Source organism: Aethalodelphis obliquidens, unplaced genomic scaffold (assembly GCF_003676395.1).
Source record: "Aethalodelphis obliquidens isolate GAN/ISIS:26980383/991018 unplaced genomic scaffold, ASM367639v1 scaffold101, whole genome shotgun sequence".
In the NCBI taxonomy this organism is placed as follows: domain Eukaryota; kingdom Metazoa; phylum Chordata; class Mammalia; order Artiodactyla; family Delphinidae; genus Aethalodelphis; species Aethalodelphis obliquidens.
The window spans coordinates 597,189-669,277 of NW_020838045.1; the positions used below are offsets into that span (position 1 = coordinate 597,189).

At 35.8% G+C, this 72,089-nt stretch overlaps 2 pseudogenes; both read right to left on the reverse strand.

The window, feature by feature from the left end:
* Positions 1–21,234: 21,234 nt before the first annotated feature.
* LOC113614656 (archaemetzincin-2-like) lies at positions 21,235–22,272 on the reverse strand (annotated as a pseudogene).
* Positions 22,273–51,754: 29,482 nt separating this feature from the next.
* LOC113614654 (small nuclear ribonucleoprotein E pseudogene) lies at positions 51,755–52,219 on the reverse strand (annotated as a pseudogene).
* Positions 52,220–72,089: the final 19,870 nt, after the last annotated feature.

The window sequence follows — 72,089 nt, forward strand, 5'->3', positions numbered from 1 at the left end:
CCTGTAGTTGTCTTTTTTTTTGACGTCTTTGTCTGGTTTTGGTATCAGGGTGATGGTGGCCTTGTAGAATGAGTTTGGGAGTGTTCCTCCCTCTTCTGTATTTTGGAAGAGTTTGAGAAGCATAGGTGTTAGCTTTTCTCTAAAAGTTTGATAGAATTCACCTGTGAAGCCATCTGGTCCTGGGCTTTTGTTTGTTGGAAGATTTTTAATCACAGTTTCAATTTCAGTGCTTGTGATTGTTCTGTTCATGTTTTCTATTTCTTCCTGGTTCAGTCTTGGAAAATTGTACCTTTCCAAGAATTTGTCTATTTCTTCGTGCTTGTTCATTTTATTGGCATAGAGTTGCTTGTAGTAATCTCTCATGATCCTTTGTATTTCTCCAGTGTCAGTTCTCACTTCTCCTTTTTCATTTCTAATTCTGTTGATCTGAGTCTTCCTTTTTTTCCTGATGTGTCTGGCTAATGGTTTATCAATTTTGTTTATCTTCTCAAAGAACCAGCTTTTAGTTTTATTGGTCTATGCTATTGCTTCCTTCCTTTCTTTTTCATTTATTTCTCATCAGATCTTTATGATTTCTTTCCTACTGCTAACTTTGAGGGGTTTTTTGTTCTTCTTTCTCTAATTGCTTTAGGTGTAAGGTTAGGTTGTTTATTTGAGATGTTTCTTGTTTCTTGAGGTAGGACTGTATTGCTATAAACTTCCTTCTTAGAACTGCTTTTGCTGCATCCCATGGGTTTTGGATCATCGTGTTTCCAGTGTCATTTGTTTCTAGGTATTTTTTGATTTCCTCTTTGATTTCTTCAGTGATCTCTTGGTTACTGAGTAGCATATTGTTTAGCCTCCATGTGTTTGTATTTTTTTACATTTTTTTTCCTGTAATTGATATCTAGTCTCATAGCGTTGTGGTCAGAAAAGATACTTGATATGATTTCAATTTTCTTAAATTTACCAAGGCTTGATTTGTGACCCAAGATATGATCTATCCTGGAGAATGTTCCATGAGCACTTGAGAAGAAAGTGTATTCTGTTGTTTTTGGATGGAATGTCCTATAAATATCAATTAAGTCCATCTTGTTCAATGTGTAATTAAAAGCTTGTGTTTCCTTATTTATTTTCATTTTGGATGATCTGTCCATTGGTGAAAGTGGGGGGTTAAAGTCCCCTACTATGATTGTGTTACTATCGATTTCCCCTTTTATGGCTCTTAGCATTTGCCTCATGTACTGAAGTGCTCCTATGTTGGGTGCATAAATATTTACAGTTGTTATATCTTCTTCTTGGATTGATCCCTTGGTCATTATGTAGTGTCCTTCTTTGTCTCTTGTTACAGTCTTTATTTTAAAGTCTATTTTGTCTGACATGAGTATTGCTACTCCAGCTTTCTTTTCATTGCCATTTGCATGGGATATCTTTTTCCATCCCCTCACTTTCAGTCTGTATGTGTCCCTAGGTCTGAAGTGGGTCTCTTGTAGACAGCATATATATGGGTCTTGTTTTTTTATCCATTCAGCCCGTCTGTGTCTTTAGGTTGGATTATTTAATCCATTTACATTTAAGGCAATTATCGATATGTATGTTCCTATTACCATTTTCTTAATTGTTTTGGGTTCATTATTGTAGGTCTTTCCCTTCTCTTGTGTTTCCTGCCTAGAGAAATTCCTTTAGCATTTGTTGTAAAGCTGGTTTGGTGGTGCCGAAGTCTCTTAACTTTTGCTTGTCTATAAAGGTTTTAATTTCTCCGTCGAATCTGAATGTGATCCTTACTGCGTACAGTAATCTTGGTTGTAGGCTTTTCCCTTTCATCACTTTAAATATGTCCTGCCACTCCCTTCTGGCTTGCAGAGTTTCTGCTGAAATATCAGTTGTTAACCTTATGAGGCTTCCCTTGTATGTTATTTGTTGCTTTTCCCTTGCTGCTTTTAATATGTTTTCTTTGTATTTAATTTTTGATAGTTTGATTAATATGTGTCTTGGAATGTTTCTCCTTGTATTTATCCTGTATGAGACTCTCTGAACTTCCCGGACTTGACTATTTCCTTTCCCATGTTAGGGAAGTTTTCAACTATAATCTCTTCAAAAGTTTCTCAGACCCTTTCTTTTGCTCTTCTTCTTCTGGGGACCCCTGTTATTTGAATGTTGGTGCATTTAATGTTGTCCCAGAGGTCTGTGAGACTGTCCTCAATTCTTTTCATTCTTTTTTCTTTATTCTGCTCCGTGGCAGTTATTTCCACTACTTTATCTTCCAGGTCCCTTATCCATTCTTCTGCCTCAGTTATCCTGCTATTGATTCCTCCTAGAGAATTTTTAATTTCATTTATTGTGTTGTTCATCATTGTTTGTTTGCTCTTTAGTTCTTCTAGGTCCTTGTTAAATGTTTCTTGTATTTTTCTCCATTCTATTTCCAAGATTTTGGATCATCTTTACTATCATTACTCTGAATTCTTTTTCAGGTAGACTGCCTATTTCCCCTTCATTTGTTTGGTGTGGTTCGTTTTTACCTTGCTCCTTTATCTGCTGCATTTCTGTCTTTTCTCATTTTGTTTTACTTACTATGTGTGGGGTCTCCTTTTCACAGGCTGCTGGTTCATAGTTCCAATTGTTTTTGGTGTCTGCCCCCAGTGGGTGATGTTGGGTCAGTTGCTTGTGTAGGCTTCCTGGTGGAGGGGACTGGTGCCTGTGTTCTGGTGGGTGGTTCTGTATCTTGTCCTTCTGGTGGGTAGGGTCACATCCAGTGGTGTGTTTTGGAGTGTCTGTGAACTTATTATGATTTTAGGCAGCTTCTCTGCTAATGGCTGGGATTGTGTTCCTGTCTTGCTAGTTGTCTGGCATGGGGCTTCATACTGGAGCTTGCTGGCCGTTGGATGGAGCTGGGTCTTAGTGTTGAGACTAAGATCTCTGGGAGAGCTCTCGCCAATTGATATTACATGGGGCCGTGAGGTTCCTGGTGGTCCAATGTCCTGGACTCGTCCCTCCCACCTTGTAGGCTCAGCCCAACACCTGGCTGGAGCACCAAGACCCTGCCAGCCACACAGCTCACAAGAAAAGGAAGGAAAAAAAACAAAACAACCATCAAAAAACAACAGAAAGTAAAGGAAACAAAACAAAACAAAAAAACAAAAAAACGGATAGTCAGAACCCTAGGACAAATGGTAAAAACAAACCTACACAGACAAAATCACACAAAGAAGCATACACATACACAGGCATGAAAAAAGAAAAAGGAAAAAAAATATATATAAAAGAAAAAGAAAAGGAAGAGAGCAACCAAACCAATAAACAAATCCACCAATGATAATAAGCTCTAAATACTAAACTAAGATAAACATAAAACCAGAAACAAATTAGACTCAAAAAGCAAGCTCTAAGTCTACAGTTGCTCCCAAAGTCCACTGCCTCAATTTTGGGAACATTCGTTGTCTTTTCAGGTATTCTTCAGATGAAGAGTTTACCAAGTTGATTGTGGGGATTTAATGTGCTGCTCCTGAGGCTTCACAGAGAAATTTACCCTTCTCTTCTTTGTTCGCACAGCTCCTGGGGTTCCGCTTTGGTTTTGGCCCCACCTCTGCATGTAGGCTGCCCTCAGGAGTCTGTTTCCGCCCAGACAGGAGAGGGTTAAAGCAACAGTTGATTAGGGCTTCCTTGCTCACTCAGGCCAGGGGGGAGGGATGGGTACGGTAGTCATAATTGGAATGTGGGGCAAGCTTGAGGCGGCAGAGGCTGGCGTGATGTTGCAACAGCCTGAGGTGGGTCATGCGTTCTCCCAGGGAAGTTGTCCCTGGATCACGGGACCCTGGCAGTGGCATGCTGCACAGGCTCCCAGAGGGGTGTGGATAGTGGTCTGTGCTTGCACACAGGATTTTTGGTGGCAGCAGTAGCAGCCTTAGCACTTCATGCCCATCTCTGGGGTCCGAGCTGATAGCCATGGCTTGCACCCATCTCTGGAGCTCATTTAGGTGGTGCTCTGCCTTCTGTGGGCACATGGGGAAGGAATTCCCTCTCCTTGCGCATCCTGAAACAAAGGTCTCTCGCCTCTCCAGCAGGTCCAGACTTTTCCCCGACCCCGTCCCAGCTAGCTGTGGTGCACTAGCTCCCTTCAGGCTGTGCTCACACAGCCAGCCCCAGTCCTCTCCCTCTAATCTGACCAAAGCCCGAGTCTCAGGTCCCAGCCCCCGCCCACCCCAGCGGGTGAGCAGACGAGCCTCTCAGGCTGGTGAGTGCTGGTCAGCAATGGTCCTCTGTGTGGGAATTTCTCCGCTTTGCCCTCTGCACCCCTGTGGCTGTGCTCTCCTCTGTGGCTCCGAAGCTTCCCCCCTCCGCCACCCGCAGTCTCCGCCCACGAAGGGGCTTCCTAGTGTGTGGAAACCTTTCCTCCTTCACAGCTCCCTCCCACTGGTGCAGGTCCCATCCCTATTCTTTTGTCTCTGTTTATTCTTTTTTCTTTGGCCCTACCCAGGTACGTGGGGATTTTCTTGCATTTTGTGAGGTCTGAGGTCTTCTGCCAGTATTCAGTAGGTGCTCTGTAGGAGTTGTTCCACAAGTAGATGCATTTTTGATGTATTTATGGGGAGGAAGGTGATCTCCACGTCTTTCTCCTCTGCCATCTTGAAGCTCTCCTCCTGTTTTGTTTTTTAAATAACGATAGACTCAATTGTGTTTAGCCTATAGACCAATCTGGGGAGAACTGACATCTTTACTATGGTCAGTCAGTCTTCCAAGAACATGGCATGTTTGTCCATTTACTCAGATTCTCTTTATTTCATTAGGATTTTGTAGTCTCCTGCATACAGACCCTGCACAGATTTTGTTAGTTGCACATAGTATCCCCTTATTCATCTGTAATGATATCTACTGTTTCATTCCTGATACTAGTAAAATATTTTCCTCTCCATTTTATGGTTGTTATAAATTTTATTGATGTTTTCAATGAACCAGCAATTGCTTTTGTTGTTTTCCTGTATTGTTCTGTGTTTCCAATTTAATTGATTTCTGGTCTTATCTTTATTATCACTTTCTGCTTGTTTTGGATATATTTTGTTATTTTCTAGTTGCTTGAAATGGGTGCATGGATTATTGATAAGACTTTTCCTCTTTTGTAATGCAAACATTTAGTGCTATAAACTTCACTCTCAGTACTGCTTTATCTGTGTCCCACAAAGTTTGATATCTTGCATTTTCATTTTCAGTTTGATTTTTTTTTTTTTTTTTTTTTCTGTATGCGCACCTCTCACTGTTGTGGCCTCTCCCATTGCGGAGCACAGGCTCCAGACGTGCAGGCTCAGCGGCCATGGCTCACGGGCCCAGCCACTCCGCGGCACGTGGGATCCTCCCGGACCAGGGCACGAACCCGTGTCCCCTGCATCGGCAGGCGGATTCTCAACCACTGTGCCACCAGGGAAGCCCTAGTTTGATGTATTTTTTACTTCTCTTGAGCTTTCTTCTTTGACCTATAAAATACTTAGAAGTGTGCTATTTAATTTTAAGTGTTTGAAGATTTTCCTGTTTCTGTTATTGATTTCTAGTTTGATTCCCTGATGGTCAAAGAGCATAAGTTATATTTTAATTCCTTTACATTTTTTGAGGTTAGTTTTGTGTCTTAGGATATGGCCTGTCTGGGAATATGTTTCTGTGGACTTGGAAAAAAGGTGTATTCTGCTGTGGGCTGAAGTATTCTAAAAATATTGATTATATTCTCTTGTTTAATGGTATTGCTCAATGAAGTAGACAGACCTGAATCATGCCGTTCAGTAGGAGTCATAGCAATGCAGAATGATTGAGTTAAGAAAGTTTATTTTGTGTGCCCTGTAGTGTTTTACAATTCGAAGTTGGTTATATAGTTTACGACAGCAAGGCAATTTACCATGATTGTCAAAATAAGGCTGTAGTTTAAAATATTTAAAACCAATATACACTTTATTTGCTGCTGGATATTTTCCATATCCTATCCCTACTTTTGTATTTAACACAGTTTAGGGGAGATAAAATAAGAAGCAACAGTCAAGGTTGCACAGGGTAACAAAATCATTTTTCCGTTAAGTTTTTCTACTATTGCAGTGGACACTGTCAGTGGAGACTAGGAAAATCATAAAGGAGTTCATCTTTATCTCCATCTAGTGGCTAGTATTATATCTCCCCCCCCAAAAAAAACGTGTTTACACTAAATTAATTTTGTTTGTAGCCAAGAATGGTTAATTTAGCATACCTAAGTAAACTGAATTATACCCAGTTTGCTCATAATAATCAATACACAGGAAAAATTAACTAAGCTAATATTAAACGAAATGTGGGGATAAGGAATATTGAAGAGAAATGTAATAGTTTTTGAGCCTTCAATATCTTGGGTGGGATAAAAAAATTTTAACTTAACCAAGATATTACATTTTTAGAAAAATATTTAACGAAAGGCATCATTTATAACTTAGTCATAAATATATCTGGTAGCGTTCTTTGGCTTCTGTAGTTTTCAATGCAGTCAGCAAAAATCAAAGGATTCGAGGAACTGCATTGTATTGTCATGCCTCTTCCCAATTAAACATAAGCTTAATTATAAAGCTCCTCACGAAGTACTATAAAATACACTGAAGGTTTTATTTGGGCTAAGGCAGGCCTATAAAACATATAAGTCTGTAATAACTGTTTGTACATTAGTAGTACTGTTTATTAATATATGTAGTTGCAATCAACCATCACTGAAGAAGCTTATTAAAATAAATTTGCAGTAATATACAAACTAAAGGACAGTACATAAGCCTTCTTAATCAATTAGAGTTTATTTGGTCAATAAAGCACACAGGACCACAACAGCACATGTCATTTTTTTCCCTAGGAAATCAATATCCACAACAGAAAATAAATGTCAGATTGAAGCCTTGGATTTTGTGGTCATGAGGAATATTGGAAATAGCTCTGCACTGGTACACAAGGCACCAGGGTTCTATTCCAAACAGTCACTATCGTTGACTTTGAAAAAGCAACACCTTTTTAAAGACTTAGTTTCTCTTCCTAATTTAATTCATGGTCTTGTTATTGAAGTGTCATTGAATTGAGTATTTCTAAGAGAGGACCATAGGATTTAACCTGTAGGAACATATTCACCATAATTATTGCCTGTAATTTTTCAAAGTCCTAGATCTGCCTACCAAGCTGTGGAATTTTGTTATTGATGCTAAGCTCAACAGTAGAAATATGAATGAAAGCGTAGTCAGCATATAAAACTCCTTATTACCTGGCTAGTGTAAGAGTAAAGAATTTCTGTGAACCTAAAGCCAGATATATATTTATATAATATATATGTGAAATGTATTATATATATCTGGAATTAAGTATAAAAATAGGTCCGTTTCTGCCCATATCCTCACTCTGACTTCACATTTCCTTGTACATAACCTGTGATATTATTATTTAGGACTTACTATTCTTTGCTACTTGTATTCCTTACCACTATCTATGTGATAAACCTCTATTCATCTTTAATACACAAATTAAAAATTCTAGGTTGATATTAAGATATTTGAGTGACTGAAAGATTTACTAGTCTTATTCCTAACTGCCCAACAAGAGTAGTGTTTGAAACCAAAAAATAAGAAAAGAACATATTCTAAGGCCAGAAGTATTTTATATGACTTCTTATAACAACAGAGATAAGACAAAAATGTTAACAGCTGATTTGATATTAACCATCCTAAATAAATCTGTATAATTGGGACAAAATATTAACCAAGAATACTATTGAGCTTTTTAAATATCAGCAGATGCCCCATCTTAATAAGTAAGTTCTTATTGGCCTCAGTGATTGAGAAAAAGCCAAAATCAATCAACACATTCTGAGCGTCTTAAAACACAGGGTGTAGGTAGATTTTTGCTGTTGATTATGTTCGAGCATGAATCTACAAACAATAACTAAAGCATGGGTTCTATGACAATACACTACAGCTGAAGTGAAGAGAAATAGTCTAGAAATAGTCATAAATACCTATGCATGAAAAAAGTAATAAGGGCATTTTCGCATTCCACAGGAATTAATATGTACTCAAGTTGCCATTCAAGTGTGAAAATATAAAAAAAGTTATGCTTAGATGTCCAAGATTTCAGTAAATGGAACAACCAGGTACTTGTACTAAGGAAGTTGATTGAAAATATTTTCAAAGGTCACCAGAAAACAAAACAACAACACAAGAACGGGAAAGTGCAGTTGAAAAATACTGGCAGCTATTCATAAAATCATCCTGAGTCTTTGACAGTCTTATATATCCAACTGTCAACGTGACATATCTACTTGGATGTTTAATTGACATGTCACACACAACATGGCCTAAACTAAATTCCTGAAATCCCCCTCAGAAAACTTCACTTATTGCCTTTGCCGTCTCAGTTAACAACAACTCCATCCTTCTAGTTGCTCAGGCCAAAAACCTTGGATTCATGCCTCAATTTACCTTATGCCCTTCATGTCATCAGTGAGAAAATCCTTTTGATTCTATGATGCTGTGATATACCATCTGGATTCCCCTTCAGGACTGAAGCATTTATTCCCCCAGCTGCAATGAGCAGTGTTAATAGACAACCCTAATCTCTTACTCTTAGAAGAGGAGCCCTCCTTAAGAATTGTCTCCACTGATGGAGTTATCTTGCTCAAAGTCATTCTCACCGATCAATACAAGGGTATGCTTCCCTTGCTTCAACTCTGGACAACTTTACAGGGCCATCCCTCTCAGCTTCAGAGCTCCATTCAGTTGTATGAAGCTTTCATTGACACTGCATCACAGCCCAACCTCCCCTTCTGACAAATCCTGCTTCCTCTACTTCCTTCTGACAGATGTTGATGCCAAGAGCACTCCCTAAGAAAATTTTTGCACACTAATCTTCATCTTAGAGTCTGCTTCTTGGAGAACCCACCATTGATAGTTGGGCCAGGAGTGGTCCGAGAGACCAAATACTAAGATAGGATCTTCAACTGTTCAGCTGGCAATGACGACTCCATCACTATTGGTATGTAGAGCACACATATTCCCTGGAACAGGTAACAGTGAAATTAAAAAAACTTTAACTATGGTTAACTGGGGTGGTATTCTAGTGAAAGGAAATGAATGAGTAGGTGTGATTGTGTATCAGGCATTTGAGAAAAGTGAAGGGAGTAGTTTCTATAAAGACAGTGGAGGGACTTCCCTGATGGCGGAGTGGTTAAGAATCCACCTGCCAATGCAGGGGACAAGTGTTCAAGCCCTGGTCCAGGAAGATCCCACATGCCGCGGAGCAACTAAGCCCTTGCACCACAACTAGTGAAGCCCGCGCACCCTAGAGCCTGTGCACTACAACTACTGAGCCCATGTGCTGCAACTACTGAAGCCCACACGCCTAGAGCCCGTGCTCTGCAACAAGAGAAGCCACTGCAATGAGAAGCTCATGCACCGCAGCGAAGAGTAGCCCCCACTCACCACAACTAGAGAAAGCCCACACGCAGCAATGAAGACCCAATGCAGCCATAAAATAATAATAAATAATAATAATAATAATTTTTTAAAAAGACAGTGGAAATAGATAATGTTAAATATAATTGACACTCGGAGAAAAGTTTTTAAAAGAGGCGTAGAGTGATTAATTGACAATTAAAAGCTAAGTGTGAAAACCAGAAAGCCTCTTGGGAAGCTTATAAAAAGGCTCCTTCCAGGAGCTGGGGCCAGCCAGACTCAGGAACTACTCCTAAAACTATCAGAGCTCAAAGAAAGATTAAACCCAAAAAAGGGTAGGTCTGCAAAACCAAGATGAAGGGATGAACAAAAGGTGATATATACATACAATGGAATATATTTGAGCAAAAGAAGAATGAAATCCTGATACATGTTACAACATGGATGAATCTTGAAAACATTATGCTAAGTGATAGAAGACAGTCACTAAGGACTATAGCTTGTTTTTTCAATTTATATGAGATTTTTAGGAAAATAAAAAAAAGACACTATAGATACAGAAAGTAGATGAGTAGTTAGTTGCCTGAGGCTGGGAGTGGGAGTGAGGATTGGCTGCAAAAGGGAAAATGGAAACTTTTTGATGTGATGGAAATGTTCTAAAAGTGGATTGTAGTGATAGATTCACAACTGCACAGATTTACCAAAAATGATTGAATTGAACACTTACAATAGGTGGCATCAATGATATGTTAATTATTCCTAAATGAATTTGTAAACAATAGAAAATAAAATCCAATTAACAAAAAATCAAAATGAGAGAGAGACATTAAGTGTTAATACTATACGCGAATTTTTCTCTCACTACTTTTGGCTGTATTTAGTCATCCCTCCTCTTTGCTCTCATCTTTGATTCATCCATTCAAAAATATTTATTGAGAACTACTAAATATCAGTCTTATGCTAGTATCTGGAATGCAAGGAGAACGGGATGTGATTTGCACTTTAAAGGCATTTACAGATTAGTGTGGGAGACATTCAAGAAAATCACCCTGTATGGGGCACTGTATTACATTCTCTGACACTGCTATCCACAGGAGCTAAAGGAGACAATGGAAGGGGTTTTCAGCAATACATATATTACACTATTTACCTGATTGAATATTTATTAAACATCTTGTACATTTCAGTCTATTATTGATGACACAAATATTATACTGGAACTTTAGTGTGGCAGTATCTGGGAATTATTTTAGAAGTAAAATTTGCTTTATTTTTCTTGAGACCATTCAGATGTGAGAATGACATGAGATAAGGCATTAGATTTGAGAAATAGTAAGCAAACTCCACATGGACATATTGTTACCTAGGGAAGAGCTGTGTCATTTTATATATCCCAAAATATATTTATATATTCATATATAATATCCACATATCCACAATACTATAACATTTCATTTATTCTTGTTTCACACTTCTTAGATTTCATCTTTCTGGAACTCAGCAGGAACCAGGAGATAAATAAATAGTAGATGATCCAGATCATTCCAAACAAGGCTACCAGTTTACTGCACAATTATTGCCTCCTGTTTTACACCAGAGTCTTTAAATTACAGTCTTATTTATTTAATGCAAAAATTCCAACAAGCAACTCAGATAGTTTGCTTTTTGTTTAACTTTGATTCTCAGTGCCCAGCATATCAGAAACAGCAGACTATAAGTAGGCTATAAGTGCAGGAACTGTTTAGATACTAGTCCTATGACAGCAGCAGTGACAGAGGCACAAAATGGTAGAAAGGAAGGAAAATAAAGCAGAAAAGGAGAAAAACTGTTTTCCAGTATAGGTTGGAGATATGTGTTAATAAGCATTTAACTCTCACAACTGTCCTTTGAGGCAAGCCTCATTACCTTCATTTCACAATTGCTGATTTGAGCCTCAGATCACCAGATATTGCACAGCCAAAAATAGGAGCTCCAGGTCTAGGTCAAGTCCGAGATCAGTATTCTGTCCCCATACCCTAACGATGACCCACAAACTGTTATGAAAAGTTGAAAGTGGAGTCAATATTATATGCTTATAGAGCATAAAATCAACACTATATACTGATTTCTAAAACCATCTGTTCTGATTTCCACCTAAACAGGTATATGTTAGATATCTTAAAATTTCTGTTTTATTGAATAGCTCTTCTGCCATTATTGACAGCCAAGATACCATTACAGAAGTTTGAAGTAGTTATTCATTATACCAAATAAAAACCATGATGCTGCCTTTTTTATCATCCAGTATTTTTACCTAATCTGGACATCTTCAATGGTCATTTCCATTTTAATAGGACTCCCTTTGGGGAATATCAATATGAGCTATAATTCATTTTCTTCATCTGCCATGAGAGTTTTTCTAATACAGAGTTTTGGTAATTGCTCTAGAAAACATGAAAATGAACTCTGTCACAATAGAAAGATAAGCATATATATGTTTTACTGTTAACTGTGTGATTAAAGATCATACACACCACACATCCATAATAATAAGGATGTGGGATCTATATGTAAGCTGAAAAAAAATTGTGACATTTAAAATAGAACAAAATCTATTTTCCAATTTTCTTGCCTTTCTCTCCTCAGATTCTGAATTCTTCCTTCTGTCTCTATCAATTAGAGATGCCATTAACTTAATCTATGTTAGAAATGCACCTCTATTTTCTCCAAGTTCCAGAAATTATAATATATACTGTTTTCCTTTTATATTCCTTAATATTCCACCCACCTCTTTTTTTCTCAATTGGTGAGCCACGTACTGGGAATTATTTTTATAGTTATGTTCTTCCAACTCCTACTTTTTTTTTTTTTTGGCAAATATTGAATATATGGCTAAAAATGGGAGACCTAGTGTACATTCATGAGAATCAAGGTATGACTACAATTTTTATGTTTTTTTTTAAACAAGCAGTAAAAATTAAAATTTTACCCATGTGGCTTTCTTTTGGATCCTCTTTACAGTGGGCAAAATGACTTAAAGATTATTATAATGACATTTTATGCAAATTACATTTTTACATTATCTTAATGTGCCTATAATGATAGCTACTAAGTACTCAGCTTGAAACAATTATACCACCTGCCCCTCAACACTAACTGAAATAAAAGAAGATCTTACCATTTCAAGTCAAAGATACACAGAAAGGACATTTTCTCTTTTCTCTCTTGATACAACTTGAAAATAACACATATTACAATAGTATATCATTTTCTCTTTCACTGAAACATCCTGTTACCCACCTTTTCCCTGGATACATACAGTGTTTTTAAAAGAGTATTTCCTTCCAGTTGTAATGAGACCCACAGATTTGCTTTTTTTGACCCATACAGTATTCTAAAAAGTATAAAAAGAATTACTTGAGTAGGGCATTCACTCACCAGTTCATCTCAAGCCTCCCCATTCTCTATTGTGTTTGTGGTAGCTACAGGGATGCTCAGATATTCTCCAGGGATCCCCTTCTCCCAGTATTCATGCCCACACTGTATCAGAGTTGCCTTGTATGACCAGTAGAATACAGAAGAAGTAATGGTACAGCACTTCTGAGATTCAATTATAAAAGACTGTGGCATTTTCTCTCTTGAATCATTTGTTATGGGAGTAGCTAGCTGCCTTGTCGTGAAGGCTCTCCATAGAAGCTCATGGAGTGACACACACACGGCAAGGAAGTGGAATTGGCCAACAACCACACGAGTGAGCTTGGAAGCGTATCTTCCAGCTTCGAATGACTGGATTCGAATGCATTCGAATGCAGCCCCAACCAACCTGATGAATGCAACCTCATGAGAGATCTTAAGACAAAACCACCTACTGAGGCCACTCCTGAATTCCTGACCCACAGAAACTATGAAATAATCCATACTGTTGTTTCAAGTTACTAAGTTTTGGGGTAAATATATTATGCAGCAGTAGATAATGAGTACAATTTTATACCTAGAACATTCACCTGCATAGTATTTAAAGGATTTTGAGAATGTAACCTTGTATTATTTAGGATAATTAATGTTAATGGCCACAATACACAAATAGACCAAAGTCTACTTCTTGCTCATGTCATAGTCCAATTCAGATCCATTGGTTCTGCCTGGTGACTCTCCCTCAAAAGTGCATTGTGGATCTGGATTTCTTTTTGAAAAAACCCACTACTAAAATTTATTCACTTTCAGCTGTACATGAGGGAGAGAGAGTGAACATGGAGAACCCATACCCATCCTTAATTGCCTTGAACCATAAATAACACATCACTTCTCTCATATCGTTATAGGTAAAAACTCAAGTATACAAGTCTAGCCAAAATGCAAAAGAGGAAGGTAAATGAAGTCACCTGGATCCAGGAAGAGGAAATATTTTACAGGTAACATTGTTTCTGCCACCTGGCTCCTGCTTTAGAGCCAAAGTAATGAAAAAGGGATGTTCAATACATTCAAAGAGAGATTTTGTACTATTAAATACTCCTTCAATTTCTATTGTTTATGGTTTATTGACAGGGTCAGAATATTTTTTATCACTTTGTTCAATTATTTAAAGAAACTGATTTCAAGTTTGCCACTTACATAAGAGTAACTTTTTAATGTTTCTTCAGAAACTACTCTGAATGAACTTTGAATATAGAAATGATTGCAATGTACCAGTTATCTTTTTCTGCACAACAAACAACTACAAAACCTCAGTGGCATACAGCAGTAAACACTCATTGTGCACACACTCCACTGGAAGTCAGCTAAGCAGCTCTGCCCATCTTGACGGGCCTCACTCACATGTTCTGAGGTGATCTGGTGGTCAACTGATCTAGGCTGACTTTGGCTGGGGTGTATTGGGTGACTTGGCTGTGCCCAAATGTCTCTCATCCTCCAGTAGACTAGGTCAGGAATGTTTTCATGGTAATAACAGAGGCACAAGAGAGTGCATAACCTAATGTGCAAGCTCATTTCAAGTCTCTGCTTAACATCACATATGCTAATATCCCTTAGGCCAAAGCAAGCTAAGAGCCAGGAGGCTACAAAAAACACAGAAAAGTGCATGGATATAGGCAGAGGTGAGGGATCAGGAAGTTAATGTAATCAACCACAATATACGCATACTCTGAAATATGAATAAATAAATAAATATAAGGAGCACACAATCTTCAGTAAAGGCAATCACTGTCTATTCCTAAAGATGGCACCTGGAATGAATTGGATTTCTTCACATTCAATTGCATACGTAATGAAACTCAGCATCTCAATTTGCCAAAATTGACCGTGAGTATGCTCTCATTTAAATCTAAGTAATAGGTCTGGTCAAAAAGACTACATTGATATTAAATTTGCCTTAATTAGAAAATAAATAATGAAAATTTTGTATGGACTTATGACTAAACAAAAATAAAATTTAAAGACATATTGGCTACTAGATTTCCCAATAATATTAAGAATTTCTCCTCTTCATTTTTTGAAGTTTTTTCCCCCAGGAGAATTTTTTAAAGGAAATATAATATGTTCTGTCTCTTTTGGACTATGATAATCATTGGCAATGACACCACCTAATAAATCACTTAAGATGTTTTCTTTAATTAATTTGAGCTATTTTTATTGAGTGCACTATATTGCCATTTTTGCTAGTTGCTAGTTTTTCAACGACTAGCAAGAAAGATTCAGTCATTCACAAAGTTTATAACCTAGTGGAAAGTATGAATAAGTCAATATTTGCCATTCAGTGCAATACACTGTAATTATACACAGATGTCTGTGGTGCTTAAGAAAACAGGAGAGCAACCTAAGCCAGACACGAAGAAAATTTTCAAGAAGAGATTTAAATCTCAGTTTGAATCTGGTCATGAGTAGTCAGCTCATGAGAAGGATGTTGGTTTCTTCTGGGCAGTAAATATTGAGAAAAGAAAGATTTATAAAGATATTTAAAATGTATAATCAACAGACTAGGTGATTTATTGGAAACTGGGCATAAGGTAGAGAAAACAGTTAAGAAAAATGCATAATTTTATTATTAGGGTAACTGAATTTATCATTCAATAAGATAGAGAGACTTGTGAGGAACAGTTCTGATAGTAGCTGGATACAAACAGTTTGAGGCTTCTATAAGAAATACAAGTGGAAATATCTATAAGGCTATTAGCTTCTTGCCCCTGAAGATGAAGACAAAGGCTGGAGGTAAAAATTTGGAAATGTTAGTTTATATGTTAGCTATATGACAGATGGCCTATAAAGTCCTGGGAGTAGTGGAACTGCCAAAGTGAGGGTTGTCCACTTAAGCAAAGGAGATAGCCTAGAACTGAAACCCAAAGAACTCCGACATTCGAGGGATGGGCAGAATAAAATTCATCCACAAAAAAACCCCAAAAGGGAGCAACGAGAATTTATAGAAAGAAAACAGAATAATATGTTGTGATAAAAAACTGAAGGAAGAGTTTTTTAAAAGGAAAAGAAAATGATCAACATTTTGGAATACTTATGTTTTATCAAATAAAATAAAGTTTGAAAAGTTGGCTTTATCAACAAGATAGCTGTTGATGTTCTTGACAAGAGTATTGGCAGGAGTGTGAATAGAGACTAGAATGTAGTTGACTGAAAATAGATGGATTTTTTGAAGCAGATACTGCAAGTGTGTTTAACATGTTCAATAAAGAGAGACATGAAGAACATCTTGAGAACAAGGAGCTTTTTTAAAAAAAATTAATATGAGAAACTCAAATGTTTAAAAACACTACTGGTTTGTAGAGGAAAAGGTTAAAGACCCAAATGCTGAACTAAGTAAATCAGACAGCATCTTGCAGAGAAATGAGAGCAGATAGGAGGCAGGGCATGAATGTAGAAATTAACCATATTAAAGAGGATCACCAATTACATGGCATCAATGGTGAAATAGGAAAGCATTTGTGTGAGGACAAAGTTGATTTTATGATTAATGTGATTAATGGGGACACCTGAAAGCATTCCACTAAGAGTTATGTTGAAGAAAAAAGGTTTTCATGGTCTGTACTACTAATTAATATTGCTTTGGAGGTAATAACCAAAACAATTGGATAAGAGAAATGAATATGGCTTATAGAAAATACTCATAATGCTTTCGAGTGAAAAAAAGGGACCTTTTCCTATAGGATGGCAATGAACTTCTCAATAGCAACAAAGAAACTAGAAGAAAATGAAACAAAAAGTTTGAGGGACAGTTGTTGCAAACTAAATTCAGCCCAACCTGTCAATCAAGGATAAAGAAAACAAAGATATTTTTGACATACAATAACTCATACCACTTTTCTCTCATGCTGTTTTTTTTTTTTTTTTGCGGTACATGGGCCTCTCACTGTTGTGAGCTCTCCCATTACGGAGCACAGGCTCCAGACACGCAGGCTCAGCAGCCATGGCTCACGGGCCCAGCCGCTCTTCGGCATGTGGGATCTTCCCGGACCAGGGCACGAACCCGTGTCCCCTGCATCGGCAGGCGGACTCTCAACCACTGTGCCACCAGGGAAGCCCTCTCATGTTCTATTTTTCAGGAAAGTATGTAAGTAAACTAAGTAAGAAAGAAACCAGTAAACAGAAAGCACAATAAATAATAATAATTCAAGAGTGAGAGACTAGGAAGTTATCTAACACTTTTGCCTATATAGAAAATAATATTGAAAAACATTTTACTGAGCTCGTGGAGTACTGAAGAAGGATTAGCAAAAGGTACTTTGAAAAATAAGCAAACGAAAAAATACTATGATAATATTATTAAAATGGTTCTGAGACTCAATTTCCAATGTGTGGAGAGGAGTTTTCTCACACAGCACCAGGTAATTCTCCAGATACCAGGTGGGTGTCCTACACTTCAACTCCAATTCCGACACTACCTACCCAGAGATAGCATGAGATTTCACAGGTTAAGGGTTCAGCCCTACAAGACTCCACCCTTCCTGACTTCACGTGCCACTCACAAACTGAGGTTGTTACCTGTTCTTGGGACCAACTGGCTATAGATAGAGGTTCCCAAGACTCCCTCCTCAGGTTCGACTAATTGTGAGAGCAGCTCACAAAACTCAAGAGAAACATTTTACTTACTAGATCACTGGTTTATTATAAAAGGATATAACTCAGGAATGACCAGATGGAAGAGATACATAGGGTAAGGCATGGGGAGGGGGCATAGCTCTTCCATGCTCTTGCCAGGCCTACCTCTCTCCCTGAATTTTCATGTGTTCATCAACCCATAAGCTCCCTAAACCCCATCGTTTGGGGGTTTTATGGAGGCTTCACTACATAGGCATGATTGATTAAATCATTGGACGTTGGCAATTATCACTAATATTAGAGAAATGCAAGACAAAACTACAATGAGGTATCACCTCACACCAGTCAGAATGGCCATCATTAAAAAGTCTACAAATAATAAATGCTGGACAGGGTGTGGAGAAAAAGGAACCCTCCTACACTGTTGGCGGGAATATAAATTGGTACAGCCACTATGGAGAATGGTATAGAGGTTCCTTAAAAAACTAAAACCAGAGCTACCATGATTCAGCAATCCCACTCCTGAGCATATACCCAGAGAAAACTCTAATTCGAAATGATACATGCACCCCAATGTTCATAGCAGCACTATTTACAATAGCCAAGACATGGAAGCAACCTAAATGTCCATGAACAGATGAATAAAGAAGAGATGGTATATATATATACAATGGAATATCCCTCAGCCATAAAAAGGAATGAAATAATGCCATTTGCAGCAACATGGATGGACCTAGAGGTTATCATACTAAGTGAAGTAAGTCAGATTGAGATAGACAAATATCATATGATATCACTTATATGTGGAATCTTTTAAAATGATACAAATGAACTTATTTACAAAACAGAAATAGACTCACAGGCATAGAAAACAAACTTATGGTTACCAAAGGGGATAGGAGGGGTGGCGGGAGAGATAAATTAGGAGATTGGGATTAACAGGGACACACTACTATATTTAAATAGGTAAACAACAAGGACCTACTGTATAGCACATGGAACTATGCTCACTATCTTGTAATAACCTATAATGGAAAAGAATCTGAAAAAGAATATATACATATATGTGTAACTGAATCACTTTGCTGTACACTTGAAACCAACACAACATTGTAAATTAACTATACTTCAATAAAAAAAAGAATAAAGAAAAAATAATCATTGGACTTTGGCAATTGATTCAATGTCTAGCCCCTCTCCCATTCTGGAGGTTGAAGAGAGGGACTGAAAGTTCCAACCCTCTAATCTTCCCTCCCTCGCCCCTCCCCACCATGTTGGTTCCCCTAGCAACCAGCCCCCATCCTTAAGTTACCTCAAGGCTTTTCAAAAGTCACCTTATTAACATAACAAAAGACATTTAAATCAATATTATCCCAGGGAATTCCAAGGGATTTAAGGGGTCTGTGCCAGGAGTGGGGTCAAAGACCAAATATATTTCTTACAATAAATCACAATTATAAAATGAGATAATGGAGGCACAGGAGGCTGCCCTGAAAGACAACCAAGATAGAGGACTGAAGCTTGGTATTAATGGACAAAAGGGGTAATTGAAATGATCAATTAGAAACAAAAAGACTGTTCTTGGTTATTGTGCTCTGAGGGTTAATTCCAACAGGCCTGGAATTGGCCTGAGATGTTTTGCTCAAGTATGGGATGCATCTGCATGGTACTGACCCAGGATCAAAGAAATATAATGATTAATAGTACTGTTTTGTAACATGGGTCCAAGGCAAGTTTCAGCATGTTTTGTGCCAGCTTGCCAGCACTGTTTATAAAGTGAGATTGATGGTTTGCCCCTGATAGATGGTTTACACCTGATAACAGCAGCAGTACTGATGGTTTGCACAAGGGCTCTGCCACTGGGGCTGGTCAGCTAGGATTAATATGACCAGAAAGCTGTAAGAAGCTCTGGCCAAGACTCCATCCTGAGATCACTGGTTGTATGCAAATGCTGATGATTCCTGGTCCAAAAAAAAAGCAGGACAATTGGAGCCTGCTTCCAACCTTTCAAAACTCTTGCTGTGAGGTAGCCTGTGGCTGTGATGCATATCCTAACTAAAACTTTGACTTATTGTTTCCTTTCCCTGCAATAAATGGTAGACTTGTAAATCTTGTCTTTTGGGGTCTTGTGAGTCTTAAAAATCCAAACTTGTTTGACTGCCACCATTGACACAGTTATGGAGAAGTATATAATTAAACCTAATTCTGTGCATGTCTATTTGAGACATCCTATGGGGAGGATGGTAGTGATGGGGTAACTCCAAAACTGCAGTTCCTTTTTCTGACACAACTGCAGGGGTACTGTCTTGAATTGGAATAAAATCTCATTTTCTCAGTTTTCAAAAGATTTTCTCTCTGAACTCAGGGTGGGAATTGAAAATATCAACTATGTCCATCCATTGTAATTGAAGGTGTCCTGGACTGGCTGTTGTATTTGAGTATCATGTTAGTTTTCTGGTTCAACTGATCTGCATCTGCAGATATTGGTACAATTTACTTCTTTGTATCTTTGTATACATCTCAGGTCTCTTTTGAACGTCTCAACTTATGTCTTTCTTATGGTCTCAAATATCTGTCGCCCCTCAGTATCCACAGGGGATTGACTCCAGGACTCTCCCGAGGATACCAAAATCTTCGAATGCTCAAGTACCTTATATAATATGGCATAGTATTGGCATATAACTTATACACATCTTCCCATATACTTTAAATAATCTCTAGATTACTTATAATACCTAACACAATGTAAATGCTATGTAAATCGTTGTAAATACTATGTAAATAGTTGCCAGCACACAGCAAATTCAAGTTTTGCTTTTTGGAAATTTCTGGAATTTTTTCCCTCAATATTTTTGACTTTGGTTGAATACGCAGATACGCAGGACCAACTGCATCTTTTTCATCACCCTCAACATGTCCAAAGCCCCGCTGCAATACATTATGCTTTCAAGCGTGTGGGTGCTCACCCAGTCTGTTCTTCCCTAGAGATCCAGTTCATCTGCACCTAGGCCATCTCTCAAAGACCCTAGTCTCAAATTACCAATGATTCTCCTTTTTCCACGAGAGTATCTCTTCTTTTAGCTGGGTCCGTTCTTTCAGGAGGTGGATATAAAGTGTCCAAATTTCTATCTCTTTGCTAATGCCTCACACCCTGAAATGTATGGGTATACTTGTCCTTGATATTTATTTTTTATAGAAAAAAATCCTCATATTCTAACCCAGCACTAATCAACAAGTAAAATCATACAGTTATTTATAAACCTAGTGTGTAGACTTCAAGTTAGACATTCCTTGTCTGAAGACTTGCATAGTAGCACTGTTTAAACTGTGCACATTGGGAATTCCCTGGAGATCCAGTGGTTAGGACTCTGCGCTTCCACTGCAGCGGGCACGGGTTTGATCCCTGGTCCGGGAAACTAAGATACCACAAGTTGTGTGCCTCGGCCAAAAATAAAAAATTAAAATAAAAAATTAAATTCAATTAAATTTAAAAATAAAATAAACCGTGCACATCAGACAGCTTTTCTAGTGATGGTATGATAGAAAGCAAACAGAGACCATTAAATAAAAGGATGCAATCAGATTAAATTTTATATATAAATTATTTTTCAGCAGTTTCCAGATTTTTTTTTTTTAATGTATAAGCATTTCGTTTTAATTATCACTATTTGAAAGTTTTTATTTTGGAGAGCAGAAAACCATTTCATTATACATTCACTGCATTTCTCAAGGGCTTCCACAAGTATTATCAAATTTATGTTTCAGTTACTCCAGGTGTATTGGTAGATGCATCATCAATCTAGCTCACCTATTCTCCAAATCGTTCTACAATATTGACATGAATGGCACACTGTAACTTACCTAAGTAGATGGGGCAAATGTCTAGAAGCCCATGGTCTGGTTCTTCCAGGTGGCTAGAGCCTTGCATTAGACTCACCAGCCAATGGTAATGTCAGAGTCCAAATTTGTGTCCAATTTCATGGATTCAACACTTACAGGATTGAAGTAGCAAAATACCCAAGATTTCAGGAGTATAATAGTTATTAAAAATTGAAGAGTCACTTGAAGATTTCTTTTCAAGTTTTTAACTTTGCATTCACAGTATGAAAAATAAATATCACTGCCATATCTGGCAAAGCTGACTATTCCTGTGCCATCTGCCAAAAAGCCTTGTCCAAAGACAAAATTTCAGGAGTCTCTCGGGGAAAGACAAATCATTGTTATGCCCATGATACAGAAGACATTTGAAGATTTCTTTGTTTTTAAGCACTTAAGAAAGCCCCTGTGGACTTCCCTGGTGGTCCAGTGGTTAAGACTCCGTGCTTCCACTGCAGGAGGCATGGGTTCAATCACTGGTCAGGGAAGTTCCGCATGTCATGTGGTGTGGCCAAAAAAAAAAAAAGCCCCATATGAATTTGTAGGTTTTGTGTGTTGTCACGGAATCTAAAGGAACACTAAGTTTGCAGAAACAGGAAACTTTTCTACAAGTTTTACTGGCAGGCCACAGAAAAATATTTCACGGTAGCCCTTGAGCTCTTTAACATGTTCTTCTCTGATAATTCTGGTGTTCCCTAGAGTTCCAATGGGCTGCATATAAATATTACATTTCTTCATAGAGATTATTGATAAACTGTTCAAAGGCTTCAGGAGAGGTGCTCAGAATGGGAGGCAATCCAATCTGAGTGTGAATGCAAGGTAATGGGTCCAAAGAGATCATTCTCTGGCTGAAAGTCTTTCTTCATAGCTGTTCCCCGCCTTCTCAGTTCTTATACTACAACATAAGCACTGGAATCTTTGAGACGAAGGCTGTTTGTAATGTCTGTTCAGAGTTATGCATTGTTTGCATAATGACAGGAATGTTCCATTCATACTGTGTTCCTATGCAGAGGTTTCTCTTTTTTTTTTCCAATTTTTTAAAAATTGTGCTAAAATTCACATAACAGAAAATTTACCATCTGAACCATTTTTAAGAGTATAGTTCCGTGGTATTAAGTATATTCATGTAGTTGTACAATGATCACCAACATCCATCTTTGGAACTTTTCTTGTCTTGTAAAACTGAAACTCTGTACCCATTAAACAATGTTTTCAACCCTTCAGTTTGGAGAGACTGAATATACAAATAGACAATGGCCAGGCCATACATAAAAATAAAGCTCTGACCCCCAACCTGCAGCAACCAGCCCAGGAAATCAACTCATTATCTATAGTAACCAGCCCAGGAAGCCAGCCTCTGTCTATTTGTCAGACTTGTAGGCATTCAGACCATTATCTCTGTCCAGTCAGGGAGGGCATACCTGAAGCCTTCCCCTTTTTCTACTATAAAGTGTTCCCACTCCTCTGCCTGCTTTTGAATCTTTGCCAAAACTCTAGTGACAGTGGCTGACTCCCCTGCTATAGCAAGCTCTGACTAAATAGCCTTTGAATGTTCTCATTTGGTTGGTATTTGTTATTTCTACAGCTTGAATGGGTTAAACAGCTGCCCTACCACAAGGTTTACAAGGACCAGCGCATTGAAATGTGTTCATAGAAGTGATATGGAGGAGGGTGCCTTCACCTGCCACTAGGCCAGAAGAGAGCCCATCCACTGCCAGATTTTTTTTTTAAATCAAGTTGTTACCTTTGAACATCATTAGAGTTCCTCCAGGGCCTACATGTGGAAGCAAGCCATAAAAAAATAAAAAGAGAGAGGAAAATAGGAAGAAAAGAAGAAAGAATATATGAAAGACAGAGAGAGAGAGAAAGGGAGGGAGGGAGAAAAAAAGGAGGGAGGAAGGAAGGGGTGGAGGAAGGAAGGAAGGAGGAAGGAAGGAAAGGAGGAAGGAAGGAAAGGAGGGAGGGAGGGAGGAAGGAAGGGAGGAGAAGCTTGTTGGATCCTGAATGGTGTTTTTTCAGAACAAGCATTGACAGCCAGTTGGCCTTTTGAATTAGAAAACTGCCTAGGTATCAGAATTTTTAGTAACAGAACATTAACTTTTAGACATAAACTCTAATCTGTGCCTTGAAAAATGAAAAGTTAGTATCATAATGCACATTTACTTAGTTTTTTTCCCAGGCTAGCAAGTTACTTCAATTGTATTTTCAGTGTATTGGAATTGGTAGGAACTTTTGTCATGTCAGCTTAGAAACTGACTGTTCTTGTTTCCAAAAAAAAAAGAAGGAAAAAAATATTAAAAAGCCTTGAAACCAATCTGCCAACTACATGGAAAGTCTCATTATAATTTTCAATAATAAAACCCTGCTTGGGGTGAAATTTCAATTAGAGATTAAAATAAAACAAAATCATCCAAAACTCAATAATATAGTGATGGAAAATGAATTGCAGATACGTCCATTCTCACTACTAGAATATGAAGATAAAAACGAATTTAGGAATCAACAGGCCTTTTTGAAATGTTGCTTCATAATTTAAAAACTGTATATACCTTGATTCTTTTTCTTTTAAATATTTCCCTAAAAGAAGATGGGGAAATGATGAAGTAAATGCCCATGTACAATTCTCACTTTCCCCCCAAATTAGTGACAACAATGAGAATTAGAGACTAAAACGTCATTTATAACTAAAACAGGAAAAGGCTCCGATCATCATGTTGGGAAATGCCAAATATAATACAATTTGGTCCCAGTTGAAAGAGGACATTGGGAGCGGACACAAAATTGTTGAGAAAATCTAGCAGATTTTGTTCTGAAGGATCCTGCTGGGCATCTCCAATATTGAAGGGCCTGAAGCTGTTTGGCTTATAAGGCTTCTTTCCCAACCACATATCAACAGTAAAAGCAGCAGAGTGGGTAAAAACACAAGGCTGATCAGTACTAGCTTTTGAAGTATGGAAACAAAACTACTTGGCACCTGTAAACCAGACATGAATTTTCTTTGAAAAATATGTGTCCACTACCACAATAAGTTTCTATTACATACCCAGAAGAATGGCTAAAATTAAAAGAATGACAAAACCAAATATAGATGGGGGTGTGAAATGTTATAATCAAAATTTCTGGCAATTTGTTATAAAAATAACCATATATCATCTATCATATAGCACAGCTCTTCTTTTCCCAGGTATTTAACACAGAGAAATGAAAACATATGTTCACAGTAAGATCTAAAAATTGTTCACAGTAGTTTTATTTGTAATAGCCAAAACTCAAAACATCTTGGGTGTCCATCAATTGGAGGATGGACAAACTGTGGTATATCCAGGTAATACAAGAGACTACTGCTTAGCTCTAAAAAGGAATAATTTAATGAAACACTCAACAGTATGGATGGATCTCAAAAATTATTATGCTGAGTGAAAGAGACCTTAAACAAAAGAGTGCATACTCTTTCCCATATTATATTCTGTCCTGTATTCGTAAGTGGTGTAATATATACTCCACTATTCAACTTACATAAAATTTTAGGACACGTAAAACTAATGTACAGAGAAAAATATCAAAACATTATCTCTGGCAGAAGATCTAAACAGACACTTCTCCAAAGAAGACATACAGATGGCCAAAAATCACATGAAAAGATGCTCAACATCACTAATTATTAGAGAAAAGCAAACCAAAACTACAATGAGGTATCACCTCACACTGGTCAGGATGACCATCATCAAAAAGTCTACAAACAATAAATGCTGGAGAGGGTGTGGAGAAAAGGGAACCCTCCTACACTGTTGGTGGGAATGTAAATTGGTACAACCATTATGGAAACCAGTATGGAGGTTCCTTAAAAAACTAAAAATACAACTGTCATATTATACAGCAATCCCACTCCTGGGCATATATCCAGAGAAAACTCTAATTCAAAAAGATACACGTGGGCTTCCCTGGTGGCGCAGTGGTTGAGAGTCCGCCTGCCGATGCAGGGGACACGGGTTTGTGCCCTGGTCTGGGAAGATCCCACATGCCGTGGAGCGGCTAGGCCCATGAGCCATGGCCGCTGAGCCTGCGCGACCGGAGCCTGTGCTCCGCAACGGGAGAGGCCACAACAGTGAGAGGCCTGCGTACTGCAAAAAAAAAAAAAAAGATACATGCACCCCAATGTTCACAGCAGCACTATTTACAATAGCCAAGACATGGAAGCAACCTAAGTGTCTATCAACAGAGGAATGGATAAAGAAGATGGGGTAAAAAGATGTGGTACATATATACAATGGAATATTACTCAGCCATAAAAAGGAACGAAATTGGGTCATTTGTAGAGACTGTCATACAGAGTGAAGTAAGTCAGAAAGAGAAAAACAAATATCATATATTAACGCATATATGTGGAATCTAGAAAAATGGTACAGAATAACCAGTCTGCAAGGCAGAAATAGAGACATAGATGTAGAAAACAAATGTATGAACACCAAGGGGGGAAGGGAGGGTGAGATGAATTGGAAGATTGGGATTGACATATATACACTAATATGTATACCTGCTGTATAGCACAGGGAACTCCACTTCTCTGTACAGTAGAAACTAACACAACATTGTAAAACAACTATACCCCAATTTAAAAAAAATTTTAAAAAATTAGAACGTAGCCTATTCAAAGGAAAAAAAAAATACTTGCAGTCAATTAAAAATAGCAGGACATAAAAAGAGATCAAAGAAGGCAACCAAAAAAAAAAAAAAAAAAAGAACCAGAAATGACAGAAAATATAAACAGAAGCACTAATGATGAAAGAGATAATGATGTTTCACTTGTGAACTTTATATTCACATCTATTTCATTTTATATTGAATATTTAAGTTCCTAATTTGCATCATTCTAAATAATTAAAAAAAAAAGATGTGGTACTTACATACAATGGAATATTACTCAGCCATAAAATAGAGTGAAATAATGCCATTTGTAGCAACATGGATGGACCTAGAGATTATCGTACTAAGTGAAGTAAGTCAGACAAAGATAAATATCATATGAAAACACTTATGTGTTGAATCTAAAATATATGATACAAATGAACTCATTTACAAAACAGAAATAGAGTCACAGATGTAGAAAACAAACTTATGGTTACCAGGAGGGAAAGGAGCGGGGAGGGATAGATTGGGAGATTGGGATTGACATATACACACTACTGTATATAAAATAGATAACTAATAAGGGCCTACTGTATAACACAGGGAACTCTACTCAATACTCTGTAATGACCTATATGGGAAAAGAATCTTAAAAAGAGTAGATGTATGTATATGTATAACTGATTCACTTTGCTGTACACCTGAAACTAACTCAACACTGTAAACCAACTATACTCCAATTAAAAAAAAAAATTATATCTGGGAGTGTAAAGGCCAGGGTTTTCTAGGAAGGCGCATGAAGGAACTTATTGTGGTTTCGTGATATTTAATGTCTCAGTAGAAGACTGGGTTACACAGGTATATGCACTTGTCAAAATTCACCAAATGTGTATTTAAGATTAAAACAAATTTCACATCAAAAGAGAAAAACTTGTTAAAAAAAGAAGCAACAGGTCCCAAAAAGGAGTCACTTGTGCTAAGCCCCACATCAGGAAACGAAGACTTAATACCTAACCTAACTGCAGTTTCAACCTTTCCCAGGAATGTAACCTAAACCTGTCAGTCTGGAATTTTCTGGTCAGCACTAGTGAGGTAATCCCCCTAAGACCTTGCCGACTAAAGAATATTGCTTACCGTCCAGCTCTATAAGGATTGAGTCATTAGCTACTGCAGTCACTAACCTTTAACACACCCTGAAAGGAGTTCAGGGTGGAAATCAGGAATGACACACTGTGTGCTCTAGGAAAACTGTTAGAACAGCTCTTCAGATAGATATTTTCAGAAGAAATTTTTTTTTTTTTGCCGTACGTGGGCCTCTCACTGTTGTGGCCTCTCCCGTTGCGGAGCACAGGCTCCGGACGCTCAGGCTCAGCGGCCATGGCTCACGGGCCCAGCCACTCCGCGGCATGTGAGATCTTCCCAGACCGGGGCACGAACCCGCGTCCCCTGCATCGGCAGGCGGACTCTCAACCACTGCGCCACCAGGGAAGCCCAGAAGAAATTTTTTTATGAACCTGGATTGTTGTATCTTCTCATACTTAGAAAAGCACTAAACCCATTAACTAAGATATCTGTTCCTGTGACTAGCAGCAATTTTCTACCGAGATGTGTGCTTGGTTGCACACATCCCATTCACCAGAATCACATATATACTGACCTCCCCTCTTACATCTTCAGAACAGTTTCTCAGAGCTATCTGAGTGGGTGCCACCCAGGCTACAGTCCTCAGTAAGACACTGAATAAACTCCACTCACGCTTTTACACTGTGCGACTCTTTTAAGTCAACAACCCTTTCTATCCCCCAAAGAAAAACTAAGTAATCAGCTTTTCCTTGTCCCTGTCTATGAAAGCCTTCCATTTTGCACAGCTCCTTGGAGCTCCTTTCTATTTGCTGAATGCGATGCTGCCTGATTCATGAATTATTGAATAAAGTCAGTTTGATCTTTACATTTACTGAGTTGAATTTTCATTTTTAATGCATGGCAAACAAATTTCACTTTAGTTAAGGATATACCTGCTGAAGTAGTTAGACAACCAAGTACTAATATCTGAATATCAATTTGAATGCATAAAAATTAAGATGGATTAATCGTGTAGACAGATGAATTGTTAGATGTGTAATTTTAAAAGTATAATTAAATGTTAATACTATAGTCTTGGGAATATGGACGTTCACAGTAAAATTCTTTAAACTTTGCTTTAGGTTTAAAAATTTTCATAATATAATTTGTAAAATATTCAGACAGAAAATATAGGAAGACAAAGACCCCAGTAGGAAGGAACCAGGTAGCGAATTTTCTTTTCACTGACCTTGAATAACTTAACAGCTAAACATGGAAAATAAATTATCAGCTTACAATTTCTGAGCTCAGATTTAAAGGTTTTGGTCTTAAAAATTGTTTGCATCACTGGAAGAGGTGTCAACCAAATGCCACCCACATTTGTGTGGAATCCAGTTGGGTACAGTAAACAAAATGATTGCCCTCTGCTCCCCCTCCCTCCAAAACAACAACAACAACAAACACCATAGAAAAAAAAAACAGAGGGAGAAGATTTTTATTTTTATGTTTCTGGTGTAGGGGAACAGAATTTGCCAACCTAATATATGTCTATTTGGTGTATTAATTGTTTTAAGCTGGTTATTTTCTGAGAAACAGCAGACAGAGGAATTACTCTGAAAACCAAGGAGTAGTTGCCCTTTTGTATAAAACATTTACATTTGTAAGGGAAATCACCATTTGTAAGTATGTCTCCCTCTCTGTACCTGGAAGAGGATGACTAAATGTCAGAAACTCTTATCAATGGAGAAGGCAATGACTTAAATCTGGTTCACAATCACCCTTGTTTATCATACTTTTCCTGGTAATCTCCCACAACTATCCCCATCCTCAGCATGCTCTTTTGTTTGTAGCTGAGGATGGTATTTAAGGTGAGGGTTTTGGCCATTTTGGCAAGTTACGCAGTTTTTCTGGGTCTCTCCCATGTATATATGTTGTTAAATTTAGTTTCATTTTCTCCTGTTAATCTGTCTCATGTCAATTTAATTCTTAGACCAGCCATAAGAACCTAGAAGGGTAGAGGAAAATTTCTTCCTCCCTGACACTGGATTCCACAAAATAGACAGGGATGAGTTAATAATTAAATGAGAGAGAAAGTATAGGGGAGAAAAAATAATTTTTCCTGAGATCCCCCTGTGAAAAAGACATATTTACAGGAGAAAAACAAACAGAAGTTTAATAGCGTAGATACTTCATATATACGTGGGAAATACCCAGGGAAAGTGAGTAACTCCCCCAAATGGCCTAAGCCATAACCTTAAACACCATCTCAAGCAAAGATGTTGGGGGAGGGGTGCTGTTAATGGGACACTATCTGGAAACCCACAGTAACAAGTAACAATGGTAAGCTTGATATGCAGATTTAAGTCCTTGACTTTTCCACTGAATAATTTATAGAGATTTAATCATCCTCTCTTCCATTACAGACAGGGAGGACACCCTTACAAATGGAGATTTCCCTTATACATGTAAATATTTCTTATAAAAGGATAACTACTACTTGGCTTTCAGAGTTTCACAAGTGACTGCTGTTTTTTAAAAATAACAAGGTCAAAATAACCCTTAGCCAAAGAAGCATGTTTTGTGGTGGCAAACTCTGCTTCCCTTCAAGAGCAACTGGTAAATTATGAAAATCAATTTAAGAATAAAGACAATAATATTGCAAAACTTTAAAAGCATAAATCAGTAGTATCAAAACTATTATTAAGGGGCTTCCCTGGTGGCACAGTAGTTAAAAATCCACCTGCCAATGCAGGGGACACGAGTTTGAGCCCTAGTCCGGAAGATCCCACATGCCACGGAGCAACTAAGCCTGTGTGCCACAACTACTGAGCCTGCGCTCTAGACCCCACGTGCCACAACTACTGAAGCCCCCATGCCTAGAGCCTGTGCTCCGCAACAAAAGAAGCCACTGCAATGAGAAGCCTGTGCACCACAACGAAGAGTAGCCCCCACTTGCCTCAACTAGAGAAAGCCTGCGTGCAGCAACAAAGACCCAACGCAGCCAAAATAGATTAAAAAAAAAAAAAAAAAGATGTTAAAAAAACCTATTATTAAAAAAATAGAAAAATCAGTGATATTTAAAGTATACTAGAGAAAATTCCATGGAATTTGAGAAGGACAAAAATGTGAATACTCCTAGAGAAAGGATGATAGGAAAATAAGTATGCTTAAAGAAAAAACTAAGAAAAATGGAAAATTTTTCTTTTAATTACACAGATATACTGGAAAAACTTTTTTTAAATGAAGAAAAACATAAATATACACAATTGAAAGTCTTAACACTTAAAAAGATTATTTAATAAACATTAACTATACCCAAAACCTATATTATGAAGTTATACATTTCCAGTATTAAGAACTGAATACTATAATCACATAGAGAGAATCATATTAACCACAGGAAGGATAGAAAAAAGGCTTCATTAACTTTAATTCTCTCTTCTACAACTGTAACTGTTAGATGCCAATGAAGTAATTTCTACAGCAGAATCAAAACAAGAAAGATTTTATGAGAAAATTCTATTTTGACTAGTCTTTCAGAAAATAAGAGAATAGATAAACAATCTTGAATTGCAAGGATACAAGCAAATTGTCACTTTTGTACCATGAAGAGCATAGTTTTAAAGAAAGACTCAGAATTAAAATGAATATCAATTGTGTAGATAAGAAGGAATGGCTAACTTAATTTAAACAAGAATTCATTCTTAACATCTGGAAACAAGGGATATCAAACAGGATGTATTCATCCTAATTCTTTTTAAAAAAAAATCTGTGAGATAAAAATACAAAAATTACAATTTACATAATTTAGAGCACAGCAATAGAAAACAAAACAAAGGAAACTTAAAGTCACAAAATAAAATAAATGGGCCTTTCAAAAGAAAGACCAGTCCTATCAGTTTTGACAATAAACACAAAGGGGATACAATTTATATATAAAATTAATATGACTCTCAAGGTCAAGGAAAAATAACAAAGCAAAAAATTAAAAAGGTGAACATATATTGTCTCAGTGATTGCCTTGAAAGAACTGACTATAAATGAAAACAATAAAGACACACCATGCCAAGGAAACAAAAAGATACAGTATTAACACCCACAATAATTTCAAGGCAGAATTATTAAGTGGGACAATGAAATTATTTTATGATGATAAAGGTCATTTAACATTATATTTATAAAATAAAGCACTTGTAAAAACAAGAAGAAATTGACAGAAACATTAAATTTTTATGTGATTTTTATACCAATATCTCAATTCTTGATAGATCATAATTTAAAAAACCAAAAATATAAAGACTTAAGTAATATTAAAAACAAAACTATAGGGCTTCCCTGGTGGCACAGTGGTTGAGAGTCCGCCTGCCGATGCAGGGGACACGGGTTCGTGCCCCAGTCCGGGAAGATCCCAAATGCCCCGGAGCGGCTGGGCCCGTGAGCCATGGCCGCTGAGCCTGCGCGTCCGGAGCCTGTGCTCTGCAACGGGAGAGGCCACAACAGTGAGAGGCCCGCGTACCAAAGGAAAAAAACAAAAAAACAAAACTATGAGAAAGATTTACATTTAAAATTAATGCCCTACGAAATTAGAATAAATTATTTTTCACTTTTAAGAAACAGAATTCAACTGAGTGAACTTGAAGATCTATTTTTCTTTATTCAACAATTCATGACTCAGGCAGCATCCAATTTAGCAAGTAGAAAAGCACTTCAAGGAACTGTACAAAATGGCAGAAAGGGAGTGAAACTGGGAAGTAAAAAACAAAAGAATTCTTTCAGGCAAGGTCACCTTCCTTTGAGGGAAGGTTGGGGTGGGGGAGGGGGAGTATCATGCAGATTACCTCACTAGTTTTGATCAGGATACTCCAGACTGGTCAAAAATTCCACTCTTGAGAGAGGCTGAAACTGTAATTAGTTTAAATTAAGTTGTGGTCTGCTGATGTGAGGCTTAGCACAAGTGACTCCATTTTGAGCCTGTTTCTTTTTTAAACATCAGATATCAAAGATATATGTACCGAAACAAATGACCATATCATATGTCCAAAGACAACTGCAATGAATTCCAAAATGTAAACATGAAGCAGATAAAACTTTGTGGTCACAACGGTATCAAAAGCTCAACAAGCATGAAAAGATGAAACAAACCAAAGATACAGGATCCTAAATAAATAAGTTAAAGAAAATGTCAAAACTTCCATTGAAGAGTATCCCCAAAATAGTGGGAATAAGAACACATAGTAACATCTAAGAGGCTGCTGTTCTATATAGAGAACAACTGAGTCTGTCCAATAAGAATAAAGAAACTACAAAACAAATTAATAAAATTTCACTTTAAAATGTTAGAAAATAAACAAAATGAATATAAAGAAATCAGAAGGAAAGTATTTATACAGATTTAACCCCTATAAAAGTAGAAATCTTCTCTTTACGACATACAAAACAGTAGCATTGAAAAATAATTCCCAAGCAACGTGCATAAATTAGCCTAATCAAACTAGCTTAATCAAAGGAAGGAAGCAAGATCACATTAAACTAAACCTTATAAACTGCTAATATACTGGCAAGCCCAGTCTAGAGTTTTCCATTGTCCCAACTTTACTAACATTTTCAATAACCTTTAAAGGAGAACCAGAGTAAGTCGGAAGCAAGAAGTGAATGGATATTAGCTGTTCCTGTATATTAATTTTTAGTCATTGAAAATCTAAATTTCCCTAAGGGTGTCATTATCATCATTATTTTGCATTAACTCCTTATCAAAGAATATAGTTTTAGTTTTATTGTTGACCACCAAGATGGGGGAGGAGGAGGGGAGTGGAAAAAATTTTTGTTAAAAGATAAATCTCCCTTCCCCTCCCCTCTCCCTCTTTGTTTTGGAATCCATTTCCTAAGAAACCCGTTTAACATTAAGCTATGGTCTATGCCTGCCCACTTCTGGCAGGCTAGGAAAAGAGTCATCACACTTACAGGGGTAATTGACCCAAGTCACCAGGAGGAGTTCGGATTACTTTGTGTCTTAGAGATGTGGAAAGACCAGTGAAGACAACCACGATATTCCTCAGTTAGTCTCTTATTGACTTTCATGGAGAAGAAAAAGCACCTTAGAGTAGGGATATATTGGGGTGGGTGAGGGAATATAAACAGTGCAGAGAAGATAAAAGCACAAAGCCTGAGAGATAATTTGAGGTTTTTCCCATGTATAATGGAGAAAGGCATCACTTGCTTTCTTTGGTATGGGAAGGATGGCAGCTGACTCTTGAGATATGGTTAGAAAATACAGAAAATCAGATGAAAGAAAAAATATCATTTTCCCACCCTGACAAAATATTTGTGCCTTGATACATTTTTCTCTGTATCTCTAATGAATATCATTTATAATCAATTGGATATAAATTATTACTTTTATTATAAAAGTTATTTCTAAAAATATGGGAAATTATAATGATGATGAAAAACCATCACACAAAATCCCACCACCCAGATATAATGACACACCATTTTAGTGCATTTCTTTATTATCCTTATTACTGCATATTTATATATAGTTTACATTATTCATACTGGATTTTTAAAAAGAGTTAACTTGGGAATATTCATAAACCCTACATTGAAGATTTTTAAATGGTAGGGACAAAAATAAAGTAAAAAAAAATGGCTCAACTTATCCAATATAATATTTACAGTCGCAGACAATCATTATATGTCTCTAACAAGAGTGAGGCTAGGGACTTACCTGGTGGCACAGTGGTTAAGAATCTGCCTGCCAGTGCAGGGGATATGGGTTCGATCCCTAGTCCGGGAAGATCTCACATGCCATGGAGCAACTAAGCCCATGTGCCACAACTACTGAGCCTGTGCTCTAGAGCTCATGCGCCACAACTACTGAAGCCTGCACACGCTAGAGCCCGTGAGCTGCAACTACTGAGCCCACGTGCTGCAACTACTGAAGCCCGCGTGCCTAGAGCCCGTGCTCTGCAACAAGAGAAACCACTGCAATGAGAAGCCCGCGCACCGCAACCAAGAGTAGCCCCTGCTCGCTGCAACTAGAGAAAGCCTGCATGCAGCAATGAAGACCCAACGCAGACACACACACACACACACACACACACACACAAAAAGAGTGAGGCTATTATAATTTTCTATTCAAGTGTGCTCTTGTGGATAGCGAGAAAACTCATTTTGGGTGCAATTTCATCCAGCAAGGTCTCCAAAACAGTTTAGTCATTGTTACCAATTACTGGTTTAGGACAGCAAAAGTAATTAGTTTATGTCATCCTCAAAAATGACAAGATTTTCCCACTAAATTGTGAGATGAAAGACACATGAGACATTAAGCAAAATAAAACAAACAAATAAAAAACCTTCTAGTACTAGACCAATCCTGTAATTATTGTTGGGAGAAAACTTCAGCAGGCATTGAAAAACATGCACTTTGAGCAGCAGAACCCATTTGGCAATAAATCATCCAGAGATATATTGCATTCAGGGCATTCAGCCTGTTCAGGAAAGTCAATTTATGTCATGATTTAACTAGTATAGAATTTAGTATTAATTAATTTTGGAAAAAGTCTTCAAGTGCTATTTTGAAGAAAGATGCATGGGCAGTATATTTTCTAAACTCTTTACTCTTCAAGGATTAAATTATTTGTGTCCATGAATGAAAAACAATTTATCTTAGATCTTAACCTGAGATTCTCAGGTTACCATATTTTCCCCCTAGGAAGTCTAAAAGTATGAATTCACTGTCTTTTGGTACTTCACATTGAAAAAAAAGTCTAAAGGCAGTTTTGTTTTCATTCTTTTCTAGATAATCTCTCTCCCTCTTCCTGGAAGTTATAGACTTTTACACTTAACTTTGTAATGTATCTTATTTGACAAAGTATCTAGACGTAGTTTTCCTTACACTGATTTTGCTAGTGTTCAGCAACTGTTTTGATGTTCACCCTCAGGTTGCTTTTTGTTGTTATTGTTGTTCAAGAAGCAACTTCTCATCATTTGTTACATTGATCAATTGGTAATTATTTCTTTGTCTTTTGTCTCTTCACCTATTTCTGTATTTTGTATTTACGTTACCCACCCTTGTCATAACAACCATCTCTGCATATAGTAATCTGTTTGTCTTTTTCTTGATGTTTTATAACTTCTCAAGCAACTCATGTATAATAGAGCATTGAAATTACAATCTGGTTTTACTTCTCATTAACACTACCTTGGTTCATATTGCCTAATTCATAGATTGTTGTGAAAATTAAATAATACAGCAAATATAACGCAAAAAGGCTTATCACTGAACAAATGTGAATATGCACAATACTGCATATTCTGTTTTTTATTTTTTCCAGAATGGATTTGTAAACTGCTACTCAATTTTATTTGCCCTGCAATCTTTTCTTATTTCTAATTTCACTTGTTTCGCCTACTTTTATCTACCTCTTCTTTCAGTTACTTTTGTCTTTTCATTAGAGCATGGTGAATCCTGGCTTTCTAACACTTTAGCACATAATATTTGCCTTCCTGTATTCTTTCTGACTATCAGGTATTTCTGAAATGTTGGTTGGATTAATGTGGGCTATTTTTTCCTGATGTATGCTCTGTCTTTGATCTTTCAGGATCTGTTTCCTTTATTCATGAGAATATCCTTACAGATCACCTATCTTTACTTTCCCCCACAGAGATGGGTTGGATTAGGGACAAAGAATTGATATTTAATTCTTCCAGAAACTCTTCTTCCAAAGAGACTAAGCTGCTACTCTTTAGCTCACTTCTCTAATAGGAACAGGGAGACAAATTAACAAAAAATTCTCCTATAAATAGTTACAGCTATTACATGCTAGAGTAGTGGTGCTCCGTCAGTGGTGATTTGGCCCTCCACAGACCATTTAGCAGTGTTTGTAGACATTTTTGGTCATTTCAATTGGGTGGAGATGGGTGGTACTTTCATTTAGTGGGTAAAGGCCAGAGATACTACTAAACTTCCTACAACATAGAGAAGAACACCACACAAGAAATAATTTTCTGACTCCAAATGTCAGTAGTGCTGAGGAAGAGAAGCCCTGTTCTTGAGCTTATGGCTCCCTCCTACCTTAATTATTTTAAGGAGAAATTTCAGGGGTTTAAGATACTTGTGCCTGAGTAAGAACTATGACTCCACGAAGATTATTTTTTTCCTCAGGAAATTTTCAGTCTGATTGTGCAGATTCTGACAACAATTCACAGTCCATTTCAAACTGTCAAGACCTTTTGATCAAGCACTTTATTGAAATCTTCAACAGAGACAGGGTTTGAGATCAAAGTTCACTTTATTTTAAATAAAATTTCTGTGATGTATCAGAAAATTATGCAGGATGTCCTCAAAGAACTGAAATGCCAGTTTGGCTGCTGAAAACATTTCGAAAGTGACAAATAACATTTGATCTCAGACATGATAACCTAAGGAAAAAAGTAAAGTCTTCTCTGAACTTCTTCTTTTTGAACAGCTGAAGTTTGAAAAAGAATAGCTAGGCTTTTATCTGCTAAATAGACATAAAAGCTTTTTAACCAAGCAATGAAGAGATAAAACTATTAAATGATAACTAAAATGTATTTACTGAAATCATTGGAGGCAAGTCAAAATAATTGCTGCTTTTTTAAAAAAAATGCTCTTCCTCTATCCTTTCAAACATTAGTTCAAATGATTCAGCATTAATCTAAGCAAAGCAAGCCCAGAGGGACAGAAGGAAAGAACAATAACATGAGGAAAGCACAAGGCTATGTCAGAATCTATATGGTTTTAGAGACAATTAATTTAGTGAAATAAACACTGGAATCATGAATCATGTAGATATAGCTAGAGACAAAAAAAACCAAAAACCTAGTAACATCACACTAAAAATAGCTAGCTATTACAATACAGTATCCTAATCTAACAGGCAGACACACCATAAACTTTAATGGAGTCATTTGGTGATTGTACATTTTGTCTCCCTAAAACTTTAAGTGTATCATATCTACCATCATTAACTTTAATGGAAAAATCCACAAGGGTCTGGGGTATAAGAATAGAAATTATTTGGGGATAACAGGAAAACCACGTGTAGGCAGAAAATTATGTTAACTATTAGAGTATAATTTTATATTTAAGAACAAAAATAAATAATTGACATAATGCTATCTATAAAAAAAAAATTGGAAAAAATCACTTTAGCAGACAGAAATACTTGAAATAGTCATTAACTAGGAAGAATGTGTATAATGGATTGTGAAGGTTTATGTAAGTCAGAATTAGCCATGTATTGGACTATCCAGCATTATAGGTGTGACAATTCTTCCCAAACTGATCTGTAGAACCATTAAATTTACAATAAAAATCCCAGTAGGTTTTAATTTGGTTTTCTTTCTTTTTTTTTCTAAGTGGAAATGAACCAGCTGATTCTAAAATTTATATGGAAAAAAACCCCAAATCAATCTTAACAAACTGGGAGAAGTTATTGTATATCAACACTTATGATAGAGCTAAAGTATTTATGACAGCATAGTATTGGTGAACAAATAGACTAATATATTGGATTATATTCATGCACTGAGTGAACACAATGAACGTGACCAAACTGATGCTACTTGCGTCATCAAGGATGAATCTCACAAAAATAATGTTGAGCAAAAACACCCATCCACAGAAGGCTATACACTGGACAATTTCATTATTTCAAGTTCAAAAATAAGGAAAATTAATCTATACTGTTAAATCATGATAGTGGTAACCTATGGTAAGGAAGAAATTATAGAGATTGGTATTGACATATACACACTACTATATATAAAATTGATAACTAATAAGAACCTACTGTATAGCACAAGGAACTCAATACTCTGTAATGACCTATATGGGAATAGAGTCTAATAAAGAGTGGATATATGTATATGTATAACTGAATCACTTTGCTGTACAACAGAAACTAATACAACATTGTAAATCAACTATACTCCAATAAAAAGTAATTAAAAAAAAAGAAATTATAGAGATTAGGGTAAGACAAAAAGGGGGAATTAATAATATTTCATTATTTTTTTTTAGAATGGGTGATGGTCACATAAGGATAATCACTGTGATAATTTACTGATATGTATAGTCAGGAATTGTGAATGTGTCCTTAAGAATTTTACATTTAAATTAAAAAAAATAAAATAAAGGGCCTCTGATGGCCTTTAAGGAACAATTTGTTTTAGTTGCAAATGCATCAAACATTAAAAAAAAGAAAGCAGTTTATAATGTTGCTCAAAAAATCCTTATTGGTCATCACTGGATGCTGCTAGGGCACAATTTCATTGCTCTGAAAATTCGTAAGTAGAAGGAAATTATCCAAATTTATCCTCCATTTCCCATACAAACTATGTCAGAGTAATCAAATACTTGATGAGGGAAGTTCTTTGTAAGAGAATTTTAGCTAATAAATACAGAAAGAAGGAGAGTATTATAAAATTACAATTTTAAAATCCAATGAAATAATGGAAGTAGTCAGTAAACTTCAATGGATGCTCAATCCTTTAGGTAAGGTTCTGATGGAGAAATTTATAACTGAGGGATAACACTGATACCACATGAACCCAGTGATTAGTCTTACTATAACTAACAGTTGGACAACCCTACATTATATGTCTACTGATAAGATATAGTAGGAAATACACAGTACCTCCAAAAGATATGTTGTTAAAATATTGTTCCCGAATATAAGAAAGCCCATAGATCTATCTGAAGTTTACAGGAAATATGGGGGGTAATATGTAGAATAGAAAGAAAAAGCATACCATGAGAAAAGAAAAGTAAAACTTAGAATATAGGTCTTTTTACAGAACAAATGACCTGGTTTAGCCAATAAATCAATGGCATTTTTTTTAAAAAAGTGAGGACAGTGTTATGGAATAAGACTTTAGAGACCTAGTAACCAAATGTATGAAATTTATTTGAATCCTAATTTAAAAGAAAAAGAAATTTTTAATTGTCTTTGAGATAATCAGGGAAATAAATACTGATTGAGTTGTAGTTGATTTAAGAAATAATCGTTAATTATGTTTAAGTATGATAATGGGATGGTGAATGTATTATTGTAAATGCCCTGATCAGTTAGAGATGCCAACTGAAAATGCTGTAGTTGAAATGACATGATATCTTTGTTTTACTTTTAACTTCTCCAAAAACTGTTTACTTACACACATACACACACACACATCATACACGTGGGCACTGATTTCCACAAAGTACCACCTGACAACCTGTTAATAGAGCAACACTAAGTTTGTCCAAAATCATTTTGGTAAGGGAGAACGCCATGTTGAAAAACTCTTACCAGTGTCTCAGGCTCAAGTGGTTTAAAGCAGGGAACTGAATGAAATTGGACAAAGATCATAATATAATAATTTAGGACTAGTGGACACAGTAAGGTAGCAAGGGTCTTAAAGCAAGTATTCATAAGGAAATTGTTATTTAATAAGTGAGATGTTTGCCCAGATGAACAGATTATTATCTTTGATGAACTGATTTGTAGGGATTTCCTGAGGCAAATAGTACAGTTATTTTAATAAATTTACAGTCTTATCTTTCCAAAGCAAAGTTTTCCTGGAAAGAAAATAAAACAACTAAGTCATGTTGATATAGATGGTCTTAGTTCTCAATAAATAGAGAAACAAGATTTGCAAAATGTTGATAACTGTTGAGGCTACATATGGTATAAAGAGGCAGTTAATTTTACTTTTCTCTATAGCTCTGTATTCATCTGAAAATTCCCATATTAGAAAGCTTTTAAGAGTGGTAATGTTGAGATCCTCTTCTTTCATAAAATCTAAGGAAGCCACTTGGATATGGAGGAACATTTGGAAAACTAAGAACTGGTTACAAAGGATCAGGCAAAAAAGAGACTGGATAAACAACAGGAATAATAGGAAATGTACTAATGTGGTGGTTAGAAAATAGTTATCTGACCTGGATGTTTTTGTATTAAAACACCTGCACGTTGGTATTTTAGCTAACACTTAATATATACCAGCTATTCTTTTAAATGCATAATATACATTATGTCGTCTGATCCTCACACAAACTTTGTGAGATAGGAATTCTTAGTAGCAGCATTTTACAGTTGACTTTTATTAAGACTTGACAAGGTCCAGTTAATGTGTGAGGACAGAAAGCTAGAAACAGGTGGCATAAGATTCAAAGACCGCCTCTTCTGGTTTCAAAAACTGAAAGCTAAAGTGCTGCAATAACCTAGTTTAACTTAACAAGATGGAACGGAGGGTTTTTTCCTAAATTATTATTTTCACTTTTTAGGGTATAGAAACCTCATACTTCATACGGAAGCCAGGGTTTCTGTATGTGTCCAGCATACACGAAAAGAAAGTCTGAGCTCAAGACCTATCTAAAGAGAAAAGAAGTAACTCCCCATAAATAGTGTTTATGCTTAAATGCTCAAGTTGGACAAACACATTGCAGCTGAATTTCAGTTACAGTCTTGATAAATGGATAAAGGCCCCTGACTTTGAACCACCAGTACTTAGAAGCACCTGAGAATGTGGTCATTTGTCAACATTACTGCTTGCTTTGGTTTTAGAAACACAAGCAATGTGCTCATGCGCTGACGGTACTGCATACAAAATGTGCAATCTATCATCATCATCAACAAATACTTACGGAGTTCTCACTGTATGTGTGCTGGTTTCAGAAGTTGCAATGGGGATTTATATGGCATAGAGAAACCATCCTACTGTGTTTTCCCTTCTTTTCTCTTTCAGCCGTATGTAATGTTTCTATAAGAACTGTGAATGTTAAAAAAAATATACTTACCCATCAGAAAACTGATAATTTTACAAAACTGAAAATACCTTTTTGTTCCCTGTTATAATTTATATTGAGTTCAAGATATTCCATGGTCATGATTCTTTTGCAAACAAGGTGGGGTCTTAAAATATGAACTAAATGGGTGATCAATCAGGCATTAGATTGGAGATCATCACACTCTGTTTTGCCTTTGGGAAAAATGGAAAGAAATATAAAAGATGAAGCCATAAAAAGGAATGAAATAATGACATTTGCAGCTACATGGATGGACCTAGAGATTATCATACTAAGCGAAGTAAGTCAGAAAGAGAAAGACACACACCATACGATATCACTTACACGTGGAATCTAAAATATGACACAAATGAACTTATCTATGAAACAGAAACAGAACTCACAGACATAGAGAACAGACTTGTGGTTGCCAAGAGGGAGGGGGTGGGGGGGTTGGATTGGGAGTTTGGGACTAGCAGATGCAAATTATTACATATAGAATGACTAAACAACAAGATCCTACTGTATAGCACAGGGAACTATATTCAATATCCTGTAATAAACCATATGGAAAAGAATATGAAAAAGAATATACATGTATGACTGAATCACTTTGCTGTACACCAGAAACTAACACAAGTAAATTAACTATACTTCAATTAAAAAAAAAAAGAAATACAAGAGATGTTTTCATTTGAAGATATTGACAGCTATAGCATACTGTTTTGAGTAGACATGCAAAGGAAGACGCTTGTTTGTTTTCATATGGTACTTAATTTGTAAACATTTCCTGAATCAATATTTAGTTAGTTCTGCTACGGTTTAGATATCACAACCCTATTAATTAAGCAAATATTATTATTATTATTATTATTATTATTATTATTATTATTATTATTTGCGGTACGCGGGCCTCTCACTGTTGTGACCTCTCCCGTTGCGGAGCACAGGCTCCGGACGCGCAGGCTCAGCGGCCATGGCTCACGGGCTTAGCCGCTCTGCGGCACGTGGGATCCTCCCGGACCGGGCCCGAACCCATGTCCCCTGCATCGGCAGGCGGACTCTCAACCACTGTGCCACCAGGGAAGCCCAAGCAAATATTATTTTTACCTGATGTAATCCCTATACAAGCAAATGACAAAGGTGTTTTAATTTTATTGTGCAAAGGAGAAAATTGTAATAGTATTTGTATAAAATATGTTGTAATTCATCTACCTTTGAGCAGAATTGGTGTTGGACCAAAAAAGACATATAATTGGGTTACTAGGCAATATATGCTAACTAATAGCTTTAGTTTTTAAAAAGTCATTAGCAATTCACTTCCCTCACTGTAGTTTAACTTAATGACTGTCAACTCATACCTAACACTTGAAATTGGAGAGAGTGGATCACAAGTTTTAACGTTATTTATTTCAAGACACTGTTGACTGCAACTTAATAATAGTCTTCCATGCCTTAGTAGAAGAGATGCAGTATAAACACCACCAAATTAAAGATTCATGTTGATTATAATACTGTTTCTAAAATAGAAAAGCTAAAATATACAAAAATATGACATATGGGGATCCTACCAACATTTCTTCTTTTGGGTAAGGTCAGGGATTAGAAGGCAAATATCCATAGGCTGTTGGATTTTGAAACCTACTTCTGGCTAACAAGAGTACAGCAGAGAAAAATCAGCAACATCTACACTTGCACCATAAGATAAGTAATAATAATAGCTAATATTTATTGAGCTCTTAACATGTACCAGTCATTTTTCTAAGTGCCTTCCATTCATCTTCTCATCTAACCTATAATCATATGGGGTAGGTACTATGTTTTTCCTGGTACACAGATGAGGAATCCTGAAGTTCAAGTGCTAGTAAGTGGAGGAGCCAGAAAGTAAGTAAAAACATGCAATTCCAGACACTGTGTTTTTGGTCACTATGCTCTATTTCCTTACATATCAGCAAAGTGGTACCTTCAAATCATACAGCAACAAACACACTGCCTGAGTAGGCAAGGACTATGAGAAATCTATGAGAAAATCAAGTATTTATTTTTCCCAGCATTTTGTTATGAAAAGATTTGAAAGAATTATACAATGAACTCTCAAATGTGTACCACCTAGATCCTACAAATAACATTTTGCTGTATTTGCATTATCATATTTTTACCCAGCCATCAGTCCATACATACATCTTATTTTATTTTTAATCCCTTTTACTGTAAATTCAGGCCTTTGATTTTTTTAATATAAATTTATTTATGTATTTAGTTAGTTATTGGCTGCATTGGGTTTTCATTGCGGTGCACAGGCTTCTCATTGCAGTGGCTTATCTTGTTGTGGAGCGTGGGCTCTAGGCGCGTGGGCTTCAGTAGTTGTGGCACACGGGCTCAGTAGTTGTGGTGCATGGGCTTAGTAGCTCCGCGGCATGTGGGATCTTCCCAGACCAGGGCTCGAACCCGTGTTCTCTGCATTGGCAGGCGGATTCTTAACCACTGCGCCACCCGGGAAGTCCCAGGCCTTTGATTTTGTTAACTATAATAGTGCAGAAAAATGGAAGTCGTGTTTAGAGACAATGTTAGAGAGCTAATTTGTTATTTTTTTAAAAATCATACCAATTGTTTAAAAACAATCAGGCACTTGTTTTTAATTATCTATTTAATACCAGTTGATTAACTTCTAAATCTGTATTTTGCCTCCAAATATGCAGTTGTAAGGATTTAATGAGAAAAAAGATATATCATACTTTCTACTCTACCTTGCACAGAGTAAGTAGGTATTCAATAAAGAACAGGCAAAATAACGAAGCGAATGGGAAAATGCAAAAGCTTATACTGCTCTGAATCAGTTAACATACTGGAGGGCTTAGGATAAGATAGCAAAAGATAATCCTCCAACCAGGGAGAAGAGAATATTGTTCAGATATTTTATATCTGTATCTAGAACTGTTTGAAAAATGTTAGGCTGTTAGAACTAATCAAGTAAAATAAAGATGAAAATAAAGATCAGAAGCTATTTAGAATAAAGAGAGATGAAGGTACAAGGGATTGCAGAAATATTATCAGATGAGTATGTTTACCTAGCTCTCCATGAAAACAAAAGCATTTCTTCAAGGAGCTGAGTTAATGTAGTCCAAGTGCATTGTTCTCTGGGGATCTAAATTGGAACACCCAGAATAACCAATTATCTCTTAAACTGTCACTACAGCGTGGATTTTGTGAACAGTACTTTTCTCAAGTCCTTAGGGACATTAAGGGAAAGTTATACATGTACCTAAAATGCAAATAAACAATTACTTATTGCAAATACTTCAGTGCTCCAGATAAGCAGGTAATAAATATAACTTCCTCTTGTGAAAATTGAGGCACTTAACACATTTCTTATTCCAAAATTTACCATATCCTAACACAGAAAAATGTCACAAATATGAATATAGGCAAAATCAACAATATCCTTAAAATAAATTTGGATTTTCATCCACGTAGGTGTAATCAACCACAATACCACAGAATAAGACAGAAGGAAAAGATAAAAAAAAAGTCAATTTAGCCTAAGTTCAAAAAGCAAGTGAAGAAATTCACTTAATTGAGAATAAAATCATAGAGTATCAAAACCATCTGATTTAGTGTTGGAGGGTAGAAAAGAAAAGGAAAGAATATTGCCCTAATGTGGGTCTATCTGAATGAATTGGGCACAAACTACACCCTTAAATATCTTAGTGATGGAACTGCTTGCAATCTTTATTTCAATGCTTAAGAATGCTGGCCCAGTGGTTTCAATATAAGCATAGCTATTGTCAAGCTATTCTTCTGTAACAAACTTTGGTAAGAGTAAACTGAAATCTGCTCCTTAGGTCATTACCGTTCTGGGAGATCAAGAGCCAACCCAAATCAATGGGATGATGAGAACCATTAACTATCATATCAACAGTCCTGATCTTGATACATGTAGTAATAGATAGTTTGTTTTTACACTTTTGTCCATGAATGATAAATAATAAATAATTTATGTAAAGAAAGGCTAATCATAACTGTATATATAACATTAATTTGATATTGTTCTTATGAATAAAATTCCAAATAAACAGAATGAAATGTCCTTTGAAATGGAATATAATTAAATGCCTCTGCTAACTTTAAACAGGCATTTATATTAATCCAAATATTAAAAATTATATTAATCCCAATACAAAATATATTCCCACATCTGCCTATCTTTCATTAGGAAGTATAGAGTGTACATCTGGCCTGATAAACATTCCAAAGTGCCGATCCAGATAAACAGCATGGATGCATTCATAAACCTGGCAGAGTCCCAGTTCCAAGTGGTTTTATATTATGAAAAGTATAAAATGTTTAGGTAGATTTTGCTTCTACACTTACATACATTAAAAAGATGGTCTTTAAAAATGTTTATTTTGTGAGGCAATAGGAGAAAAAAAATTTATCTCCAAATATTGATGTTACATGTTTTGACCAACAATGCTCTATTATTATATTGATCTTATCAAAAAATAACTCTAATCTAAAACATAATGAAAATGAAATGAAATGAAAATATGTAGGACACTGAGAAAATCTAGTCTCTGCTTCTGTTGAAATTCAGCCTCTGTTATGTACCTGTTTTCAGACAGAGGAAGTAAATTCACAGTATTACAAAGACTCTACTATCTTCTTATATAATTTTAAAATTTGGAGAATGTTTCCAGAAATTTCCCAGGTGGCTTCAATCATGATGAAAGTTTCTCTAACTATATTGAGAGAGAGAGAGAGAAAAAAAGAGACTACATAATATAAGAAACCTAATCTAATCTAACCAGGCCAAGTATAAGAATAAAAATGGATTTTAACTACACTAAAAATGAAAACAAAAGTTATGATTTTACCAGATCATCCATCAAAACTGAGTAGACACACCAAGAGACCTAGGAACCAGAGACTTCATCAAGCTATAGGAAACACGGTCTGAGAAGTTTCTGGCAATTAATAGTGAGAATCTGGACTGGCTACTTGAGTGTTAGGGGATTTGCCAGCAGGCAGTAGGCAGAAAGATAAGCAAGCAGGCAGCCTGCCCACGTAATCAGCAATGTCCACTGGAGGGCAGCCAGGGGATGTTCTGGCAGGAAAACGGTGTTAGTGAAATCTGTTGACTGGTAATCAATAGAAGTACTAAAAGGCAATGCTCAACATGATGGAGGCTTGGCTTAAGGTAGTACCAAAGCAATTAAAGGGACTCAGTACTAAAATGTCTGCTCAGAGATGGGGAAATGACAAAGATCTAGTGAATTAACTAGAGTAAGAAGATAAAGCCTTTGCCAAGTATACAGCCAAGAGCCAGTTATTAGAAATAAGAGCAGAATCAGCATCAAAGGTGAACTTGAAGCTGATCAATAGAATCATTAACTGAGACAGTAAGAAACCCTCCAATAGAAAGGAGATTATTCCAGAGGGGGATATTGATTTGAGTCTGAGTTTTAAAATTAAGCGTCCCCAAATGAGGGACCTTGACAGATGAAAGATCAAGAAACCAGGTCATTTATTACTATCTTCTGCAAAATTAAGATGAAGTATGATGATTCTTAGAATACGATTGTAATGTAAGCCAGGGTGCACTGAAAACAATGGTATCATTAGGTATATTGCACACAATAGTACTTTCCTATTTAATTCCCTACTGAAAAGTTTTCCTGCTGCATAATAAGAAAAATTTCCATTATTCAGCACCTAGGAGTCTGTTCCAGTCAGGGTTCCTTTTTTAAGGCAACAGAAGCTTACTCAAAGTAACTTCAGCCGAATGTAAATTTATTGGAAGAATAGCTGCAGCTTACAGAATCAATAGGAAAGCTTAAGAACCAAGCTCAGAAGATGACTAGAAAACAAAGGGATCTGAGTAATGGAGACACAATCAACGCCATGCTACAGAAACTGCCAGGATATGATACTAACTTGGCATCATTTTCCCAGACTTAGATGTTGTCAGCATGTCATCAAGGGCGTGACTAAATTCTCAACCACCCTTCCGTCACCACACCATCTCCTTAGATTCAAATTCCTGAAGGGGAGTACATGATTGGCTAAAAGTAAAGCAGGCTTACACTCCAGCTTCCAGAAGGTGGTTTTCCTCTTACCCACTCTCAGTCTCAGACAACCACCAGTCTGTTCTTGGTCATTATAGATTACTTTGATGTTTTCTGGAATTTCATATAAATGAAATCTTTTTATAAATGAAACTCTTTTCCATGGCTCCTTTTGCACAGCATAATGTCTTTTAAAACTTTCCATGTTGTTGCATGTACTGGTAATTTCTTCCCTTTTATTGATGAGTAGAATTCCATAAACACAAAAATTTGATTATTTATTCACCGACTGATGGGCTTTGAGTTGCTTCCAGATTTTTGCTAATAAGAAAAAAAGCTGCTATAAACATTCATACAGAAATATTTGTGTGGACATATGTCTTAATTTCTCTTGGGTCAAAAACTTGGAGTGCAACGGCTGGATTATATGGTAAAGGGTATTTCTGACTTTGTGAGAAACTGCCAAGCTATTTTCCAAAGTGGTTATGCTCTTGGTATTCCCATTGGCAATATATGAGGGTTGCAATTGCTCCACATACTAACACTAGGTCTATTCTATCTCTTTAATTAGCCATTCCAGTGGGTGTGTAGTAATAATTTGTTGTGGTTTTCATTTGCATTTCTCTGATGACTAATGACCCTGGTGGTCTTCTCTTCTGTTTATTGGTCCATTTGTATATTTTCCCTCGTGTAGTGTCCCTTCAATCTGCCTGGGCCAGATTGCATTTTCCATAAACAGCCACCACAGTATCTTCTATCCCACATGATTTTCTTACATTGTGATTGTAACACACGGACCAGCAAGCAATAAGGTCTATATGTCCCTCTTCTTTGAATTTGGGCAATCTTGTAACTTCTCGGGATATGTCATTAAAGTTCACAGAAGATGATACCATTTCCACCTAGTTCTCTCGGGATGCTTGCTCTTGGAATTCAGTCACCACGCAGTGAGGAAACAAAGAATCACATGAAGAAGCCCCGTGTAGGAGCTCTGGTGAAGAGCCCCTTCTGAGGTCCCAGGCAAAAGCCACCATTAAACACCAGACTAGTGAATGAATAAACTTTAGATGATTCCAGCCTCCAGCTGTGGATTTATCTTGCAAGTAAGGTCTCTGACATTATAGAAGAGAGACATGCTGACCCTAAGGAGCCCTTTCCAAATCCCTGCACCTCAGAATCCATGACCATAATAAAATAGTTGTCACTTTGCACCATGAACTTTAGGATGGTTTTCTATGCAGTAATATTCAATACATAAGTAAAACACAGGCTTTGAGATGCCACCAAGTATTTAAAGAGTCCGTGAATAAAGATGTTAAAAAAAAAAAAAAAAAAGAGTCCGTGAAGAGAAACACAGTTTAGATTGATTTTTTTCTTTTTCTAAAAGGCATTTTTTGTTTCTTAGTATATAGGTACAATTAAATCTTTGAGAATCTGAGATTTTCCCTAAAGTTTGACCATGTTAAATATATACATATACATAATTTTTATATAGAACTCTCACTTCAAGTGTTACTTGGCCATTATTCTGTCATTATCATTTGTTTCATCAACTTTCAGAATGCTGATAAAGTTCAAGTAGACGCCTATTATGAGGTGATGAAACGTAAATGTCACTAGTATTTATTGATTTCTCATAAACTTTTTCACAGCTCTGATTTTCCTATAGTCACATTTGTAGGTGTGGAAGAACAAAACAAGAAAACCAAATCAAACAAACAAGAAACATGCTGAATTTTATTTTTATTAACTCAGAACAGATGCCAAGGTAATGGGAGCCCCAAATCACTACTCATCTAGGCAGGTCAGCACACAACCATAATTACCTCAGTAATTCAGGGTTACACATGTGCTTGTATTCAAAATCCAGGACAGTAAGATTAAGAAGATGTATATTTGGATATATTTAGGTTGGCTTAAAATAGCTTGATAACCATGGATTAATGGATATGAGTTCAGCTAATCAGCATCTCTAAACTTATCATCACATATCTGAATAGTCTTGTATTTTTCCACTAAAGTTTTATGAACTTTAGTTAGAAGTAGATACCTTCTGAGTATTTGCATAGGATAAAGTGCTGGAGATAACGAGTTAAGACAAACTTTCATCCTTCAAAAATCTCAAAATAGTGAAATGATACATTTTTCTTTTGCCTAAATTTTATTTGCAATCACTAAGAGGTTTAGCATACTTTTCAGAATAAAACTTTTTTTTGAAAAGTCAATGTATGTGATCCACATTAAAATTATAATGTTACAAATTTATAAACTAATGTATTTGCAGTTACTTGCTTAAATATAGAATGCAGTGTCCATTTTAGAACTTTATATATAAATTATTATGTAGGGGCTTCCCTGGTGGCGCAGTGGTTGGGAGTCCGCCTGCCGATGCAGAGGACACGGGTTCGTGCCCCGGTCCGGGAAGATCCCACATGCCGCGGAGCGGCTAGGCCCATGAGCTATGGCCGCTGAGCCTGCGCGTCCGGAGCCTGAGCTCCGCAACGGGAGAGGCCACAACAGTGAGAGGCCCGCGTACCGCCAAAAAAAAAAAAAAAAAAAATTATTATGTAGTAAGACAGTCTAGTTATGCATTTACACATCCTTCCTCTTTTTCATGAATTCATCAACTACAATTATCTTTAATGAGATGATACAACTTTTTCTCAAATGACACTGGTCAATAAAAACACTGATAATATATTAAAAAGATATATAACATATACAAAGTAAAGCTGACATTTGAGTTAATATGAAATATTTGAAATATGAAAATAGTTTTAGCTCAGAGTTAAAAAACAGAGAATATCTCATTATGTATCAGAATATATGTATAATTAGGAATATTATAATAGTTTCTAATGAGACTACTATGTGTCCATTTCATTCCTTTATTAATTGCTTGTAGAGTTCCTCTATTTTTTTGGAGAACTTAATCCCAGCTTACCCAAAAGGTAAACTAAATGTTTAGAGCAGCAGAAAAATATACACAGTGTGGTTAGTGTTCTATTAAGAATTTTCAATAAAACACCAACTTTGTAATCAAAGGAAAAAGCAGAACTCTGTTATACTTGCTTACACTTGTTTTAGGGCTTAATGCATTTTTTAATACATTATTTAATACATTATTACATATTAAGGGTGTACCATTAACTTTTTAGTATGTGGGCCTTCTCATTACTTTAATCTGATCAAGATGGAGCTTTACGAATATCACAATTTCATGACATTATGATGTTTTCGGATTTGTTTTTAGATCTACTAGAAAAAGAAATGTGATGAAAAATGGTAATATTTTATAATCTAATTCTGAAGATAAAAATAAAATTCTTAGCACTGTGTTTGTTCCCAATCACATACATGGCTTCTCCTCTGAATCCTTCAGGTTTTACTTTGAGTTGAATAGATGGCAAATTGGAAAAGGTTTATTTCAATCTTTCCATTATCCTGTTTGTGGCAATTGATGCATTCTAAGATATATAATCTTTTAAAAATAGCCCTTTAAGCTTTATTTTTTGTGTCCCATTTAATTGTTCTTCAGCACCTAAATATTGACCAGTAAATCCAGGAATGAGAAACTAGGGAACTAGTGATGGGTCATGTGACTTTGATGAATGAGGGCTTAGGAGCCCAGATATAAACTGTCAACTTCTCATATATTGGCAAAATAAGTTTTGTAAATGAAAACCAATACTCTGAACTTTATATACCAAAGGCTTCTCCTGCCTGGGCTATGAAATGTTCCTTCATGTACCATACTTGATTTAAAAACTTAAATATATAAAGCATCCAGGCAGGATTTTTCATTCCTCAAATTTTGAGGGTGCTTATTAACTCTATGGATAAGGTCCAGGTTGCTTGGACCAAAAGATAAATTTGTCTTATTTCTAAATATCTGCTCATTTATTATCACAAAGCAAAGGTCCACTGGCTTAATAGACAAGCATACCATTTAAATACATATTCAAAATTTATTCTCCAAATGCAACATTGATGGTCTCTGGTCAATATTTCTTTACGTGACCACACTGTGAAAACAACTTATAAAATTTGTGCTGTTTTTATTTAATTTTAAATTTGTTTAAATTAAGTGACACACACATATATCTTGTAAAAATGAAAACTTTATATATGAGAAAAATTGCCTCGATCTCATCAAAATTCCAGTCCTCTCCCCAAAGTATCTACTGCTATCAATTTGGTATTTATACTTTTAGATCTCTTTCTAGAGACTTAAATACATTTATTAAAATAGCTATAAGACAAATAGGTTTTTTACATTTTACAGGAAAATTAAATAATATGATTTATGTCAATCTGCAATTTTTCCCATTCAATTTGTATTGAAGCTATTGATATTCTGTAGTATGAAATATATCTCATTTATGTACAGGGGTACAGTGATCCAAGATATCTAAATGTAAGTCTTTAGCAACTTCTATGCTAGTTGTCATTTAAGTAGTTTATTGTTTTAAGCTTTTAGAAAAATATTGTTAGGAAGATTCTTGTATATGCCGCTTGGTGCACTTGTACAATGATTTCTTTAAGATAATATTATGTGCCAAGCACTGTGTTATGTGAGAAAGGTGTTATTATTATCTTTTCATTGCACTGAAGGTAAAAAGTGACTTGTCTAAGTTCACACAGCTAGTAAGTGCTAGATCTGGGAGTTCCACACATCCTTTTTAGCATCAGGATCAGTGTTCTTAATAACTACTCTCTATTCCTTGCTTTTAAACAAAATAACTACTGGCTCAAACTGTATTCACATTTAAATTTTAATATATGCTGTCCATTTGCCTCCAGAAAGGCAACAGCCATTTACATCTACACTAAGAGGGACATTTTTATTGATATTTCCCTGGCATATCCTTCCAAAGGTGGAAATTGTTTGTTTGTTTGCTCTTAGAAGGAAACAATGTAAATATTTTAATAAAAACAATCCCACAGCATTTACTGTCATCTGGTAATAACATAAAGGTGAGCAAAACAATATGAATAAATGCCTTAACTACACTTCTAACAAAGGACACCTAAAAAAACTGTATTGCCTTCTCAACAATTTCTCACTTCATTGATCATTTCTAGTTGAAGACACTTTGGAGCAGAGTAATGTTATCTCCTTTTAGCATGATCCGACTCAGCTGTTTTCTTGACTTTGTCTTAGAATGAATCTCTTCTGCATCATCTAATACGAGGTTCATATACCCATCAAAACCAATGACACAGCCCTCTATCCGCATATTCACTTGCTCATAAAGCCACACCTGAATCCGAGATCTAATTTGCAAGTATCTGAAGATGAGATTGATGGGCTGCACCATCACCTTCTGCACCTTCTGCACCTTCTGGCCCTGGCCCCGGTACGCCATGGTGGAAGCTCACAAAGACCTCACTATCCTGCACACCCTAGAAATTGGTTTTAAGTAAAACAGTAACGGAGAACTCAATATAGATCTTCAGTTACTGATGATGATTAGAACCTGTGCCTTAACGCTATTGTGAGAGAAGGCTGAGTAGGTATTGCCTCTGGAGGAACAGATTGTAGTGTCCTATAAAGCGAACAGGAATGCGTTCATTCTCACCCATCACACATCTCTTTAACTATGCTTTTATGACTTTATAACAGTTTGAATAAACTATCCGGGTACTTCTGTATTCTCATTTGTCCTGCTTCTGGTACAGAAAATAGAAGGATGAGCAGTCTCTCACTGACTGAAAAGATAATTCTGTTGTCACAGATGTATATATTTTGTTGTAATATATATGTCAGTGACTGTAACAGAAAACTGGATCCACTTCCTAATTACTGTCAGAAATAATGGTTCCTGATTAACTATCCCTAAATCAAAACCACCATTCTGGTTAGATGCCCTCCATCATTTCACTAGCTCATAGAAAAAGTCTATTAAAAAAATTTTTTTTAAAAAAGGAGCAACTTAGTTACCTAGTAATATATATTGCCCATGGTTAAAATATCCTTGGGTGTTTGACGTTTTCTGAATGGTAGAGTTTGGCGTTTTGTTATTTGGAAATAAATCATTTGTACTCCTGCTATAAAAGAAATCTCGGTTAAAAACCTAAGTTAAAATTTAACCTATCATCTTAAGATAAAAATTTAACCAAACAGTAATGATGCTTTTCTCCTCTTTTTCTATTTTCTGAATCACTCTGTATAACAGAGGTTATATTTCCTTGAATAATAACTAATATAAAATTATATAATCCCAGTGCTTTATTTGAATGGTTCATTTTGACTGATTCACTTTTAAGTTTTTTTTGTTTTTATTCTGAATTTCTTTTTTAAGTTAAACTGCTAAGCTATACTTTTATACACAGTTTTTCATTTTTAACCTTTTTGTCAAATGTATGGGCATAGTTTTCCATGGTATTCTTAATATTTTAAATGTCCATTATATCTCAGGTTACTAATTCTTCCGTGGGTTGAGCCATTCGTCTGGCTCTTTTATATAGCTTCTATTTCTTTGCTGATAATTTCTTTGTTTCATTTGTTTTAAGCATTGCTCATTGAAGCATTTTTAATGATAACGGCTTTAAAATCCTTGTGAGATACTGCCTACATCTGAGCCATCTTGGCACCAGCATCTACCTTTTATCATTCAGGTGGTAATTTTACTGGTTCTTGGTGTGACTAGTGATTAGCAATTGTATCCTGGATATTTTGACTATTATGTTAGGAGATTCTGGGTCCTATTTAAGTCTTCGATTTTAGCAGGTAGTCACCCTGTGTAGGTTTAGCCTGTAGGTCTTGACCTACTTTTGAGGGTTGTGGATCCAATGACAACTTAATTTTCAGAACCTCTGCAGTGCACCTTTGCAGTGCTATTCTAATCGACTCCTTTTATGAAGTATACCACTAAGATATCACTCTGAAAACCTGGGTGTTATTCCACATTACAGTTCAGTCCTTGATCCCTTAGGTGTGATAATTTGGGTCATTTTCACATGTGGGTTGCTCAAGGATCTGCCCAGGGCTTCCTCTGTAAGTTTAAAGAATCTCTTTCTCCTGCTTCTTCCTCTCTTCGAGATTCTCCAACTCTCTAGTTAAGAAGGTGAAGGGCTCCCCCTGCCACCACCAGGAGAACAGTGTGAAGTCCAGACTCCTCACTCAGTCTCCACTGACCCCACAGGGGAAGGGAGTCGGGAGGGGCACTCATGGTGTTTGCTTGGGGTTGGGCAATTATTTGTCAAAAAATTTCTATCATCCTAGGCTGCCCCTTTCCTCACATTTTGGCTGAGAAATCAGGTTTTTCTTTGGGCTTTTTCGGGTATGTGCCCGTTTGGTGTTCCATATTACACATTAATCCAATGCCCAGTCAGGATATATAAAATATTTATTTAAAGAAAAGATAAGAAAAAGTAAGAAAAGAAAAAAACAGAGAACTTGCCATCATGTCATTCCTCAAGACCAGAGATTCCCCACCCAGTATGCTCTCTTCTTTCCACCTTTCAGAGTCCTCTTACGATTGTCTGTTATAATTAGTCCAGGGTCTTCAGCTGTATTTACCAGGGAGGAGCAGAGAGAAATGAGTCTATTCCATTCTATCTGTAACCAGTAGCCCAGTACATAACCTTTTGAGTCGTGTTTTTTCACTTAGCATAAGGCTTTTGAGTTTCATTCATGTTGTAGTAAGTCTAGCTTCAGGTTCAAAAATTAATAATTTAAACCTCTGTGGCGTAAGACCACTCTCTTATTGTTGTATTTTTGTTCTTTACTCTTTGCTGATACTTTGGGAGTAGACTTTTTTTTTTTTGAGATTGGCTTTAAATTGCAAAAATATTTGAGTTTTTTTGAATATATTTCATCTGACACTTCTATGTGCTTGTAATTGCTAGTGGTGGGGGTAGATGGGGGTCAAAGCAGATTTGCATCAGTTCAATCTGCTAAGATTGTAAGCTGCATCCAATCCTCTTTGTAATAAAGCAAAATATACATAAATAAGCAATTTAAAATATGTAGTTTGAGGTACACAACCCCTGCAGTACATACTGTAGCATGTCTGTAGTATCAGACAACTAAAAGACGACAGACATTATCCGTCACTGTTTGAAGTCTGAAGATGAAGACAATTTGTGAATACTAAGGTTTGTTCAGTGGCTTAGATAAAAGAGACTGGTAATAATAGTTTTGTATTAAAACATGTATAATATTGCAAACTAATATTTAAGCCATTTGAAATAGAAATATGATTCTTGTTAATATACTCACATCCAGATACTTGCATTTGGATATTCCAGTAAAATTAACAGTGTTGGCTTATACTCAAACATCCACATTTGGAAGAATTCAGTTTCTCAAGCCAAATAGTTTAGCTATTTCCCAGTTATTTATTCAGGAAGATGATATAATAAGTGAGCATATTTCAAAAGCAACATCTTTGGGGGGGTTTGGAAAAGTGTGTGTGCACGTGTTTTCACATGCCTATATTTTTTGCATATTATATAATGTATTTAAAGTGCTTAGTACAGCACTTTTTCTTCTAGATTATTATGATGATAGTATAAAAATAGCAATTGATCTATTTACTACAACAGCTCTTCCTAAGAGCGAGTTTAGATTTTGAATGAGAAATTATCAAGTAACTATGCTTCCAGAATGATATCCTGTGATTCTATAATCACTGATCACTAAAATGCCTTTCCGTACAAACCATCTCCAAGGAGTGGGTTTGGGGTATGGGAAAAGCACATGTGTTAGAGTTCTAGGTAACTATCTGACATATAACTAACTCCCAGGGAAAAAAGAAGAGGGAGGAAGAAGAAAATGAAGTGTTAAGACATAGCCTACAATCACGTTTCTTACAACAGTTGTCTCTATACAGCTACAATGCCTAAGCCCTAAGATACATATTCCAAAAATTTTATATTTTAGAAAGTTTTACTTTCCTACCATCTTCTTTGCCACCAGCAGCTATTGCATGTCATGACTTAACTCTAACAATTTAGGTGAGCAAATTCTAAATTTTATATCAAGGCCGAGAACAGGTAGTTTTGTTAAAATAGTTTCCCATTGGCACTCACATACAGTCTATATTTATTCTTTTTCTTTTTTTTGGTGAGAAAAACTAGATAGATACATGGATAGATGGATAGATAGATAGATAGACAGATGTAGATAGATAGAAGATAGATAGATAGATAGGGAGTATTATTTACAAAAGGCCTATATGGTCACACAAGTTTTAAATTTTTTTATCACATACCTGCACACATGTTAAATCACCCCCCTCACCACACACACACATAACCAGAGTATGAAGAAACGACAAAATTCTATTTTAAAAGTATTCTATTAGAAGGTATTCGTTTTCCTCAGGTTTGCTCCAATCGTTTTCTACATATTACCAAATCAGCACTTTGTAACCCCATTAAATTAATTTTGCTAAATCAAAATCAACATTTTGTGAAACTTTAAAAGGTTTTAGTAAGTGGAATATTTTTGCAAATTCTTATAAAATATCTATTATAAGTATATAATATGAATAGATATTATGAACATTTTAATTGCCTAAAATATAATTTACTAGATTCTCTGATCTTTTTTCTTCCCCCCATTACTTATGCTCACACTGCTATGCACATATTCCCCTCCTATTGAAAACATAAAAGTCCATGCAAAACATCATTTCATTTATTAAGCTTTACCTAATCACTTCCCTAAGAATATAGCACCCATCTCTCTGTTTCCATAGTAATTTCTTCTTGTTGCTCTTGAAGTTATTGATTTTCTGATTGGCTGTCCCCCACTACGTTGTGATCTGCCTGCTGGTAAGTACATTTTCTCCTTTGTATCTTCAAAACCTTACATAGTGCCACACAGAGTAGGTGTTCAGTAAATTTCTCAACAAGCTCTAATATTTCAATATTAATGCAAATTCAAAAATGCTAACACACATATACAGGCATTATATATGATTAGGAAAAATAAAGCCCTCTATTTCATCTTCCCCAGTTCTTTATAAGCAGCTTATGTTTGAATGGGAATATTTTCCTAGACTTCTAAAACAAATGAGATTTTATTTTATTTTATTTTTTAAATTTATTTATTTATTTTTGGCTGCATTGGGTCTTCGTTGCTGTGCGTAGGCTTTCTCTAGTTGAGGCGAGCAGGGGCTACTCTTCGTTATGGTGCGCGGGCTTCTCATTGCAGTGGCTTCTCTTGTTGAGGAGCACGGGTTCTAGGGTGTGCAGGCTTCATAGTTGTGGCATGCAAGCTCAGTAGTTGTGGCACGCGGGCTCAGCTGCTCTGCGTCATGTGGGATCTTCCCGGACCAGGGATCGAATCCGTGTCCCCTGCATTGGCAGGAGGATTCTTAACCACTGCACCACCAGGGAAGTCCACAAATGAGATTTTAATTATACATGATAGCAGACTATTATGTGAAGGGATTTTCATTTCACTGACTTTATTCTTTCCTTATCTTAATGGGATATTTTTGAGAAATTTATTTTCCCTTTACCTATGACTAAAATGTTATTTTAAAGTCATATTAGCTCTACCTCACAAACTTGGATGTATGAAAGACATTTATGGGCATCCTTTGAGGTGGTGCAAATTAGATGTATAATTTTATAATACTGAAGCTAAAAATTTCAAAGTACTCGTAACCTGACATTAAGGTATCATTATTCTAAGATTTAAATTTTACATGAAGTTAGATTTTTGTGAAGTGAATGAAGGTAAGACAATTTAATGTTCTACTAATAGCTAGACAACAATGTTTCTCTTCCTTATAGCAGTCATTATGTTTGGAATACAACTTTGAGTTGTAATTTCATATATATTTTTAAATGAAGTATACAAAATATTGAGAAATTAGTTTGCAAATATTATATGGGATGTTCTATAAACACAAACTTTGACTCTCACAACTATTCTGTAATGTAGATACCATTTCACAGATGAGGAAACTGATGTCACAAAGATTAAACAGCTGGATATCTTTATCATAGGACATCTTTATTCTAAATTTTCTTAATATTTCTACTTCCTTTGTGAATTTTTTAAAAAGAGTTTAAATAGCTTCTGATTTCCCAATAAATAATAGTTAACTTAATAAATAGGCATACTTAACGTTCCATTTGTTATTGTTAATATCACTATAGCGATTATCAAAAATCGAAGCAAGCAAGGAAATGTAGTATATTAGCTGCTTCTAATATAAGGCCAGGAAGACTATAGCCGAAGTTATAAGATTTTAAAATATCACCATGGTATCACTAGCTGAATTCTGAAAACTATGGAACTAGTTTAAGCAGAGAGAGGCAGTGATTGTTGAGAGCAGAGATGCTGCAGCCAAAAGTCCTGGGTAAAAATTCTGCTCTTAAAAAAAAAAATCTGTTTTAGCTCTTCCTAGCTTGTCAAGTTACTTGACCTTTCTCTGTTCCAATCTGTTGTGAGGATTAAGTGAGGACATATATATATAATTTAGAATGGTACGTGACACATAGTGAGCACTATTAACGAGCTGCTGTCTGTCATTTCCTTTTTATTTGACAAGCTTGAGTAGCTCACGCTCTGTTCTCCCTATTCCCATCATTATGGCTTTTAGAGAACACTGTACTTCTCCTTGCCAGTAATTTTCAGAATTGTAGTCAGTAGATTCTGCCATGGAAAGTAAGCTAATTTTCCCTACAACTGGTATAAATAGAAAATAATAACATATTCAAGAACCTTTGGTTTCATCATTTGACCACTGCTATTCTCCCTCTACACAATTTTCCCATGGGTAAATTTTCCAGTCTCTACTATACGCTGATCTATAGTAGAGATAGATAGAGTATACATCTATCACCACCATCTGTATTCTGATCACATTCAAATCTCTTTCTCCAGCAACAAGCTGTCTTCATAATTTCACCTGAAATATCCAACCGTCTAATGCCCATATACAACCAGATACACGAAATACATCCAAAACATGTTCTTTTCTTTCTGTTGAGGTATAGTTGATATACAATATTATATAAGTTTCAAGCGTACAACATACTGATTCACAATTTTTAAAACATGTTCATATTGTAATCTCATTTTATGGGATAATATCCAAAGTTCTTAACATAATATATGACATGTCATGATCTAGTTCTTGTCTCTCCCAGCCCTCCCTTCCTCATACTGAATTGCTTGTGGTGCTTTGGCATAAGACACACCAGTTCTCGTTCCTGCTCCTATGGTCCTAGAATGCCCTTCAAGCCTAACACCATCTGACGTAACTTTTAATTTCAGACCCAGTTGGGCTATTTTATTTTCCTGAAACCTTCAAAACTCCATTGGACATTAGTAGTATGCATTCCCATTTTCCCAGATCTCTCTCTCTCTCACACACACACACACACACACACACATACACATATGTGAGTTAAACAGAACAAGGCACCAAGGTGTACCTGATGGACCCATCTTGCACCTTATGGTAATGGGAGAAGGCACAAAAAAGAAAGAAGAGCCCATTTCTTTCAAAGCACAATTACATCACTAATTCATTATTATGGCTCAGTTAATGGGATGGGCCATTAGATTAGCAATCCCTACTCAGTTAGTAAATATATGAAAAGCTAAGAAATTGTGAATGATGAAAGTTACTTGATAAAAGAGTTAAAGAAACCCCACCCACTTACCCAACATACCTAAGTAAACTGTTGCTTTCAAGGGTGATGGACAGTCCCAACTACAAATGCAAAAAGGAAAAAATCTCAGGCTTTCACAAAAACCAGTTGATCATCAACTGCCAAAAATACTGAAGTGATCACTGAAGCTGCTTACATTCTGCTCCTCTTCTCCTTTCAGGCACATGTTTTAGGTTGGCACTTCCATATACACTTTAAAGTTGAGTGTGGCCATGCGATTTGCTTTAGCCAATTAAAAATCAGGGGAAGAGGCGTCTCTTTAAGTGGGATCTTTACAAGCCATTACATGATTTCCCACAATCCCTCATTTTGAGAGATGATGGAAACATTTCACTTTGGAGCTTCCATCAGCCTATGTCCCTGAATGACTATGATATGCAGATTCTCTGCTAAACAACATTTGAATCAGGCATAAGACATATAAGCTCTTGTGTTGAGCCTCTGAGGTTCTAACTTCTTCCTAATTTAATGCAAATACTGTCTGTGATAATATGACATCATGTATTATACATCTCATGAACTCTTTTGATAGTTTTTTTAAAAATTGTTTCTACATCAGTTTAGCTTGCTTTGAGGGAGTTATCTATAATAGTATTGACATGATTTTTAAAATCATATTTTGTTATGTCTCACCTATGTGTTATACATTTATCAATTCCTACATGAATCTCTCAAAGCTGGGCAGTTTTATTGTCAGTTGAATAGAAGAAATTTCCTGTGAGATAAAAATATTTGAAGACCAGTTTCCAAACTTTTCTTGATTCCTAAAATACAATCAACTGAAATTGTTAGTATGAGGCAAAAAACCCAGCTTATCCATCCACATTTTGTTCTCGAATTTGTGTGAATGTAGCACGTGGGGTAGTATAAGGGAGAAAAATATTCAAAATAGATGAAAGAAAAATGAATAATTATGTATATAAGATATATTTTTAAGATATTAGATTGATATGAGTTTCTATATATAACCAATCCATCATGGTCTCTAAAAAATCCTTTTTTAATCTTGCTAAGAAAGAAATAGCTCAATTATATTTTCTAAAAGGCAATCTAGAGTATTTCAAGTATGTGGGATGCTTCCTAATTTTCTTTAATTTGTAAGGAAGAATTAACATGTAAATAGGTAATTAAGAAAAGGCATAAAAGGCTATGATAGAAACTAATATATTTAGAATAAGAATAAAAGTTTATTTTCCTATTTCTTGCAGCACTGAGAAGTAACTAGGACAGAACATTTATATATCTGAGGAATAAGCCCTAAGGCTGTGAATCCTGTAAGCTCTGTTTCCTTATAGCTTATGATTTCCTCCTTAAAACAGTGAAACAAATTAAGTGATCCCTTCAAAATCTGGGTGAGAGTGAATGTATACTTGATGTATAACAAATGTCATTATATTGAGAGGCAGATGTATGGAGCTGGCTGTGCTCATTCACTTACTGTGGGTCTTGCTTCCACATGTCAGTTTCGTGAAGCTTGTAATTCAAATCTGTCATTCAGCTGTATTTAAATTTACTACATGTCATGGATCCTCAGATAGCCAAACCATGACTCTTAAATATATTAAATGCTTATGTATGATCCAAGATAACAGTATAATACTTGTGGTTTATTCAGAGAATAAGAGATAGTTCAGTGTGATTACAGAACTGATGGAAATTGTGGGGAATATCATAAATAATGATAGAAAGGAAGTTTGGGACCAAATTGTAATGGATGTGGAATGTTATGATGGTCCCATTACTTAATAGATGGGGTCAATTCTTTTTAGTTTATATTATTTTGTGTCTGTTTGATTTTCACTATAGAAGTGGTATAATGTTCTAGCACAGTGTGAGAAATGGACTACTTGAGTGTGGAGAAACTGGAGGCAGAGATACTAGGCTAAGCTCAAAACTAAACTATGGAGAAAATGTGAAAAGGGTTACTTCTAAGGAATTGACTTGGGAGGGACATGCAGAAATTGTCTGCAGGTGATGGAAGTGTTTCATATCTTGATAGGGATTTGCATCTGTTTAATATCTTGAGCAGTTGGTTACAGAGTGTATGCTTTTGTCAAAACTCATGGCACAGTACACTCAAGATTGGTTCATCACTGTGTGTGAAGTTTGCCTCTAAGAATAAAATGTCTGAAAACAAACATTGAACTCAAGAAAAAGATATGCATGCTGATGTGTGTAGGGGTAAAATGCATCAAAGAGTAAGATGGATTGATAGATGGATGGATACAGGGATGGACAGATATATGATATGAGGTAAAGCAAATATAGCAAGATGTTAGCAATTGCAGAATTCAAGTGGTAGTTATCTGGATATTCACTATGCAAGTATTTCAAATTTTCTGTTTGGCAATTTTCATACTCAAACGTTGAGAAAAAATAAACCAGATCAAATTGTGCAAAATACTTTGCAAGTGGTAACAAGAACCACATTCTTCCCAGAAATTCATTTAAAAAAATAGTTAATGGAAACGCAAGTCTGAAAAAGGTCATACTATTGTAATAATAAACAGGCTCCATTACAATCTCGGAAATTTCTGTGATGATAAATATATATTTTCTTAAAAAGACATAGCTAACATAACACAATGAATAATATATACATTTTTCTGTATGAGATATACATTTCATACAAAAAGTAGAACAATTTCCTAGTTGAGCTGGACTAAATATTAATTGTTCACATTCTTCATAGAGTGGGGGTGGGGGATAGAACATAGTAGCTTCTGATTATTCTAAAAGCACAAAATGATCTCAATGGAAAAATCAAAACGTACAGAAAGGTAACGTATAGGTGAAATAAGATCACTCCTGTCAGAAATACAAAAGGAAAAGAAAGATTCGGGGGTTTCAATGTGGTCCTAATTTCTTTGTTTTAAGTAATTCCTTTGGAATATTCTATCAGTTTCTTTCTGGCTGGGTAAGTAGAAGGCCTTTAAAAATGTCCTCATGCCTTAGAAAATATAATGTCTGATCATTTGGTTGGTTTATCAGAACATTCTTACAATCTTTTTTGCTAAAAAATGTGTGTATATGTTATTGCATTTACTGAAAGAATGCTGTTTGAAACCAAACCATTTTAAAACATTTAGAAACTGGTGTTCTTTAGAGTTAATGCTCATTTTCTGCAAACATTATAAATATTAAATACTAAGCAAATCCGAACCATTGACTATCATTCTAAATGAATTTATTAAGTAAGTATTAGCATTACTGCAGGGATTATTAAAAAGTAATTATTGAAAAATGTTACATTTATAAATTGATTCTCATCATGTTTTTGGTTTATTTAGACTAAAATATTTACATTTTAAAGTTTTGGCATTATGCTGATCTTTGGAAAACAAATTGATTGTAACTGTTCCTAATATTGAAAATGTAGAATGTGTATGAATTATATCATACTTCACATATATTGTATCATATTCTTATAGTCCTAATAAGTATTACTACCACTCTACTTGGGTTTATCTGGAATGGATTCAGATATTTCAGGTAGAATTAAAAAAAATTAGCTTTGACCTTCCTCATTCTAGTCTCTGAAAAGCTGAAATGTTTCATCTGGTGATTTTAAGCCGCTGATCCTCTTTCAAAAATCCCAAAAGAAACATGGCAAAATTACATCGTACTAGCTTTCCACTTCACCACCTCATCAGAAACTGAAACAGAACATTAGGAGTTCAGCCAAGAGTTGCCATCCAAAGGCCATACTTTCTGTATGCTGACTCAACTCCGGCATTAATTATGGGTGCATATGATGGTTACTGATATATCTTTGGAACATCCAGAAATTGCTTGAGAAAATATAGTAAATTATCCTTGTCAAATATAGAACAGGTACTCAAATCTTTCTGAAAGGGAAAATGAAAGTGAATTAAGGAGAAACATCCTCTAATCAGACTCAGATTTAACTTTCAAGTATGTAGTGCAGCTATATACCGTAAAAAATTAACTTTGAATATTTGATAATTTTGTTTCATTGGAACTTTAACATACATATCACTTTTGATTTAAGAAATACGTTTAACAGTCAAAGTTAGTTCACTTCTTTCAAATAATCTCAGCTGTTAAGTATATTAGATATGAGTTTTATAGGGTGGAATAATCTCCAGTAGAAGTGAATATAAATATACACTATAAAGAACATTTCATTTAAAATGCCAAGCGAAGCAAAATTAGCAGCAGAGCATTAGCTATAACTATTTCCTTATTACTGACAGGTCAAGGACAAGTGGGCTAAGGAGAGAGAAGAAATGCAGCCACAGCATAATTTCCATATCTACAAGTTCCTTTTCTTTTCCGTTCCGTTTCTGTTCCTTTTTTTTGTTGTTGTTAACAGGTCCTATTTCTCTCTTCATTATATTGATTCCTTTATTTTCTGTCATGTTTATAATAACTTTTTAAATTCTTTGTTAATATTATTGTATCTGTCAATTCTGGGTCATTTTAACTGATTTTTTTTCCTGGTTATAAGTCATATTTTCCAACTACATGTTTAGTAATTATTGATTGGACAGTGGACATTATAAATGTTGATGTTGTCTAGATTTTGTTGTTTTCCTTGAAAAAAATATTGAGTTTCATTTTGGACAATTATGTACTTTTTTTCTAAGTTTTTTCTAAGCTTTGTTAGGACTTCTTAAAGATAGCTAAGCTAGGTTACCTTTTATTCTAGGGGTAGTACAACCTTCCTCCTATAATGTGGCCTTTCTGGGGTCTCTACTGAATTCTCAGGGTAATCAATAAGGCTACTCTACTTTGGTTATATTCCAGCCCCATGTGAACTGTGAGGACTGTTTAGTTTACAGATCTCTGAGAGCTGTGTTTTGCCCAACCTTGTCAAGTCTCTCCTTATGCATGCGACACTTATTCAGCCAAATGTTCCATATGACCCCAATTCAGATATACAGGACTCATTCAGTGCAGAATTCTCTCTGCTCTGGTACTCTGCAGCCACCTCAGCTCTCCAAACTTTTGTCTCTGTCTCTTATGCCTGAGAAGTCCGCTATGCTCAGTGAAGTCTAGTAAATGCCTGGGACTGAAATTGGGGGCTATTGGAGGGCTCACCTTGTTCTTTTCCTTCCCTCCGGGATCCTGCACTAGCAGTTGTTTAAGTCTGAAAAGGGTTGTTCCATATATTTTGTGCATTTTTCTAGTTATTCATGGTGGGGCGGTAGGGGTGCAATTTTATTATCAGTTATTCTGCCATAATCATAAATGGAAATGCCTCATCTGTGATTCTTAAAACTCCCGAGAGATTCAGATGTGCATTCAAAATTGAGTCCTATGTTCTAGTTGACATTTATCAACTTAACAGGATACATATGAATGAATTCAGCATAACAGAATATACAATCATTTAAAAATGTATCTATAACATTCAAATTACCTATATTTTCATAAAAAAATTATATAGGCTTTTTCCACTTGAACCTCCACTACTCCTTAGTTCATTATGTCCTCTGTTCAATTAATTTATTATATATTACACTGGTAATCTCGTTTCTATCTGAGTATCAATTTTTAGTTATAAACATATACTTTTCATGTATCACTGAAGAGCTTGAAAATAATTATTATATAAAATTTTGTTCTGATTTTATGCCAATGGAATTTTGCCTTGGGAAATATGGGCATGAGAACCTACCCTCTAAACCAGCAGGTTGACAAGACCTAAAACCAAATATGGCCCATTTTCTGATTTTATAAATAAAAGACTTTTTTGGGATTTGTTTGTTTTTTGGAATAGAGCCACACTCATCCATTTATGTATGATCTATGGCTGCTTTCATTCTACCACAGCAGAGTGAGTAGTTGAGACAGAGACTAGATGGTCCTCAAAGTGTAAAATACTTATTACTGAGCCCTTTACAGAAAAAATTTGCCAACCTCTGCTCTAAACTCATATATTTGAGTACTGGTCCTGTTCAATAGATTGTCAACTACTAATTCTACAAATATCATACTTTCATTTATTATTTAGAACACATGCACAGTAAGCATGGGAGGGATAGTCTTGGTCCAGTTTCCTTTAACTCCCTTAGTTTCAGGGAAGCACTCTGGGAGGGGGATACAAGTGTGAAAGAAGATTGAAAGTAACAATGAAATCACTCACTGGGTGTTTGGAGCAGACATTCAACTTCTTCCAGTATTCTTCCTGTAAACTACTTCTTCATTGTGGGCACAGCTAGTACTTATCAAGTTAACAAGGTTTATTCGTACACGTTTAAGAGAATACATACATAAACATCATACTGTATTATATTTATAAATGGTGCTTGTAAAATACCTCAAAATTAAATACAAATACAACAAAGATGAAACATACTAATGAAAAAAGGTCAAAGCTAAATGATAGGCTGCAAGTAGGATTTGACTTAGAGGTAAAAGAGCTTCTAGAATGTGTTAAAACCATAACGTGCCGAACAGAAACCAGATTTAAGGAGTACTCTAAAGCAATGTCAGAAATATCAAAAGCATAACTGCCTACAACATGTGTACTGTATTACCACAGTTTTTTTTTCTTTTTTACCTATGTTTCTCTGCAAGAAATACTGAACTATGGAAAAAATTAAAATGAACAAAATATATTTTAATTAAAATGAGTTTAAAATAAACCCAAATTCTGTAGAGCATTGAAAAGCTTTCAATAAATGTTGTTTTATTTCTCTTCCTCCTGCTGGCATTTTAGAAATTCAAATTTCTATCTTTGGTAATATTAAAATGAAAACATATCTGATTGACAGCAAATTAAATCATATGGTAAAAGGCTTTCAAATATCCTTGTGATAATGAGCCTAATAATCAGGTCACTGGTATGAATCTAAAATTACAATTTATCTTAAGAAATTATAAATATATGTTCATTGTGTATTTGCATTTTAATATAGTTAATTATTATTATATTCCTTTTATCTCAATTGAGTGATTCAATGTACCCTGTACTGCACTATGCTCTTTGTAGGTATGGTCTTATAACAATTCATTACCCATCATTGATATGTAGTTGATTTCAAGTCTTAGAGCAATTGCTATAAGCATACCCAATTGGCTCATTGATAGAATCTGCTGTGTGCCTGGCAATGGGGTCAGCGATGGAGATATATCATTTAGCAAGACATATGTATTAACTAACCTCATGGAGCTTAGAATCTATATAGCTTTATTGATCTCAAGACAGTGGGGACCTCCATTCTCACTCTTTACCACACTTTCCAAGGGTCCTGTTAGGAAGGGAAGCAGTGATAGTAACAGCGACCTCTTGTCTACTCTGCCATCACACTTCATTGTTAGTCTCCCTTGATACTGGTCCCAAGATGCTGAGAAATGAAAATTCGTCGTCTTTTTAATAAGACTTGGCACACTGTACACCTTAAATTTGCACAAGATTATATGTCAATTATATCTCAATAAAGCTGCAGGGGAAAAAAACTTAGGACTCCCCTGAATCAGTAAAGGGAATTTTTCTTTCAGATTTACATCTCTGTGACTTAATTACAAACTCTCAACTATGAAGTGAAATATGAGAAGACTGCAAAATGCTCATTTTTATAATAATGTGAAGTATTGATATTTGGGAAAACGAAAAAGTTAACGTTTTTGTCCTGCTAATCTCTATCCTTCAGTGAGGTTACTTAGATATGACAACAGTGAACTAATAACGTATCAGTTCTTTCAGTCCAAATATATTATTTCTCACAAAAATATATCTTCATTACAAACCCTTTCTGAAACTTTTCTACATTTAAATAAAGGGACGGTTTGGTTCCAAGAATCACTGTCTTTCTTGGAAGCCCATCAAATACAGAATAATGCCAATGGAGGTTTATCAATAAATCAATTAAATAAATCAGTAGGTTTGGATTTATTTTATGGTTAGAAATACTTCTACTACAGATGAACTCTGTTTCTTAGAAAATTCCTTTTGATTACTGCATTATCTATTATGATGGTCCTAGGAACATAAACACTTTTCCTTTTCTTTTTCTTTACATTAGGTTTCTCTAACATTACAATCCACAAAATTCTCAGAAAGAAAAGCAGATTGGATTGAAAATTAAAATTGCACAACTACTGCAACCTTTAACTGAAGGTGAGGTAGTTGAATGCAATTTCTGCTGAAGGACTCACTGGTGACCTATAAAACAATGGCATAACCATTATTTCTATGACTCCCTCCGTTTTAAGAAAATAGAATTTTCAGCATCTATTATCAGCAATTTATATAAAGTTTTCCCTGAAATCCTTTCCACTATTTCTTCTTCAAAGGTAAAGACACTGTGAGAAAAAAGGTGGTGCTTGTAATTTTAAAAGAATCTAATGTAAATCTAGACTTTCATCCCACTGTAACAGTCAAATGCAAGCGTCCAGTCATATATATTATATAATGATTTAAATTTTTCCTCGTGAAATACAACATATTATCATTGCAGATAAACTGGTTTAAGGGGCTATATTGTCATTAGACACAAATAGCAAATTAAATATATTTTCCAGTATCATATATTGCTTATTACCCAATGAAATATATAAATTTAATTAATAATGGAGTTAGGGTTATATTTGTTGAATTGGAACAACAAGAAAAAGGAAACAGGGTTACACTTCTATCTTCACAAAGTTTTCTGAGTCATGATAAGAGTTCTTACAAGATTAACTTTGAGGCTAAAAATTTCAACATAATTTATAAAATATTTCACATTAAGCTTACATTCCTTAAAATAACCTGATTTTTCTACTCATCTGAAAGAGTCAATCCAGTTTTACAAGCTCTCTACCATCACACTCCCCTGACAGAATAATTATTTACACTGGCTTTCATTCAAGGGCATACAGTTTATTGCTCTATTTATATATACTATTTTAAATACTACTTGATCTAGGGTTTAGAGTGATGGTGTTTTGTATTTTAGAACAGAGAGATTTCAGATTTAGATAGAAATTTTATTCTGTCACATATTAAACTGTCTTCAAAGACAATTGTGAGGAATAATGAGATAACATTTTTAGTTCATGCTACTTGAATTTTGTGTATTTGGAATACTTGTGAACAAGGCAAATTCACACAATTGATAAACGATAACTAACATGCTTTGGGTGTAGGAGATAACTGCAAATCCCATTTCTCAAAAAACTTTGAAAAATATGTTTCATAAAAAGAAAAAAGAAAAAATTACTACAAATAATATGATTACTGGGACTTCCCTGGTGGCACAGTGGTTAAGAATCTGCCTACCAATGCAGGGGACACAGGTGTGATCCCTGGTCCAGGAAGCTCCCACATGCCGCGGAGCAACTAAGCCCGTGTGCCACAACTACTGAGCCTGCGCTCTAGAGTCCGCGAGCCACAACTACTGAGCCCGCGTGCCACAACTACTGAAGCCCGTGTGCCCTAGAGTCCGTGCGCCACAACTACTGAGCCTGTGTGCTGCGACTACTGAAGCCCACGCGCCTAGAGCCCCTGCTCTGCAACAAGAGAAGGCACTGCAATGAGAAGCCCACGTACCACAATGAAGAGTAGCTCCCACCTGCCACAACTAGAGAAAACCCGCGCACAGTAACGAAGACCCAACGCAGCCAAAAAAAATAAAATAAAATAAAATAAAATGATTATCAAAATGGATAAATAAACAGTTTATGTAAAGGACAAGATCTCTGAAACAAAGTCACCCATGCTAAAACTCTTGCTGAACATTAATTTATAAGTTCAAATGACCTTAAATTTCTAAATCTTTGAAAGGTATTACTTACATAATTTCAAGAAGAATTGATATTTTATATTTTAATCCTACACCTGCTACTGACAGTTTCAGCAAATTTCTACACAATGTTATAATGTAGTACTAAACGATTCTATTTGTCAATATTCTACCGAATTACCAAATAGAAAATTAGTAAATATTTAGTACATTGCCCGAGTAAAGATAAGCATGTACAATATTTTTTTCCTCAAAGAAGGAAGAAAAGAACCCATTTAGTTATATAAGACTAGTGACAAAAGATAAAATAGTGTGTGGTTTGCTGAGATATAAGTTCAGAGAAATGCTGGCTTTATAAATCATATACTAAAACAACTCAGCGAAAGATGCGGGGGGAGGGAGGGAGAGAAAATATTCTTTTCATTTAAACCTTTCCTGGACAAAGAAATCCTCTTTGAAAATCTCTTCTATTTTATTTACATGCATATGGAAAACAGAAGATCATTTTTTGCCACTATTATTGAGATGGAAAAATTGTTGACACTTTTCATTAGTTGAATAAACTCCTCTATTTAGAAACCAAGGAACTCATAATGATAAAAAGATAATAAACAGCACTTGATTTCTTTTTATATATTCTGCATGCTAACTTTTATTCATTCCAATATATCAAATTGAGGAACAAGGCAATAAAACAGATTTAACAAAATCAAACCAAAGTTTTCTAGGATATGTGATTGGGAAAAAAATGTTTCCCCAACCCAGGCTCCTTTATTGTGTATATAAACATATATGCATACTGTCCATTGAACATCACAATTAAAATCATGAGTCCTGGGCATTACAAGAATTACAAGTAAATATGGATTCAGATTTGGGTATTTTTAATACATTCTAATTAAATGAAAAATCATACTCTTTAGACATTCATTGAATTCTTCAAGTATTCATTTATTCAACCAACTAAATAACCAATATGTTTTGAGTATCTACTATGTGCCAAAAGCAGTACAAGGTGCAAGGGAAACACTGATAGATAAGATATTCTGTTGCCTCTCTATATGCTGAGCCTAACAGGTCTCAATATGGTTTCTGCCAAAATAGTTACTGTTGTAGAATAGTAGTATTTTGCCAAAATATCCTCATCCTAACCCTATTACTCCTTGGCATATACGAAATGTGACAATATGTTCTAAAAAGAGTCATAAATCAGAGATCCCATGGTTGCTATAGCTCCCTTAATTCCTGTCTCTGTGTAGGTGGTTCTAAGAATTTTGAGGCTGATCAAGGAAAAAGGTAAGACCACAATAAGGTGGCACACACAAGCTTTACTTGGACGACGCTTTGACAGGCTTGCATGTGGGGGAAGTCCCCCACAGCATGAGACTGTCCAGAGGCTACGGCGCAGGGGACATGTTTTGGAAGATGGGCAAGAAAACTCCTGAGGGAGAAGGGGTTCAAAGAGGGGTCTTACGTATCACTCAGTCACAAGGCAGAGTGTCTGGGTCACAGGTCTTCAAAGGGCAGATCATAGTCTTTATAACCCTGGGGTTTATCTTATCTATGGCCAGCAGATATTGGGCACAGTTTCAGAGGGTATGCAAAGCAGGCAAGATATAATTGGCTAAAAATCTGCTTATTTGATAGCTAGTGGGAAGCAGCCACATAGCACAGGGAGATCAGCTCGGTGCTTTGTGACCACCTAGAGGGGTGGGACAGGGAGGGTAGGAGGGAGGGAGACGCAAGAGGGAGGGGATACGGGAATATATGTATATGTATAGCTGATTCACTTTGTTATAAAGCAGAAACTAACACACCATTGTAAAGCAATTATACTCCAGTAAAGATGTAAAAAAAAATCTGCTTATTTGGGCTATGCTTAAAACAACTGAACGTGCAAAATTTTTAGTTCAGTGCTGGTGGGCTTTTGACCTGATGGGTCTCAGCCTACTGTCAAACAGTAAAAAACCTAAGGGCCAATATACAGCGGTCATCTTTGGCTCATTCATATAACCTGCTAAATAACTGCTAATATGAGTTTCTCTCTGTAAGGTTACAGTCAGTAGATGTGTGGATAGTTATTTTATTTACGATTCCTTTACACTCTACTGTGTACTTTCTGTGGTTCAACTGCACATTCCTCAGAAACCCATCTGGACATGACAATTAATTAATTTACACATGCATTCATTCAGCAGAAATGTGTAGTTATATGTATATGAATATAAGTATCCAAGGCACTTTTCCAGATGACGTGATAAAAGAAGACAAGAGAACACAAAAACAGGTTCCTAGCTCTCATGGAATCTGCGTGTTGGCCAAAATAAAACAAATGACCAAATGTATTAAAAATTAGATGCTGATAAATAATTCAAAGATGGGTGACTGACAGGGATCACCTGGGGTGATACTCCAGAGTTACGGTCAGAGATGTAGTCTCTGAAGGTGCGACTTAAGCTGAGAGGAAAAATGATAAAAAGAAGCAAGAGGTGAAACATTTCATATTCTGAAGCAATGCACTTCTATGAATGATAATAAAGTATATACCAAAAATGATGTAACTGGATTAACACTGAAGACATGAACTAAAATTTTTCTTTTAAAAAAGGAAGATTAACTCAGCAGAAAGAACACAGCAATAATCTTAGGTCTACTCTGATTAAATATGTGGCTGTTAATTTTCTTACTGCCTCGTTTACACCCAGGGAATTTATAAAAACTGAAAGAAATAATTATTTTAAATTCAAAGGCACTTTAAAATTGGTAAAGCAGGTTCCTGAACCTCATCTCTGCCACTCCAGCCCTCTACCAGCTTAAGGAACCATAGCAAACACCCAAACCTACCTTCATTGCTATCAAGCACGGTGGCATATAGCAAAGCCTCATAGGAGTGGTC